The 72089-nt window shown below is 37.7% G+C and overlaps 1 protein-coding gene across 3 annotated transcripts; it reads left to right on the forward strand.

Moving 5' to 3' along the window:
• Positions 1-1157: 1157 nt before the first annotated feature.
• On the forward strand, positions 1158-59444 carry LOC134667470 (voltage-dependent T-type calcium channel subunit alpha-1G-like). 3 transcript variants are annotated; one of them, XM_063524890.1, is made up of 34 exons: positions 1158-1297; positions 2375-2508; positions 2807-2904; positions 15963-16134; positions 19301-19580; positions 19802-19894; positions 20007-20239; positions 20741-20855; positions 22530-22610; positions 24669-24822; positions 25432-25625; positions 25752-25935; positions 26010-26220; positions 26351-26560; positions 29026-29191; positions 29873-30028; positions 30105-30239; positions 30912-31082; positions 31639-31833; positions 32247-32545; positions 33181-33353; positions 34791-34957; positions 36958-37066; positions 38832-38980; positions 41058-41206; positions 45559-45751; positions 46325-46474; positions 48349-48510; positions 50483-50701; positions 54770-54962; positions 55198-55767; positions 56111-56340; positions 57368-57529; positions 57707-59444. In XM_063524890.1, exons 1-34 carry the CDS (start codon positions 1205-1207, stop codon positions 58136-58138), a joined length of 6432 nt encoding a protein of 2143 aa, XP_063380960.1. In that variant the 5' UTR covers positions 1158-1204; the 3' UTR covers positions 58139-59444. The 3 variants fall into 3 exon arrangements, with proteins under 3 accessions (XP_063380960.1, XP_063380959.1, XP_063380958.1); XM_063524889.1 differs by lacking the exon at positions 29026-29191 and adding an exon at positions 27513-27630 and having other exon boundaries at positions 1159-1297; positions 57368-59444; XM_063524888.1 differs by having other exon boundaries at positions 1159-1297; positions 57368-59444.
• Positions 59445-72089: the final 12645 nt, after the last annotated feature.

Below are 72089 nucleotides of genomic sequence, written 5' to 3' on the forward strand. Positions count from 1 at the left end.
CAAATCAGTTACTTTTTTAGAACTGTCAAAACGGTTTGTTAATATGGAATTTATATGAATCATTACATCGTGACGTCACGGTCAACTTGCCTACTATTTATATTTCTATCCGATTTATTAAATAGAACTTGTGTTTAAAAATAACTCCTATCTGTGTTTTTCTCATTATTATCTGGTGCTTTATTTCATGCATAGTGTAAAATAATTTATTTTTAATACAGTATAATACCCTATTCTTCCTAGAATAATTTAATGTCACAAAACAGCTATACCTACGTATACACGTGTTCATTAGTAAAAAGATTACGATATCACTATGGTTGTCATAATTAGTAGAAAGTATTCAAAATATTTATATCACAAAATTGATAAAGAAAATATTTAATATACCTATAACATCAAAAGGGGTTTTTATTGTTCACATTAATTCAAAGGGGCGTTTTTTTGTCACAAAGTGTGATTTAAAGCTTCAATAAATCGCAGACACTTTTATAATATTTAGGTCAAAGTTATTACTGTAGATTTTAATGAAATTTATTGAGATGTAAGATTTTAATGAAATTTATTGAGATGTAAGATTTGAATAAAATTTATTGAGATGTAAACGTTACACGGGTTTATTTAGTCTGGTAAATCCAAAGTTAGACTGTGTCAAATGGCTAAATTATTGTATTTTTGTTTACTTATGTAAAATTGTATTAACCCTTCCACCCTTCAACCACAGACTGTCCGAAGTGTACGATCTATATATTAAAGCGACCCCGTGTTACCGCCTATACTCGTAGCGCATAGCTCGCGCTGGCTATGAATGTGTTAATATTACTGGGGCATTCCGCTTACATAACGCTTTTGCCTTGTATGGCAGCTACCTCAATAAAATACGTGAATCTCGAGAATATACTGCCAATTTGTTAGCCAAGTCATGAAATATTACCCAACCCAATATCGCTTACTCAGCATTTCCAGAAGTATTAGAAGAATTGCGTTATGTAAGCGACAGTCTCGTGGAATGCCCCAGTACTGTGGTCTACGCTACGACGTAGCACAAGTAAGCAATATAGCAGGTATAAGTGCTTAGTATAAATAAAATAGCTGTCCTATCGAAAATTTTTGACCTAGAAGCATATTTTTTCTTTGTAATTTGTCTGTCCTTGTGCCACACTTATGTCCTTAACTAAGATGCACGTGGTTCGAGAGAATATCCATGCTGGTGATCCTGCTCAACTGCGTGACGCTCGGCATGTACCAGCCGTGTGTCGACGACCAGTGCGTTACCAACAGGTGCAAGATATTACAGGTAAACTTATATCCCATGTAATTACATACGGTGATTTTACTGTCTACCTTTTCGACGCCGTGTCAAACACAAAAGCTGTCACTAGGACGCCACGTCACCGAAGTGTCAAAAATGAAATTGAACTTTATGCATATGCACGTAAGTCTATATTGCTCTGTGGTCTGTGACCGATTAATCCGTCTTTGGCGTTGGACCTGCGGTGCGGATATATCGGTAATTGGCGTCCAAAAGGTTAATTGTAGTGAATGAAACAATGCGCCAAAAGTATCTTCCACATGTACGACGTATACATATATTTTTGTTAAACTATTAGAAAATGGTAGATATTCTAGATGCATAGTCTGATATACTACTTGGTGCTGACTAAAATTGATTGAGAATTGATATTATGTTTATATTTTATTTAAAAAACATATCATACAAAACTTACCTATTTTTATCTAAGTACATATACTCGTACTATTGTCTACACTACGTATTAATAAAAACCTATTATACCTCTCTAGGTTTGACTTTTAACGAGTGCGGGTTTTTTTGGCAAGTAAATATAATCGAGACGAATAATGCCTAGATAATAAATTTCAATTTGGCTTCTCATTTTTAAACAATACATACGTTCATACATGAACACCTATGTGAAAGTCAAAAGAATTTAAATTTAATTTAATATGCTTTCATGAATTATTTGCCTGTATAATTCACGGAGTCAAAAGCATAATATTTAAGTAATTAATTGACTCATTAGTCTTTACTCTGTGCTCGAATAAAATGAAATTATAACAGTTGCGGCCCGGCACATTCGTATTTTATAACAAATTAATTATGAATGGCGTGAAACAATTAAGTCAAGTAACTTCTATATTTAAAAAAGTTAAACTAATAAAAGCGAGTCAAACCTTTACGTTGTCTTCTGAACGTTTCTTTGCGAAGACTGGCTGGAAAACAAAAGGAAAAACGAAAACGCCAACCAGACTTTCATTTGTTTTTAAAAAAAGAACGTGCGCAACGGGACAAACAAGAGTTTAATGCATATTTGTTGCTACTTAAAACGTTTTTCTTACTTTAAGACATTTGCAGGTGTTCGACGATATTATCTTTGCGTTTTTCACGTTGGAGATGACGATCAAAATGGTCGCGATGGGGGTGTACGGCCACGGCACTTACCTCGCGGATTCCTGGAATCGCCTGGATTTTTTCATTGTTATGGCCGGGTAAGTGGTTAACATTTTCTTACTTCTTGGGTTAGTTTCCTGAAATTAATATACTTTGCATATTTAAGAAGAAATGCAGTGTAGTTTTTGTCATGAATACCTTAACTAGATTAACTACATTACTAAGGCTATTATAGATGAGCAAAATTCTAATTTTGCAAGTAGACAATTACACGCTGGCAAGTTACTTGGTTGTGTTATGTAAATACTGCCAATTGAGTTGCAATACTTGCTATGTTAATAGTTTATCTCTATTATTTAAAAACTGATTTGGTAACATTATATTTTTCCTTCACAGGGTTTTAGAATACGCGTTACATGTGGAGAATATCAATCTATCGGCGATAAGAACGATTCGAGTGCTGCGGCCGTTGCGGGCAATTAACAGGATACCAAGTAAGAAACTAAAATTAACTTTTATATTTCACTAGTAAATAGAATGTTATGATTATGACTTACTTGAAAAAACCGGACAAGTGCGAGTCGGACTCGCGCACGAAGGGTTCCGTACCATAAAGCAAAAAAAAAAAAAAACAAAAAAAAGCAAAAAGAAAACGGTCACCCATCCAAGTACTGACCACTCCCGACGTTGCTTAACTTTGGTCAAAAATCACGTTTGTTGTATGGGAGCCCCATTTAAATCTTTATTTTATTCTGTTTTTAGTATTTGTTGTTATAACGGCAACAGAAATACATCATCTGTGAAAATTTCAACTGTCTAGCTATCACGGTTCGTGAGATACAGCCTGGTGACAGACGGACGGACGGACGGACGGACGGACAGCGAAGTCTTAGTAATAGGGTCCCGTTTTACCCTTTGGGTACGGAACCCTAAAAAAACCGACGATCAAGGGTTTGGAACACAGACACAACATCCTCCAGACTGAGCGTAGTCGCGCTACCCCCCTCTGCCACGCATACGGTAATTTTACTCCATGTTCAAGTCGAAAGTGTCTTTGTGTGACGTCCGTGTCTTTGAACGGACCAATCACGGCACGGGACTTCACTCACCTCGTCCCGCGCATCCCCGCATTTTTGGCATCATCGGTGGCATGAAATAATTGCTCTAACCTCGGTCTAGAGTATTCCTAGTCTATGGTTTGGAAGGGCATTTTCTGTTGTTGATAAACTTCGTATTTTAGAACTAGTGAGCGCGAAGCGTCTACGTTTATGCTTGAGCAAAAATGCCGTCCGGCTGTTCTCCTACGTAGAGATCACGTTTTTTAAAATATTCTCGTGAATTTTTGCAATATAATTACATTTTTTTTCTTGTCGACTGACGTTTTGTCATTTTTTAATGGCAACACTCTTGATATTTATCTTGGCTCACAAAAGCACATAACTGTTGTGTTATTTGTAATAAGGTTACAACACTGACAAAATAATTCATAATAACTATATACTTAAATTCGAGCTCATCGTACTATTATTCCAGCCATATAGTTTGATGTCCTAATTTCACCAAAGATGGCGCTGTTACAAACGCAAACTAGGTAACGGTAGTTCATCGTGGAATATACATATAATATATACTCGTAACTGTCAAATATAAGAATAAACGATTGGTATTTGTAACTCGGACCCGGTATTGGACCCGGGTATGTCCTTAAACTACGTCCAAGACCACCGGTGGACGGGCAGCAGCGTCCCTCAAATTCGGTGTACTCGACTGCGATCGCCAACCCGCCTACCAACCGTGGCGATTATAGCATTCACCCCCCATCATAAGGGGGAGGCCTATGTTCAGCAGTGGACGTATTTTGGCTGAGATGATGATTGGTAACTTAGCAACTTATTTAATCAAAGTGGTCCTTCGAGCCGGATCTGAACCAGCGACCTATGGATTAGCAATTTATTTAATCACGTACAAAGACGTCTCAATTTATTTGTAAAGACAATGCTAAAAAATGTATTTAATATTATTTTATGAAATTTAATAATTATTCTTAAGAGCTTTTACATAATAAAGCAAAAACTCGGTCTTCAATAAAACAGTACGAAAACTACTTTGAAGAATTAAATTGAACAACAAATTTCTCAAAAGTTTCTGTTGCAAACAAACGCTTCAATAACTCACTAAAAGCCTTCTTAAGCTTAATAAGGAGCACTTAATGTAAGAACCCTGTTTTAGGGTGTTTACACACTCATCAAGCGTTAACGTGGTGTGAGGAAAAGGATACTTTTCTCGAGACGGGGTGAATTTAAATAGGGATTGCTTAATTCAAAGGGAGCATGGAAACATGAGCCAGGATACAGGAGTCGCAACTACGAGTACGTGTACTATACGTATGCGTAGCCGTTCTCGATTCCTAATACAAATAATGCTTGTTTTGTAGCAAAACTACATATTTTCTCAATGTTATCTTGGGCCTGCAAAGATAATTTAGCTATACTTCGTTTTTTTTAGCATTAGAAATTAGGTAAACAATCTTGATGTGTCTTTTAATTGAAAAACACATTTTAAAAATAAGTTACGGCAAATATGTAACAGTTATGAATCTAATACGATCATTTATATTCTTCTGCTTTCATAAGTAATAGTTTTATATTTTTATAAAGCGTTTTTCAATTAAAAGACATGTCAAGATCGCTTACCTTCTTGCAAGTTCTTTCTAATGCTAAAAAAAACGAACTATAGGTAGAATTAAAATTTATTCTCGTGATTTCTGGTAGGTATATGGATATTTATTTTACGACTATTCGTAAGCAAAACTTTTTTTACTCTTTTTTTAATTATTATTGGGTACTTGAAATAGGTACTTATACAAATAACCTAATAAACTAAGAGATGCTTATGCTATACGATGATGATGATGAAGTTGACTTTCTGCTATAAACTTTACTACAGTCAAAATGGCTGTTCTTCACATTTCAGCCTCCTTTGTCAACGTTTTCAAGGAAATCTAAGCTTGTTTGTAAAAGAAAAATGTCCTCTATCTGTGAAATAATTCAGCTATATCAAAAGAAGTATAAGACATTTCTCCAGTTTCTGTGCTCCTGGCATTATCTCAATTGTCCCGAATTTCCCGTTATGAGATCATTAAGGAGAAAATATTTTTCACTGATGGAATTTGATAATGTCATTAAGATTGGAGATATGTTGAAATGTTTCGTAGTTACACAACCTTGGTGTGAGAATGATTACGTGACATACATATATTTATTTCCAAAATGAATAGGTATATTTTTGAATATTTTAAAGGAATAAGACAAGTACCCACTTAACATATTTGTAATGCACTAAATGTGTCCTCATTCCCTAAAATATACCAACATGATTATACTATATACATATATTAATATAATTAGGTTTCAAATTAAAAGACTAAGTCGTTATTAACCTAAAAATACCGACCAATTACGTTTTAGAATCGTGAAGAATATTATGAAAATTAAATATTCGACTAAGCACAAATACAGCGACCGTAATATTACACTTCTGCATCGCTTGGAATTAAAACTTTATTCACTCGTTTTAAGGTTGTGTTTGGTACTGTTCCGTTGAATGTGAAGTGAGCTTGTGTAAGTAACGTGATCTTGCAGAAATAACCCTGAACTGGCGCCGAGCGAGCGTGGGTGCGATCGATCGCGCAACAAGTAGCCTGCAGCCCGGCCGTAGCTCGGCGAGGCTCGTGTTTGTACAATGTCACAAATGTACACGGTTTTCAACCTTATTTCAATGGGAAAAGGTGTACATTTTTTATCGTATTTGTAGCCGTGTGCACTGTACCTACAGTCAAAATGGTATACTGGAACATGTCACTTTTGACCGATACGCTCGTTAGTACATAGACAGTTTGCCTACTGTGAAAAGGTTCGCTTTATAATTGGGTCAATTTGTGCGATAAATTGATCGTTCTTTCACTAACAGAATATGTAATTAAATAGTATGTACTATACATATATTGTTTCGTTATAACCTAGAAATAGCAGTGCTTAAAAGTAACAAGGACCTGGCCGCCGCCATACAATTGAATTTACGTTGTCATTTTACATAGAACGAGCAACGAAAACAAATACCAGACATAAATATGTATATGTTATTTCTGAGTATGTGTTGTGTTTGAGTACCCACAACACAAGCCTAGCCTTCTTGAGCTTACCGTGGGGCTTAGTCAATTTGTGTAAGAAATGTCCTATACTTACTATTTATTTATTTGAATGTCCCTGCCAAGTTTTACGTAATTTCAGCATATCGTTTCAAAATGAGAGCGTAACTTAAATTGTATAAGAGCGGCTTTTTGGCGACGGGTTTTTGTGGCTGGTGTAACATTCATAACAAAACTGGAATACCAACACCACTTTTGATAGGTATTATTAAATATTTTGTGTTAAGGGTTCATGGCGTTAGAGACGCCGGTTCGAATCCGGCCTTCACCTCTAGAAGGCTTCGTCACTTTTTCTTTAATATATGACATCTATTTTAGTTTATAGGAATAGCAACATAGTTAATAGTAATATTTTTATCCTGTACTATTTCCAACATTTCACATGACCTGATATCAATGTTTATCTAATGACGACCAGTCTGGCCTAGTGGGTAGTGAGTGACCCTGCCTGTGAAGCCGATAGTCCTGGGTTCGAATCCCATTAAGGCAGTGGTTCTTAACCTGGGGGTAATTACCCCCGTGGGGGTAAAACTGGTATTTTACGGGGGTAATAAGCTAACCTAATATAACAATACAACAAACGTACACGTTTTATTTTTTATTACCATTGGGAGGAGGGGTAAAATCAGGTTCCCTAGTTAGTCATAGGGGTAACCGGACTGAAAAGGTTAAGAACCACTGCATTAAGGGCATTTATTTGTGTGATGACACAGATATTTGTTCCTGGGTTATGGTTATTTTCTATGTATTTAAGTACATATTTATATATTATATATACCGTTGTCTGAGTACCCACAATACAAGCCTTCTTGAGCTTACTGTGGGACCTAGTCAATCTGTGTGAGAATGTCCAATAATATTTATTTATTTATTTATATCTAAGCCGTTCAGGAGCCATGCTGAATAAGGAATGAATTACAACACAAATATTCCACTTACACGAGAGAGTATCGATCGAGCAACAAGTAGGCTGCGCTAGCAAACACCTTATAGCTAATAGAGACGGAGTGTTTGCTATGTAAGAGAGCTCCAAAGTATTGAGAGTCTGGAGAGTTATTGAGTAGTAAAATATAGCTGAGATTCTTTCAAGCTGTAGGTAATTAGGTGCCGTAAAATGATACAATTTTGCTACAGTATACTTGTATCCAGACGAGACAATTTTTCGCCAATCTGATGAAATTCTCCGATCGAACAGGGCCGTGCGGACGCAAATACCAATTTGATTCCCCGATCACATCAACAGGTGCGGACACAAAAATGCCAATTTTTATAGTAGAATGCAAATTGGTGGTGATTTAATTAGTGTACGTGTGTGGACGCTAGATGAGATTGACCAATTATTTTCCTGAACAAATCGACTGATTTCGTCAGTCCCGTCTGGATACCCCTTATTTGTTCCAAATTAAGGAAATTATGATATTGTTTACTTACCTTACTTGTTACACATATAATACAAACATAACATTTACATATGTTAAACGTTAAATCATTTTACAATCAATAGAAGATACACGGGTCAGTTTGTTCCAATAAAATAAATAATACTTTGATAACGCAAAGTAAGGCCTTTACTTGATAACGCAAAGTAACCTTTATGGCCGCTTGATGACGTCCTAAAAAGAAATCGACTAGATAATTTCAGCCGAGTATAACATAAATTGATACTAATGACTGGTGTGGATACTACGGCTCGAAAACATTAAAACATCGTTTTGAGGGTTTTTGAATAATTTAGTGACAACAATTATCAAGCCGTGAATAGGCTGCGTGCTGCAAATTGCTTTGGAAGGGCCAACGTCCCAGTGATTAGAAAAAAATACGTAGCAAATACTATTTGGCCTTTCAAGGGACTGCTAGTTACATGATTGTTACTCCTAGGCATCTCCTAGCAGTTTTGATTCCTTGTGTTTCTTCATTATGCTTTGTTTATAAAACGGCATTTTTTAACACAGTCGACAATATTTATTACACCTCGTAGTTTTCAATCAGCACCTCTAGCACATCTTGCATCCGCGACTTAGACCGCGACTCGAGTCGCCATTCCCGCGGCTGTCAAATCTGTCGATTTCCGTAGCATAACTTGTACCCGCGACTGCAACAGCCGCGTAGAGAACTCAAAGTCGCGGCGCGACTCGTCAGTGTTACCCGGCGAAATCAAAGTCTAAACAAATCGATATTTGCAAGTGGCAACACTGAATCGGAAACCAGGGATGCGCTAAATCATTCGTTCTTTGGTGGTAAAAAATCTAGTTTTTTGTCGATGGTTAAGTTTTTCCTGTCAAAGTCAAGGAACTTTCAAATTTTGTCAACATTTAATTACGGGAAAAAATATGAAAAAATGTAAGTAATAGAGCCTTATATACTTAATATTGATAATATTCCATAAAATATATATTGTTTAAAAACTTATGTTTAATAAACCTTTTATATAAAATACTTTTGTAAGTAACTATAATTAATGGAATTGCTATTATTGGTTTTGTTCTCATATTCCTGTTGTAAATAGTGTTTTTTTTTTCAGAATAATTTCAGCATTACCCTAGAGTCCTAGAGTTTCTAGACACGATTGATATCCCAGCACCCAAAGGAAAATATTGTTAACAGGAACGTGCCAACGGGACCCGAAGTGGAGAGTCAGGAAAAGAAACACACTAGGCAAGCTTGTAGGTTTCAAACGCGGAGCTGTCCCCTTTTGTAAATTAACTAAGGTCTGAGAAGCGCTTTAGCTTTAAGAACACCACCGAGGAAGTGAACTATTAATAATAACCCTAATGGTTATGGCATACCTATCTAAGCTGCCGCAGTAACTCTCAAATAAGTTTCATATAGTTTTTCTTGTGCCAATAATGGATGGCATGTGTGTGTACTGTGTAACTGTTTATGATTTGACAAATTGATATGAAAAGCTTATTTCATAGTCCTCGATGAAGTCATGACCATATTTTATTGTTTTGTTTACAATACAAACCAATTTTCTTTCCAGGGTGATATTTAATTGTCCTACGCCGTATGTCGAAGAAAAAGGAAGAGAGAAAATACTTTTCAAGGGTAATAAAGAAGATTCTTACAATTTCTCTATAGTGGTTCTAGATGTTAATATACATATATTAGGTTTAATAATAAGAAGTCGAATATTGCAAGAATATATAAGGCAAAGCAATATACTATTAATTTAAATATTGTTTTTTTTCTCTCCTGTATATTTACCTGAAAAGAAACAAAAATAAAGTAGGTAGGTAAGTACCTAGAACTCCTAGAAGCCATTATTAATTAGCTCCCCAAGGCCCACTTCATACCTAATGTTGACAGCAACATATCATAGCATGATCGTATCAGGCCCTGTCAAACATGAAGTGAAACATCTAGAACACGGGTATGTTTTAGAGGAGTTTCAATATGGTAGACCATATGATAACCGTACCTATGCTACCTACGCAGACTATGACATGAACGTAATGACTCCTTCAAAATATTGTTGGTCGGCTCGGTCCAGTCACGTCACGGTATGGTGTTGGCAGGGGACGGAATGGTTTAGTGGGAGTTGACTGATATTTCATACAAAGCATGATTTTGAGCCGGACATGATCCTGTTATAGCCACGTATTACATCATTCTGTTACAGTACGATGCAGCGGGCACAGGCCACATGTAGGTATGTTTTGTTGAAGTCGAGGAAGGTTCCAAACGGTACCTAAATAGTAAGAGATTGTTGAAATTAGACATCTAACCGTGATCCTAAATATTACTACTAAGACTATGGCTTACTTACTAAGTCGGATTGTTTGTTTTGAACATTTGTACCTACCCACCTCATCGGCTTCATTTATGTACAAGCAAAGCGGCCTCCGTTGTTAGGTTGATGAAAGTTTGGTGTAAGGAAGTCATAGGATTACTTTTACAAACTTACAAACCTGAATTGAAATTTAAAAATCCTCCATATATACCTAATTACTTAATTGAGTACCTACAAGCTAGCTGTTTGAAATTAAAGTTGTAAACATGATGGGTGTGTTGTGGTACTTGTAGGTATCACCGTGCATAATCTATATAAGAGTGCGTAAAGCGCATTTAGTGATTGTTCCATACTTCCTTATTCCTTAGGGCAATAAGTAATTATACAAATTATATTATTGCATAATATATCAAACTTGTTTTTAAGTTATAATTATCATGAGTTTAGTTAAAAAAGTACAAGCAAACCACCCGCGAGAGCGAGTCGCGTTATAAAGTCGCGTAGACTTCGACTCGCGGATTGACATAAAGACGAGAGAATATTTTGTCTCTAAATAGGCAGTTGTGCTACGGATTTTAGTTCAAAGTCGCGATCGTTGTCATTTTCTGACAGTGACACCTGATCGCGAGTTTGTCGCGGCTCTCGCGCGTGAGTTGTGCTGCCAACACGCGACAAGCCGCCAAGGCGCGCCGATCTGTCACTTCTCACGCCTGTCGCGGCCAGTTGTGCTAGAGGTGCTGTTCTTTTATTAAATGTGGTCAACGAATTTAATATCAGTACCATTTCGTACTGTCACAGTGACAATACGAGTAGTATGAGGTCCTTAGTAACTTTCATATTGATTGTCACTGTGACAAGATATGAAATGGTATTGAAATTAAATTATGTGCCTGAATTGTTCTTTTAAAGGATTTTTATGTAAATGTAAAGGATCTCTCAGTTTGTAAAGTAAATGACTGAATAACACGGCACTGAAATAAAAGTAGAAATCAAGTGCATCCTTTTACCCGCCAGAAAGAACGAAAAATAGGAAATAAAACTAAGTAAAAACCGTTGAAACGCTGAGCTTCACTTATTTATAGCTGAGTAACGGTTTCGCGCGACCGTCTCAATTAATCGCACTGCGATGTAATGGACGCCAACTAGTCGTTATCGTGTTTTGTACCAGCATTTACTGGACAACTTTATTCTAGGGGTTGAAACTTTTATTAAAGTGCAGGTATACTTTTGCATAAATCGCCTGAGGTAAGTATTAATACAGAAGCTGTTTTACCTCCTCCAATACTGGGCACGAGATTTTTCTGTGCAGAGTTAGCTAAGATAGATTCGACTCCTACTAAGCCAAGCGAGAGCCTATAGGTACCTAATATAATATTCAAACAGGGAAATTTGTATCAAGCTTACCTCGTCGCCGCGTAAAGTACTCTTAGCTCAAGCATTGCTTAACAAGTACTTACATCCGTCCCACACCAATTTTGGTGGCTAGCCATAGGCCTCGTGTGGCGCTTGCGCTACCTAGCGGTCATATCTGTCCTAATCGTAACAGACGCGTTTTGTTAGAGAGTGAATCTTCTGTACCTAGTAATATTATTTATTCTGTGATCAAGCTTACCTCGTCGCCGCGTAAAGTTCTCTTAGCTCAAGCATTGCTTAACTGATACTAATAATTTTAATTGCAACGAGATCTGAACTGTAAAGTGGTAAAGTAAATCTCCCGTCATCTCCGCGGTGCGCCTACACTCGGCGCTCATCGATTACCGGGGGATTAATTGAGCGCCCGCTCGCGCGAAACTGTTGCTCAGCGGTAAATATGTTCTGCGATCAGTATTACAGAGGAGTTTTCGTTTAAACGTAGTTAAATTGATCGATTTTATACAGCTTAAAGTTACAGTACTTTTTACAATACAGTTTTTAAAGTTTAATCTGGATGTAGTGAAAAAGACCTTATGTACCTATATAAATAAGATTTGATTTTTCGTATAGATAGGGTAAATATACCTAATATTTTTATACAGGCAACTTTTGTCAACATTAAGCTTATGTAAACTAATTCTAAATATATTTTTACAGTACATATGGTCCTATTTTTCCGCACTAGTACCTAAAATAGCACTTTTCGTGCGATGTCAAAAGTTTAAAGGGCCATATGTACTGTACAACGTTGTACGATACACGTGCGAATAGGTAATTCGCAACTCGTGTCGATTTAAAACATTCCCTTCGGTCGTGTTTTAATTTATCGCCACTCGTTTCGAATTTCCTCTTTTTCGCACTTGTATCGTAAATAACTATTCTTGACCATCCAGGTCAATTGCTTAACTGAGACCAAATAATTTAAATTTAAATTTCAACTATAACTAAACTGTAGGTAAAATAAAGGACGAGGAAGGAGTAGGATTCTCACGTTTAAGTTAAACTGGGCGACATTTATTGACAACACTGATTAACAAAGGTGTCTCGTTTCTGTTTAGATTCGATTCATGAAAATGATCTTAGTTCCCAAGTACCATTAATACAGCTACACCTTCGAAAATCGGATTCTATTTTGTAAAGCTACAAAGTAATCGATCCGATCGCATAGCTTTTATAATTCAATTAGAAGCTGTCAGAGTAAGTGAGCTATGTTTATATATTTTAACATTTAATAAAATGGCGATTAAGTAGCTACAAAATCAAATAAGATGATTTTATTTCATCTTTAACTCAATTTTAATATGTTAATTGGAGTTTAGAGTAATCTCTACGCTAACTTATCACTAGAGTATATTATATTGTTCACTTAGATCGGGCATTATATCACTTGAACGTCTACAGCACTAAGTGCCGACAACGAGCGGTGGATCCTAAATAAATAGCCATCCAGCCACGGCCGTTGTTTGAATTGTATGAACCATTAAATTAACTTGAACGCTTACAGAACTAGGACGCAACTCGCAAGTTACCGAGTTTGAGTTCAGAGCGCGTTTAGAGAACTAGTTGAAACCTAAATAAAACAGCTTTAAAACAAACTACACTCAGGGCCCGATTCGGATTTATTACATATCTTTTAGACATCACCAAGATACGATAACGATATGTTTAAGATCTAACCTGTCAAATTTCACATTTGCGCGATTCTGGACATACTCTTGAACGATTTCCACAGGATATGACTTAGAGATCCAATTCACATCTAATAGATATCTTACTCTATCTAACGTAAAAGTGATATTGGTTGCCCGAAGTGCGCTGCCAAAAGAGAAGTAGTTGATATCTAAACTATAACGTATCTAGAATGGATCTAGTAGGTACGTGTCGTCTCTTGTGAATATCTTGAAGTTCGAATACGGCAGTCATTCCTAATAGTGTATTTACTTAGTCTGCACTGCCAATTTTATACGTATAGCATATCGTGTTGTGTAAATATTTTATATGTACTACTTAGGTAAAAATGTATAGTCCAAAATTGCGCATCCCGTCTCTCGTCATAAGCTTCCAGAGTAATAAGGTAATGGTCAAATGACAGAAGGTTATTTACCTACTATGAAGCAAGTTATTTTAAGAAAGACACTGATATCACTGAATGTATAATCAATTTCTTTAATTTTTTTTTTCTTTTTCTATACAATTTTGATTATTCAAAAATGTAAATATAAGTACGTTTAATACCATATTTAATACATATTGAGATACAATCTGACTAATAGCGCATCGCCTTCGACATAATAAAAAAAAACTCTAATCATTTTTTGGCTTCGTGAAATAATAAATTGGTTTACTAATTATTACCGAAATGAGAAAACACACGCTGCGCCACCTCAAACAAATGAGATCTGGTCAACATAATGATAATGAGATACGCACCATCTTGCTATATAAATTGACTATCATGAAAGTTTGACATTGTTTACAAACCGGTCCAATTTAGCACAAATTGAGGATTATATACCTTGGTGTTTACAAAATAAATTTACAATTTGAGAGAGGAAGTTTACCATCTAGTCATATTATTCAAATGAGCGTCATTAACATTATATTCCATGGCTATTCAAATCATGAGTCATTATCATTATTAAAGAAGTCTCGCTATAAGTCCAGCCCTGGCCTATGGTATTACGATACCTAGGTACTCAAAAAACCTGCAATTAAATCGGAAAAATGCAAATTTCACAATTGCACAAACCATGTAAAGCAAAATTCAAAGTTATATGTACATATACGTAGTGAAAATCCAGCGCGCGATTAGACACACATCGGCACTAATTTGCTTCCCACAATTTATTGCCCTCACGGAACCAATTTTTCCCCAGCCAAATGAGAAATGTGATTTATATGACCACTGATTGCAATGTGTAAGCTGCAGTCACATTTGCGTGGCATCCGAAACGCGTATATTAGTAAACATTGCTTCAGTATTAGCCAGGGCAAGCATACATCTGACATTTATCATAATTTAAGCGCGCAGTGGAATCCGCTACTCGGAATTTGCGTATTTACAGTGATGCTAGTTGAATTACTATGAGTCATACGTAAAACAAGGTGCAATATGATTAATGTTTTCATACCTATTAGTTAAACTTTATAAACTTCTTTAATTTTCAAGATATAGGTAATAGAAAGTAATACTATTTATGTGACTCACGTAAATTGCGTTTTCGTTGTGTATTTTGTAAACTACAGAATCAGAATCAGATCAGAATATATTCTGATTATAACAAGATGGTTATTTTTCTAAATGTTATCGAAATTGCTTAAAAACCCTAATATCTTCTTGCAAGACATTTATCACGGTGTTGTAAAGCCCTTATTATCCTTTCTCTTCCCACTAAACCGTAATTAATCTGATTTCTTAAGTACAATTTATTCCGTGTCAATAACGGTAGAAATATCCTTAGCTGTGGACGGAACGGGGGCTTTGATGGGGCTAATCTTGATTAAGAGTGACTAACTTATCAAACGAACTTTGCAGACCCAAGATTCACTTAAGACTTTAAAAACACTTTCTTGTCTACTTTGAAGGGATCTTAACCCGCTTTTAGCTTGTCTTTAGATTCTAAAGAAGATCGTTGATTTTCTTGTGAAAGGGGAGAAAAACTTATTATGTATAAAAAGTAGTTCAGTTTGAAAGCGGGGATAGTATGCTAGGTATATTTTATATGTTTTTGTTTAGGTACGGTACAGGTCATCCTTTAGGCTTTAATCATCAGTTAGTTGATGCTTTAGTACTGGGTAAAAATATGCGGCAATACACTAAAGTAGTAGGGTATTCTACTCTTTACTTCCTTCTTCGGTATTGTTTAAGTTACGTCACTCTCCCACGTTGAAACCAAAAGTATGCAAACGTCAGTTTTATATAAGTTTTGGTACGACGACAGTAAAAAGTTTTTTTTCTTTTTAGGATTCCGTATCCAAATGGTAAAATTGGGACGCTATTACTATTTTTTCTTACCGAACATCAATATCAAAGCAAGATAATTCTTAAAGACCACCAAATTGTAACTAATATTGATTTTACACATTTTAATGAATATCAGCCCTTATAAAATAAATGAGATAAGGCTAGGAAGAAGAACAAGAAGAAGAAGAGATCAGCCCTTTCTTTATTAACCCATTTTATTTTATTTGTTTCACAGGTATGCGAATCCTAGTGATGCTACTGCTGGACACGCTGCCCATGCTCGGCAACGTCCTGCTGCTATGCTTCTTCGTCTTCTTCATATTTGGCATAGTGGGGGTCCAGCTGTGGGAGGGGATCCTCAGGCAGCGATGCGAAATGGTGCTACCACCGGGCACCTTGCGACCCAAGTATGTCCAACCACCATTCGTTTCAACAGGGTGTCGAATAGATACTTTTGAATTTCGTATTCGAATTATTCATTTGCAAATACATGCAAATTATACGTGGAATAATCCACTAATTAATGATAATTAACAATTAAGCTTAGCTTCGCGCTCAATTTCAGTGCAGTATAATTATCTCCTATTTAATATATTATCTTCCATTACTAATATTCAAAAGTATCTGCAAAGAGAAGACTTTATTTTATCGTGTTGTATTTTTTCATAATCTCATATCATGGCGTTTATTTGCTGGAACAAGCCAACGCTGTCTACAAAGTTGGTTAGAACATCGTGGATGAGAAATCAATTGAAATGTTTGCGTTATGTTACATTTTTGGTCTCTAGGCTCGTAGCGGCACGTCCCATGCTAGTTGACAGCATGCAATATTTAACGCTTCACTCGCGGGCATATCCATGGCTGCTCATAATCATTTGGCATTATATCACACTTTAAACTCTCGCGTTTTGTACGCATATTTAATTACACAAACGGGTCTACCGCGATATAATTTCATTGTTTTTACCTTAAATTCCGACGTTTCAGCAGAGTTGCACCAGCAGTGGTCACGGAAAGACTGTCGTGCCACGTCATCCGTTGACATTTGCTGGGACGTTAGTCTTTCCGTGACCACAGCTGGTGCAACTCAGCTGAAACGTCGGAATTTAAGGTAAAAATAATGAAATTATATCGCGGTAGACCCTTGTGTGTAATTAAATATGTGGCATTTTATCATTGCATTACTCTAGCAAATGCAATGTTGTGGGTACACCTATATTCATTCTTTACCAATACGCATGTTTAACTTACAGAATGGCTTTCTTAACAAGCTAACTACACACTTAAATATTGCATCCCGTCAATTCACATACTTAACAAAGCAAATATGACTGACAATACACGCATGACGAATCATTCAAGAATGTAGCAATGGATAGACTACAGACATTAGTAAACGTAGCATACATCAACATACCCTGTTGTAGTAGTTTTGACTGGCAGAATATGCTACATTGTAATTTATTATAACATTATAGCGACAAAAATGTAACCTGTAGGATTTATAGACACTAACCAACCTTAACATTACATTGTTTCTAAAAGCCATAATAGTTCTACATTATTGACTATCAATCAACATCAAAAATGTGAATGCCTGCTAGAAATTTGTGACATAATTCAAATAACTTATTATGAAGTTATATTATAGATACCTACTAATTTTGTTGTGCCTTTAAATAGTACTGCAAGCCACAAATTCATAAGGCATTCACATTTTTAGACATCCAACTGTTGCAAGTAAGGTCTTTAGGTACATGACACGTCACTGCTACCTCAAATTTATGTTCCAGAGACCTGTCCGAATGGTACAGAGTGCGCGTCAGAGTGAACTCGTAAGAATTAGCGATCAAAATTAATGTGTTTCTATTAAGAACATTGAAATCTGTCGTTTCGTGTATCTTCCCACATCTGCCGTCCAGATGTGCTATTGTAAAATTGCTTCCCTTTCCCAAATTGGCATTTCTACGGCAACCTCCTAGGACATATTAACGTTAACTAACATTTCAAATTAATCTTCCACTAATTATTATTGGTCTTTAGAAATGCCAGTTTGTACCTCAACGAGCAATATGCTATTTCTGTTAACTGTACCTTTCAGATTATATTGGAAATATCCACATACTTCCACGCGTATTTCAAACACAACATAGAATGAATACCCATTGAAATTTTGCTGCACAAGGACTAAAATCTCGATTAAAATTTCAGGCCACTTAATTGATAAAAGTCACTTTATATCACTTTACTCGTACATCTCTTTCAGTAACACACACATAAAACTTATCAAAAATCATCCACCTAACGTTTTACTTTACACAATATCGCTTCAAACTGGTGATTCAGTGTAAATCTGTTCAGTTGCCTTAAGACGAGTACATAACACAGTTTAAAGGGCTTTGTAAAATTCTTACGACGATGATCGAGGGAGGGCGAGGGCCTTAACGACGGTCCGTCGAATGATGTGGGTTACGACTTACGGGAACGTAACGTGTTCCGGCGGGTAACGACACCCGTTAAACGGTAACGACTCAGCCACTGCCGTTTATCCAGACGATTCACTAATACTGATACTTTATGCTGTTACGACTTTCACTAACTTTGTACCTAATATTTTAACGTTTTTTGGACAATATTTCATTGGTGGGTGTGTATAAACTTAAATAAATTATTCTACATGTTCTATATATCAAATATTTATTATTTGAATTTTTAGGTGAACTTAACTTTTGTCTCTTATTCAATACATCACTTATTTACAAATAATCAACTTCTCATGTAGGATCATATTTATCAAGTATCTTATGAGCAGACATCGTAAATTTTATAGCATTTTTGGTGCAGTGGAGTAGTGTTAACGGAATTGGTATAGATAATTCCAACTGAAATGGTAAATTAAGGTTAATATTAACGTACCTAATTAACTCTATGTGTGACGTATGGCCACGCGTTGGGCGGACAGAATAACGTCAGAGACAAACGCCACATTGCAGGCTAGCACGCACGGGGCCCAAGACAGAGCGGCCTGGAGAGCGCTGGTGAAAAGTGTCCACAATCGTCACGTCCCTCAGCCATGAGGATACGACAAGGAAGAAGAATGAACTCTAATAAAATAATACAAAATATTAACTCTAATTAGCGATGAAATTGTTTCTACCAATTCCGTTAACACCACTCCGCTGCACCGAAAATGCTATAAAATTTACGAAGTTTGCTTATGAGATAAGTTTTCAGATAACTTACCACTTGACCTCGTCATTTATATCGTTTTGTAAATAACCTTCGTTATACTTCTATAGTGAACACAGCATGCACATTGCATGGATGTTGTCTCCATCGTTAAAACCAATGAATGTCTTTATTGCATGTCCAGTTAACAATAAGTATCGCTTTATTTGCTATTATCATAACGCTCCCAAGATATTGAAACTACCATCATTAAGCATACCGTCATTAACATATCATAAATATCCATATTGAAATTAATGTCAATAAGAAAATTCACGGTAAAGAAAACGAATTACAAGTAAACAATTGCCTAACTTCAGTTTCAAAGATCTTTCTCTTACGCAGCATATCGTTTTACTACGAGTTTTCAAAAGAGTTGGACTACATATGCACAACGCCAGAAGACAGTGGTATGCACCTGTGCGGGGATTTCCCGCCGTACCGGTACGGTCCTCTCGTCTGCAACGAGACCGCCAAACCGTATCCGTCCCGCAATGAGCCGACAAACGTGTCTTGTGTAAATTGGAACCAGTACTACACTAACTGCACTCAAAGGGGATCCAACCCATTCCAAGGCACGATCTCCTTTGACAACATCGGTCTCGCTTGGGTTGCTATATTTTTGGTAAGTTCTCTGTTTCACAAAATGTATAATGTCACGGTAAAATTGTAAACACTCGTCAGTTTATAATCTCGCTACTTAAATGATAAACTGACGGTAGGGAGATTACAAACTAACCTAACCTAACCTACGTTAGATTGTAAAGTAACGGGTTCACAATCTTACGGTGTCATATGTATACTTACAATTTTGTACACGTTACTTATAAACATTTTTATTTTAAGGTTATATCCTTGGAAGGCTGGACGGATATAATGTATTACGTGCAAGATGCTCACAGTTTTTGGGACTGGATCTATTTTGTTCTTTTGATTGTGGTAAGTATACAAATCTGACGGACTTGGGCCAAGATAGTACCGTAATTTTAAAATAGCACATAGGTAATCACTATTTAAAAATATATATTTCAACTGTCAGAAATATTTCTAGATCGGATCATTCTTTATGATCAACCTCTGCCTCGTCGTGATCGCGACCCAGTTCAGCGAGACCAAGAAACGCGAGATGGAGCGTATGCGCGCTGAGCGCGCTCGGTTCACATCCTCATCGACTCTGGCCTCGTCGACCAACAACAGCGAACCGGCCACGTGCTACGCCGAGATTGTCAAGTATGTTGCGCATCTGTGGAGGAGGTTTAAACGGAGGATGGCCAAGAAAATCAGGTGAGATTTATAGCTTTAGCTGGAAATTGGTACGGTATTGGCATATTTGAGCGTTTTCGAAAAAAAATTACATTTCATTAATATCTTCAAAATATTGACTTCTTGGACTCATTTTACTCAGAATCATTCGAACGTGACGCACTGGATAAGTATTTTTTTCAAACAAATTTTTGTGACATATTTTTTCATGTATGAGGCGTGAATGTACAAATGATTCTCAGTAAAATGAGCCCAAGAAATCAATATATTGAAGGCATGAATGAAATGTACATTTTTTGGAAAAAGCGAGTCATTTATGCGATTTCTGCCTTCGAATTAGTACATATTACACAAAGTTCTCTAAATAAGACACTTCATTTGCCAAATAGTGTGTACATATTACAAGGTAACTGACAATTCGTCTAGACTCTAGAGGGATATTTAATTGTTTTAATTTTGTTGTATTTTTTATTTAAATATATTATAAAAGACACACCTACATACATGAAATTTAATTTTTAGGTTATACCGATACCAGCGTGCTCAGGTACAATGGCGGACCAGCAGAGAAACACTTCAACTGCCAGCGAACAAGCCTAAGCAACACCATCCCTGCTGCCCGCGGTTACATCCTCAGGTACACACATTATTACATGCAATAAGACTTACTAGCATCTTACGAGTATATTAGACGACCGGTCTGGCCTAGTGGGTAGTGACCCTACCTGTGAAGCCAATAATCCTGGGTTCGAATCCCGGTAAGGGCATTTATTTGTGTGACGAGCACAGATATTTGTTCCTGAGTCATGGATGTTTACTATGTATTTAAGTATTTGTATATTATATTTATCGTTGTTTGAGTACCCACAACACAAGCTATCTTGAGCTTACCGAGGGACTTAGTCAATTTGTGTAAGAATGTCCTTATTATTAGACCTGCACCTGCTAGTAATAAATGGAAATTATGGACTCTCATATTCTAATTATTACAATATGAAATATGACACGAAGTGCTGAGTTTATACTTACACATAATTATACTATGTCCTCTGAACATTTTTATCGGGTGGTATGCACAATTTGGACCTCTATAATGTGTTTTACTGAAATACGACCCTATCTGCAGAATTCGGTATTCAATTATAGAAAAATTTCCAAATCCATCTATTACAATTTAAGATACTTCAGTTTTCTACTAAAGGTAATTGTAGAACTTGTAGATAAACTAGAATTAGGTAAACTCAAAATTGTCGATCTTATCCTCTAGCCGCCCAGAGACCTATAAAAAAGGTCTCCTGTTCCATTCTAATTTGAACTTTTCGTTGACAAAATAAAATTTCATTTTGCTTGGCAAGGTTGGACGTATGGGCGGCTAGAGGTTAAAGTTCCTGCTTCCAATTTGTAGACCATCATAAAATTCACTCAGTAAAATATTTTCTACGAAACAATTACATTAGGATCAACATAATATTTTCACAAGCCATTACTTAATTCAACATTAGGCTTACTTTAAGACGGCATCCTACTTGCCCCCACGACATTGCTTGAGACCGATTTAGACTGATCCAGTTACTAACGCCAGTACTAGTACCAGGACTAATGCCAGTTTACTTGCTATAAAGGAAATTAATATTTCAACTGCATCACTCATCGTCATCAAGTAATATTTCTTTCGCGGATGATATTTGTCGCCAAATCTTGAATCAACCAATCAAGTATTTTATTACCTATATATTTGTTAACCATCTCAAAACATTTTTTTATTATACCCGCTTCCACTTCCATTTATGATATTTTATAGTGTCATTAAATGAACGAGACATGCTTAGGTCATACTGAAATTTCCTAAACAGGCCATTTAGAAAAAATAAGTCGTCTCATATATCAGAATCCAGAAACTTTCAGTATGGCCCATATAGCATCCTATAATAAGCCACTCCGCCGGTATTCCCATTAAGCTACTTGTACAAGTACTTGTGTCAGTCTGAACCGTCTCCAATATAATTCTCAGAACGGGAAAGAGGAGGGAGAGGAGCCACTTATAGTCGGATTATAGTCAATGAACGAGACATATCGCATCCAATAATCCATTTCGCCGGTATTCTCATTTAGCTACTTGTACAAGTACTTGTGTCAGTCTGAACCGTCTCCAATATAATTCTCAGAACGAGAAAGAGGAGGGGGAGGAGCTGCTTATATAATAGTCAGATTATAGTCAATCAACGAGACATATAAGCCACTCCGCCGGTATTCTCATTTAGCTACTTGTACAAGTACTGGTGTCAGTCTAAACCGTCAATATAATTCTCAGAACGGGAAGGAGGAGGGTGATGAGCCGCTGGGGCGGCCGAGCCTGTTGCGCGTGCCCTCGCTCTCCGCCGCCGACCTGGAGGTAACGTGATAATGCCACATTATTATTATATGTACTCACCTTAACGGCCCGATTCGGGAAATGAATTAGAGATTTACTAGATATGAAATAGTAAAGATATGTGACGTTCCACGGCAAAAGGTACCATTGCCCCGACTGAATATTGGAGCAGCATTAATAATAACGTAAGCGCCAGCCGCCATAAGGTACCTTTTGCCGTGGAACGTCACATATCTTTACTATTTCATATCTAGTGAATCTCTAATTCATTTCCCGAATCGCGCCGTAAGGCTCATGTATGTTTAGCCTCATTTTATTTTACCTTTTAGCAATAAAGGGCCACATAGTAGTTAACAAAGTTGACGCGGGCCGCACGGTAAAATTTGTGATTTGACGTTTGTCAATATTACATACAAAATAGCCAGGGAGGTTCGCGGCACATGCATGCATGCACATGCGGTCGGTGTTTAACTTAACTCGGGAATTTTCAGCGAGTTGTCAAATGTATAAAAGGATAACTGCTATAGAAGTGCTACAATTATCAATTTAAATACTTTATTTAGGTGGAGTTTCCCCTTCAAAGCTATGAGTCAAAGAAAAAAATACAATTTGCATGCAGTGAAATCTACTCATGTTACATCTAAGTATTAATACACGGTGCACTCAATTTTCCAAAGCGCTCCTCTCTACAGCATAGTTACGGTGCACCTGATCTCGTAATCTCGGTTATATCAATCTGAAAGTTGATGCTGGAAATTTACATATACAGTAGGCGCTCGGTGCTACGGCACCTGAAATTTTCCGGGATCCGGGGGATATACAATGGAATTTACTTAGTTAATATAGTCGTTACAAGGATTGCAAGACAATTTATTGATAAAGTGGCCATGCAATTTGGTGGCTAAGTGTACATAAAGACTTTTAAAATAGTCTTCATTTTAATTAATGTTGATTATATTGCTGTAAAAATATGTATTATTGTATCACAAGTAACCCTGTTACATTTTCTTAACTTTTGATAATGTAGGTATACTGGATTAGAAAAAAATATCCTAATTTCTTCTGTACCAAAGATCATATAATACTTGTTCACGGGATCCTATCTCATCGCATAATAATTGATTGTCATAATGTAATGTTACGCATAAATCTCTTTTCGCATATTTTTTCTCCAGCTGAAACAGAAAGTATTTTCGAAAATATTTTGCATGGGTTGTGTAGAATAGGGTAGGTTAGGTTAGGTTTGTGTTATAATTTTTCAGAAATGTTAATATTTCCAGCACAATAACAGTTATGCGAAATGAGTTTTATGCGTAACATTACATAAGGACCATCAATTATTATGCGACCCAATATGGACCCCTTGTTCACTTATTAGGTTGGTTAGGTTTTATCTGTGTTAGCCATGATTCTAGTAAATAAATAAATTGATCCTCATAAAAATGATACCTGTTGCTTTTATTTCACGAGTCATGGATGTACGAATCGAACAGATAATGTTATGGGTGATCGTTTAGCCGTACGTGACGGCTCGGGTGATGCGACAGGGACGTGTGTATTTACAATTATGACTGTTTTATTGGGGTTCCAAAGGCTTCTATTTAACATCCCCGTATAAATAATTGAGGGAGCGTATAGACAGAATTACGACTACGGTGAAATAATAATGCGGCTCAACTGCCTGACATGTTTTATATATGACGCTTTACGGTCACATCTAAAAGCTATCTTGTTTACGTCTGCGAAATTAGGTAGTTGAACGACATCTTGTGAACATTTTAAACTTTTAAACATTAAAAACTTGAGTGTATAATTCAGAGTAGTCACGTGATAAATTCGAAGCGTTTGCCTGGATGCGACTAACTGCCCGATTCGAACTTTAAATTACGTCAATTAATAGATCTAGAAACGATGTGGGTTAGATATGTCAGTGTCAAATGTGATGTTGCTTCAAACAAAAACGTCACTTTTGACACTGATACATCTAATCCATATCGTTTCTAAGTCTAATAATTGGCGTATCTTAAAGTTCAAATCGGGCCGTAAATCAGGTGTAAAGTAAGCAATATAATATTTTAGAACGCGTCAAACCTCTCGCTGCTGTCACCGCCATCACTGGCTCGAAGACGCTCATCAGTGATGTTCAGCGATACAGTTCTGCTACACACACCAAATTCACCACACGGCGGGCATCCGCACAACGTCTGCTCTTCTGAGAAAATGACTCAAACAGGTGCTGTATCTTATTAACTTAAATAACCATAAATCTCTTGACTTTGCAAACTTAAAACTTCGCTGAATTCTTTCTTAGCAATCGATCCATTTAACAAAAGTTTTCCAAATTTTATAATATTATAAATATTTATAGATTCATTGTGTCAACGTGACTGGCTTAAGAGCCACAGCGGTGAGTCTAGAGACGGTAGATCTAGACGATCTATTAGACGGGCATGAACAATCTGGTCTATACTTGCTTCTTTTACTCTTCATAGAGATCGATAGGACGGTTTAGGTACTCTTTGCGTTAAGAACAATTGTAATCTGCTTCTCTTTTCTTAAGATAATTGTAGTAAAGTTCCTTCTTTAAGTACCTATCTACCTACTTATCTACTTATATATGTATACATTTAAACTTGTTGTTTCTAATATTTGTTGTATAGTCTAAAGCATCGGTTATTAATGAATCTATTTAATAATCATTATTAAAGAAAGCTTTCAAATGATACGCAATTATTGAATCATAACTTTTGCCAGAATCACCGATGTTTTTGATATATGTACTAGTAAATGTAAATCACGAAACATATGAACGCACTGTAGTGACATTAATTTCGGGGTGTAGAGTTCGACCTGCCGACAGGCGAAACTGCAGAGGCGAGAGCTGCAGCCGTTGGAACCATGTCCTGCCAAGAACTCCTTGCATTGTCCGGAGCCTTATCAGCAGCACTGCCTTCCGGACAAGTTACCTTGGACTCCTTTTTTGAAGAATTGACTAAAGGCATTAGCAAAAGGGCCAGTGAAGACAAAGACTGTAAGGTAACGTGCAAAGTTTTATTACTACCATGACCACCATAGAAACTATTCTTAATGCCGTGTCTTAAGTGCACGGGGTTGCAATAAAATTTACAAATCAAACTTAAACGTCTACTTTGTCTCTTATAGGGTCATGAAATAGAAGATTATTCGTGCTGTGCGGAACTACTGGCAGCCGAGGCCGCCGCAAAAGAAGCGCGAAAGGGGCGATTTGCTAGTGCTTGCTCTATATTTTGGCGAAGAATATCGAAGTTTCTTTCTTTTTTAAGAAAACATATAAAAGATGTAGTCAATCACAAATATTTTCAGCAAGGTAGATATATCACAAAACAGTTAAAAATATAGAAAAAGTATAGATTGTTTACTAATTAGATATTTGTATTTTAGGTATACTATTAGCTATACTGATTAACACTTTATCGATGGGAATCGAGTACCATAATCAACCCGAGGAATTGACAGTAATAGTAGAAATCAGCAACGTCGTATTTTCTGCAATTTTCGCTGTTGAAATGATTCTTAAAATCATAGCAGAGGGTCCTTTCAAGTATATTGCCAATGGATTCAATGTTTTTGACGGAATTATTGTGATCTTAAGGTAAGTTTTTTTTTCAAGTTACAGTACAGGATTTTGTTGGGTGAACTTTACAGAGGAGTTTAACTTAAAGGTTTTTTTATTTGTATTATGTCATTCTCAAAAATTATCATTAATATGTTTTTTTAAACAGTGCATTTGAATTAGCGCAAAGCTACGGCAATGAAAAGGAACTGGCTGGAAACTCCGGACTCTCCGTGTTGCGCACATTCAGACTCCTGCGCATCCTAAAGTTGGTCCGCTTTATGCCCAACCTGCGCAGACAGTTGTTCGTCATGCTCCGTACCATGGACAATGTCGCCGTCTTCTTCTCACTTCTAGTTCTATTCATTTTTATATTCAGGTAAATAATTAATAAATTCACTATAATCTTAAGGTAATTTAGTGATATATAAATTATAAACATTGTTGGGGTATATTAAAATAAAATGAAAATTAAACACTTAAATAATTTCATACTAAATTGCATGTCTTAAATAAACTTCAAACCAGCATTGACCAACTTTTAATTTTACACGAAGGATAAAACAAAAATGCCGGAACTGCTTTAAGTTTTGTAGAATTCTTAAAATTTTCCTCAACTTTGTGTTCATTTCAAATCTCTTCTTTGTCTACCAATAACTTGCCTATTAAAATCAATTTTGTTACGTTCTATTAACTGACGCTAAATGTTATTAAAAAGAGAGAGATATACGTAGAGAAATTTTAAATTAGAACCGATCATTGGTAAACTTCAGAGCCCTACCTTCCTTTTCTTTTTCTTCTTTAACCTTCCCATTTATCACGTAGGTACCTAACTAAGTAGTTGATTATCACAACCCCCACAGCTCTGATTGACTGCTCAATCAGTTGTTAATTTTTCCGTAGCCCACGGCGGATAAAGCTGACTCTCAGTAATAAATACGAAATTCTGAATATTTCTAAACTGTCACATCCGCATCCCTTCCCCTGTGCACTGCCTAACTGTGAGTGATTTCTCCTTTTCTTTCAATCTTATCCTATAAATGTGAGTCATTTCTGTCTGTGACATTATACCCACTACACACTACCACTGTCCACACTCTTAACATCTTTATCTCTTCTATTATTACAAAATTCATCGATCATAGTATGTGTCTATCACGCTTTTGTGCTTTGCGTCCATTTCAGTTTTTAACACTTGCACATCATTTTTCTTTTAATTTTAGACCATCTTATTTTCTTATTAATTATTTCATCTCTTTTTCTCTCCTCCTTATATCTGAAAGGCCTAAAGTAATCGTGTTATCTAATTGATATTGCGTGGTAACGTCCAGCATCCTCGGTATGAACCTCTTCGGGTGCAAATTCTGCGAGAAAGACGATGAGGGCGATGAGGAGTGCGACAGAAAAAACTTTGATACGCTCTTGTGGGCCTTTGTCACAGTTTTTCAGGTATTCAATATTTTCAATTAAAGTCCTAACAGATAACCCAGAAACAGACTGAACATTACTAAACGCTTTTACGGGTCCGCCAGCAGTCAGCACTCACGACAGTATGACAGTACTAATAACAACATTTTTGGTGACCGCTATATAACTAACCACGCGAGTACACAAGCGACTGTTCACTCTGCTGCAAGACACTCTTCAAATTTACTGCTTAACAAAACGAAACTCAATTGAAACGACGGCTTGCAGCACTGTGCTTGTCAACAGACGTTCAATCGCGTATGCTACCCTAGAACCCGCGTAGTGACAACTCTAGAATCATCCGTATCTAATTGATCCAATCATTAGTCGATCACCATGTTGTGTCGTTCAGTACTCCCATCAGACGCCGTCAGGAGCACATACGTTAGTCAGTGAGCTTGGTTGAATGTAGGTTAGCTTCAGGTGTATCGGAGTCGAGTCGCGGGTTACCCTGTTCATCAGATTCTCTACTCCCACTACCACAGCTGCACTCAGTTTATACAGTATATCTCACTTTGCATGCTGCTTCTAATATACTATCTTATGCATTATTTTATCAAAATTTGTGGGCAATTTTGGTCAAATACTCTCCCGCAGATATTGTATTGAAGATGACCAAAAATCTCCACTGATTTTGCTCTCAGATTGGCGTCTTTATTTTTCTTCAGTAACATAATCTAATTACTCTGACCCTTTTCTTCAACATTTTAACTTTCAACTTATAAACGCTTAAAAGTTTGGCCCACTCACTTTATTTTCCTATTATCTTTTTCCTTTTGCATAACTGAAGAATAAACTTGAATTATTTATTGCATTAAACATGAATGATACTTAATTGAGTATATGAATAAGAATTACGAATGGTTTTAAATCTTTATGCACCATTTATTTCGCCTTTTTCTATCTATTCATTATTTTGTATATTGCATTTGTTTACTTCTTTATCATAAGGACATGAGGCAGTTTATTATAAAAAAGGAATGATAAACTAATATTAGTCATGATTTTATGGAAATTGGGATCTTAATGCACTTTATAACAAAATTTAATAAATACTATAACTTTAAGATTTATCTAACACGTCCGCTGGTGTGACGTTCCAACGGCGATAACACTGCTTTGCATCGTATTTAGTTGTATAGCTTCCTATACTTAAAGCGTAATGTCTGGTGTTTGTCTGGTTAACATAAGAGCTATTTCCAGACTAAGGCCAGAATGCCTACAAAGTAACCTTCGTGCCGTAGTTCACATTTATTTAACGCTAGTATAGCAGTGTTACCGTCGCACTGCACATAATGTCGTCTGGATGGTTCGGTCGCGGCGATGCGCATAGCATTTTGTTTTTTCTTTCATTTTTTCATCCGCTCCGCGACGCAGTATTCTGGGCATGTATCTATTTGGTGGTAAGTTTTGCAAGTTCGTCGAAGACAACGGCTCCGAGCGCGACTGCACTTGCCCCGAGATCATCTCGCACCACCCCAAGTGTGAGTGCGACAGAAAGCATTTTAATAATATCCTGTGGGCAACCGTCACTGTCTTCCAGGTAAGACTCGTGAGACTGATGTGCACAAAGGTAATTTTAGACGATTTATTTGCGATCCCAAACGAGTTTTTAGTAGAGGGTATATAGACACCGCGATTTTCTCGTATTTACCAATCATAAAAATATCGACAAGAAACTTATTCATCTTATTTGACAGCTGGCAATGTTGTGAAACAAGATGAACAATGATTATCCCTGTCTGGATTTTTATGTCCTAATTATTTGACTTGGCATGACCGAGAAATTCGCCGTAGACAATTATATTGGTTGATGTATGATTTAGAGTTGTGGTAAGTATTGCATTTTATGGAGCGCTCCGTAGTTAATGCATCTTGCTTGTAGCTAGCTCTAGGAATGCTGGACCCTCTGCTTGTGTATCCAGGTCGCCGTCCGTGTTCCCTGTCATTACCCTGTATATTAGCGTACACTAACACAACTGTCAACATAACACTAACAGTTATTAACACGCTGATTTAAAATGTTTCTTTTGTTATTTTTTTATTAATATTCAAAGTAACTTTTACATCCAAAACACCGAAAGGCACGACTTAAACACTTTAATGACAGCACACCTTGCTTATTTTGATTTATTAAAGAGATTTATGAAATTTGAAGATATTCGGTGTGGTAGAGAGGCTCGAGCGAATGATTTGAATTCTCAATGATCATATAATATTTCAGGTTTTGACGCAAGAAGATTGGAATGTTGTACTGTTTAATGGTATGGAAAAGACAAGTCACTGGGCTGCATTATATTTTGTTGCCCTAATGACTTTTGGAAACTATGTGCTATTTAACTTACTGGTGGCTATTCTAGTAGAAGGATTTAGTTCTGAGGTAGGTCTGATCTACGGATTTCCACTTCCTTTTCTAAAGTCTTTGACATTTGACGTGAGCGATGCGATTCTTCTAGCGGAACGAAAGGAGGGAGCGAGAGCAGCGCGAGCTGGCAAAGTCTAAATTGTCTAGCGAGTGTTTCTCTGACAACAACGAAAATCAATATGACGAGTCGAACTCGGGATCTCATTCCAGTGACAGTTTCTCTCAGGTGAACCCTTTGTGTTGGTGTTAGTTGTTCTTGACTGCGCTTTCTGTCATCCTTCTTGACGTGCCTCAAAAATTTCTAAACCTTCTTCTTGATTAGCCATCTAGAATTAGGTAGGTATTTGTGTGTGTATAAAGAGCAAAGAATTTTTATGAAAGCCTTTTCTGTCGACCATTTATGTGAATACTGACGTAGAGTATTGTGGTTAATGATTTTCACAAGAACATTGTTATTGCTAAATTCTCACTTTTACCCATTAATTCCCGACGTACACATACACACTACAGTCAACTTACTTTGGGACACATAATTTTATCATGAACCATATTTTATCTGAAAGTATAGTTAGCGTGGTCGTTAATGGGTCAACTGTTTTGTATTGAAACAACGGGGATCTTGGTGAAGGTATCCTGAAGATATTTGGCGAACACAATATCTTTTTCAAAATGTCCATGCATGCATCACACCAATAACAAGTTCCCTTTTTGAAGTTAACAAAACAAAAATGCCACGAAACATCAATTACAATACTTTGAACATACATTTGTGATCGCAGAAAAGGTTTAAAAAGTTATCTTTGCTCTAGTATATCGAGTATTATGTGTATCGTTGTTACCCCTGTTTGTTGCATACCTACGAGTACATGGTTATAACGGTTTATATGGTTTTGATTAGAACGAAATAAAAAACTATTGGAAATCGGCTGACGACGTTCGCAAAGCCAAAGACGATATAAACGGACACAAAGATAAAATTATTCGATCAAGAAGAAAGACGACCAGTTCAGGACATCACCCGACGCTGTGCAAAGATTGCGCACAGTCCAACAAATGTAATTTACAGAAGGTAAGCAGTAAGTACAGGAAGTACCTCAAGTTAAGTACCCACGTTGGTATACTAGCTATAAAATATGTTAGGGAACTTACTGTACTTTAAATGTTAAGGTGACATTCCATTTCCAACTGCAGCTGCAATACTGTTCATGTTACTATGGAAATTGACAATGACAGCGACGCGTTTCCATAGTAAAATGAACAGTATTGCAGCTGCAGTTGGAAATGGAATGTCACTCTTACTGTACTTTTTTTAATAAAAGGAGTTTTGTCACGCAGTGACAATGTCACCCCCGTAATGAGATCTAACAGTAATAATGGACGTGTAGTATTAACCTACACCACTACATCACTTTTAAGTATAGATTGCACATCATCTTGGCCTCGTCTGATAGTGGAACTGTACTTTAAATTGAGAATATTAATATGAAAGATGTATAAAAGCAAGATGAAAGTAATTAACTAACTAAAAAAATACGCGTAGAATCACATGAGCACATGACATTAGAATTTAATTATTTACACAAAATCATCTTCACACTTCCCTCACCACACAACTTTTGTTATAGGAATCCAAAATGCTTGCAAATAACACTGGCGTAGACGTACCGAACCTACCCATGATCACGCACACAGCCGCCACACCACAGGACTCGCCGTCCACGACCCTGGAACCCGGGGCGTCGTTCAGGGACTTCCCTGTGGCTCTCAACTTGGAGAAATCATCGATGCTGTCGAGCATGGAATCTATTGATAGGACTTCGGTATGTTTAAAAAAAACTATCGATTAGTATTTCAATTAGCAGGAATTAATCAGGAATAATTCCCGTTACTACCATCGCCCACACTGTTAACTGTACATCGGTAAACCTTATGCCTTTTGTAATAAGGTCCACCGATGGACAGTTAAGAGTGTTGCTGCTTGTACAAAGTTAGTTAGATTCATAACAAGTTAATGTTTATATTTTCGCTCTTTTAAATGCGGGATATTAATCACCAACCGAATTCATAGTTTGCTATAGAATGAGCTAACCTAACCTGACATAACTACGTGTCTTCAGGCGTATATTTTCGGAGGTTGACTATGCTAAAGTGGCCTTTATGCCCTAGGCTATATAATTATTACATTTGATAATCAATATGTTGAGCACCAATGACATCAGTATTTATTTTACAGTGCACCAGCATACCCGGATTACTAAAACCTCCGACGCTCTCAGGAATCAACAGCTATACTCTGACCCTGCATTCGGCCGCCTCTCAGTTGGGAGCAGAGAAAGCCAGACTACCCCCACTGACTTTATCCCCCCACCCGCGACCCCTTTCAGTATCATCCGGTTCTTCGACCCCCACCACCACGAGATCGATGCCATCCCCAATGATGCCGGAGAAGAATCTCCAGATTGTGATACCGATCACGAAAGACGATAATTGTATCAATACTAGTGATAAATCTAGTCTTCTAAGCTCCCAAAAGTAAGTAATTTACTTATTTTATTTTTAAATTGAAAACGAGGTATCTTCTATTAACTAATTTGAAACAATAACAATTTACTGGCAATTAATTCCTGTTGTTTTGCTAAAATTCTTCTTAAACAGATTGCGATCTAATGAGTATATAATAGAGAACCATATTGGTGTTGTTTGAGGTATTAAAATTTAATCTTAATAATAGGCTAGTAAAATGCTTTTGAAATCTACTCTATTATTTGTAAGATCGCAATTACTATACCTAACTACCCTTCAAAGACCTGAAGACTTCATTATAAAGACCTGTCTGGAATGTAAACCGAAAGCATTTCGGTTCAAATATGTAGACTTTATTAGAAATTCTTTCGAGTACACAACTAGAGACAAATATAATTAAGACCGAGTCTTGAGTACCTACAGTCAACGGTAAAAATATGAGTGTACAAATCATTTCAAAAATATGTCCCATAACTAGTTCTTAATTCACTGACATAAGAGTTATGGGACATATTTTTGAAATGATTTGTACACTCATATTTTTACCGTTGACTGTACAATCTCTCAGTTGTTGAAAAGATTCAGGTCAATCCAAAACTCATCGTTTTTGAAAGATACTTTTTAATATAAGCCTATACAAATAGATCGGTGACTCTTCAAAGTCCACCCTCAAATGGAGAGGATAAATGCCAAGTCCAGCGCGGCTACAGCTGGCGGCTGTCACGGCCGAGCCTTAGGAAAAAACCCAAGCACCGGACCGGATCCGACTCTGAAGCCATCATACTGAATAACGGACGTGACCATGTCGCTTGTAACGGTAAGTTTCTTCTTCTCTGTCGTATCGCTCTTGACAGAGCCGTAGTGGTCACGTTGTGGCGTCCGCATCGGTAGTACGAGTAGAGGCGGACACAACTCTTCGCTCGATCTCCCGCCGTCTCTCCATGTTGGCAGACTGTCAGGCACAGTCAGATACGCAGTTTCCTACTGTGGATTTTATTTAGTCAGTCAGTAACGGTAAGTTTAGAGGAGTAGAAATTCAAAACAGTGGAACAAACCTCAGTTGCTTATATGTATATTTATCTTATTATAAAAAATAAAAAATTTCAACTATTAACTCTTGGTCCAAATCTCCACGTCAAGCAATAAAGTACTAGATGAAATAAAGAGCAGTTAATATTTTAATGGCTGCAAACGTAAAATCAAAACTGAAGGCGGATATTTACGATCAGTTTCAGCTGAAAACTATTGTTTGAAACTTGTCGTAGATCCGGTTTTACGGGTCATTAATAACTGGTCTTGGAAAATTATACCATTTTGAGTGATCCGGAGATTTGTTATGGATTTTTATAATCTCTAGAGAATAATATAAGCTTTTATTTTATATCCCAGTTAGTAAAATTATAAATCGTTTGGACAACTTACTACGTATAATAATTCTGTTTTAAAATGACAGAATGGGTTGAATCAATAATTGAGACGGTCGAACTGTAATTTTAGTGTCAGGAAAAGAAAACGTTTAACAATAGACAGGTTTCGCAATTCATTATCACTACACCTGTCTGTCTGTTTGTGTGTATGTATGTTTACGATAAACCCAAACACTGCTGGACGGATTTTCATGCGGTTTTTACCTTTCAATAAAGAGATTATTGACGAAGGCTTACAAGGAAGGGTACCCAACTGTCCGATTCCGATTTGATTTATTTTGATATATGTTATAGAGTAGTCTAAAATAACGGACACGTATTTTTTTTTAGCTGCCCAAACTCAACCTGTTAGGAGAAAATGGCCTTCAAAGTACTGAAAATTGACCAAACCTTCTAATTTCTGAGAACTTTTTTCAAAAAAATTGATAAAAATATATTTATTATATATATATATTTTTTATATAAAAATGAGTTTGTGGTGAAATGACAAAACACGTCCCCATTCTTTATTCATGTTCTCCAACATATAACGAAACCAGTAATTAATAATCAATTTTATGAAAGAAGTTCTTCTCAGAAATTAGAAGGTTTGGTCAATTTTCAGTACTTTGAAGGCCATTTTCTCCTAACAGGTTGAGTTTGGGCAGCTAAAAAAAATACGTGTCCGTTATTTTAGACTACTCTATAACATATATCAAAATAAATCAAATCGGAGTCGGACAGTTGGGTAGGTACCCTTTCTTGTTAGATGTACCTATAATTTGTTAAGATTTTGTGTAACCCGTGCAAGATCCTTAACAAATTTAAATCCCTCACCATTAATGCAGGATCCGGCGTCCGCAAAAATGAGCTACTCCTCTCCTCCTCCATTATAAAGAATGACACGCAGTCGGAGTTGCCCAACAACAGAACCAAGTCCCAACTGCCGGCTCCCAGGGTGCTACCGCAGACCGCCAGGAAAGTGTCTGCTCACACTGCACCTCTGCTTCCCGATGTAAGTAAACTATACCGACCGGGGTGAATAGATGGCTGGGGAATAGGGATGAAACTTAAATTATTTACACGACAATTTCCTAATTGCTTCTCATAAATTGTATCACTCCATATTTAATAATATTTTCAATTGTTGTGGGTATTTTTAAAGATATTGTCAGGTAATACACATTTTAAGTTGTGTCCATGTTCACCACAGCCATTCCTATTCAATTCACCCCGGTTGACGGTATATAAGTAATTTCACTAGTTACTTATATTGTAAGGATGCACTTATAACAAGATCAAAGCGCAGCGAAAATTTTGAAGTATAACTAACGTAAGAACTTTGATAAGATTTGTTAATTTTGAATGCCAGATCATTAAACGTACTTCCTCGATTCGCATTTTCCTATTTCCACTTAGATTTAAAATATTTCCGTAAAACAATGTTAAAAACTTTATTTTCTTAATTGATCCAACTATGTAGAGTACCTATACGAGAGCTCATTGTATTTGCTGTGAGTATATATTTAACTAGGTCAAACATGACCTAGGCCTTTGTCTAGCTAGACCGCCGCGCTGTCGCTAAGCAAACTCAGTTCACATTACCATTAATGCTTGTATTACAAGAGTAACTTGTTAATGTAATGTTTTTACTCTCATTGCCTACAGTAGGTTCAATAACTTGACTAAATTTTGCCATTGATCCCCATAGCCTTCTAAGGGCCAATGTCCTGCCTATAGTACTTATTTCGTACATCACTGGCTCAGTGACCCAAAGAGGATCTTGGCCTCTGACACAAGAGAGCGCTATTCTGCCCTATTCTGCGCCACTTCACGCCAGTTGGGTATTCCGAGGGCGGACAGGTCTTTTTGGGTTTCGTCACTCCAGCGGTATCTGGGACGCCCAGACGGACGTTTTCCGCCCTGGTGCCCCACATACGCTCTTCTCACAGCACGATCCTCCCCCATCCTCTCCAGGTGACCAAGCCAGCGGAGTCGTGTGGCTTTGATCTCGCCAATTATATTAGGCATCGCAACCAGCTCCTCTAGCTCCCTATTTTTCCTTCGCCTCCAAGTGCCATCTTCCTCTCTGATAGGCCCCAGAATCTTCCGCTAGATTTTCCTCTCCGCCACTAAGAGCTTGCTCTCTTCTTTCTGAGTCAGCGTCCAAGCTTCACACCCATACATCAAAATTGGTCTAATTACAGTCTTGTAGACTCGAATCTTGGTCGGTCTACTGATCAGCTATAGACTAGGTTACTGGTAAACTTATAGTACTTATTTAGTTCGATGAAATTTAAATGATATTCAATTGGAACAGAGTCGCATTTGTTTTGTTCCGTTCAATTTTCAAACAAAACCAAAATCAACTCTATTCCCTGCACTAAAAGTTCAAATTTCAGTGGCAAATTCTATATTTTTCATTTCTATGGCTGGGCCTTAGGAGGATAGCTGATTAGAATAAAACCGCAAAGTCACATTTCCAGGCTAACACCCCGTAATCAATCAAATGTTGTATTCGTCAGTTATCAATTATTATTACCGTGCAACAACGTCACGTAGCTTTTAGTAATGTCGTTTGCAAAGAGATACTGAATGGTAATGGTTGTTTCAGAAAATTATTATGACAAAGTATATGTGTTGAATATAAATTCGTTATTTGTAATAACGTCAGGATTCTGTTGCTAAAGTTAGTCCGGTTTTTATGCGGTAATTTTATATAAAAACGTATTTTTCATTTATCATACTCTAAAATGGACTCATGGTTTACCTATGAAGAGGGTTAAAAGTAATACGTTTCGACCATAGGGAATTTTACTTTCCAAGTATTTTTTAAAATGTTTAGTGATATTTCTGCCTTTCATCACTTGATTAACAATCTAGGTACTATTTACAAGTAATAAGTTTATTTCATGTGGGAGGAAAGTAATCCTTTTATTTAGCCTTTTATTAAGAGTAGGTATCTTAGCTCTGTAAAAGTAATAATATATTAAACTAATAGACCTAAACTTCTAGGAATCTTGGAAAGCACCAGAAGCTGGATTTTCTTCGGACTCGACTGCGCGCCTCGACACCGTTAAATCACCTCCCCACCGGCTTTCCCTCACCAACGATTACTTAACAGGTAATTAAATTACATTCCAAATACTGAATATAATCAGACGTTACTTTGCGGAAATCCGAACCAGAACTCCACAGAAATAATTTCACCAATATTAACAGGTAACAAAAAAACGGTACGTGCTCCGCCTCTCGACAAGGCATCTCCACAATTTGATTGATAAATTGCCCTTTTTAACATAATGGCGAGTTACCGGCATTCTCACGGCGTTCACGTATTTCAGCAGATCGATATTAAAGACTGAAATTCTCTTTATTAAGCATGCCTCAGGCGTAGACTTCGAATTTATAATTTATACGTACGAGTTGGGTTAATTATAATGTACAAGTATCCTTGTTCCACGAGAGCGTCGTGAGCTGAATGACAACAATCTATTTATTCAAACGAACCAAAAGTAATGAGACTTAAAACTTTCACGTACTGTATACGCCCTTCGTGTTAAATAATATTCTTAATAGAAAGACATAAAAAGCTGTCCTCCTTCTTCAAGATCTTTTAATAGTCTTCTTCTTTTCAATTCAACCTAAATCATAATTTAATTGGAACAAATTTGTACTTAGGTTCGTACAGTGTCAGTAATAACAATAGTAGCTACAATACTAGCGCAATCGTCTTCACACAATCGGGTCTCGGTAGGTAAGTTAAGTATTAATCTTACAACTCACGAGAATGCACAAAGTACATTGAAATCAAGTATGAAAAAGCTTGCTAGTTGCTGTGGGAGAGCGGCAATTAAGTATCGAAGTAGCTGAAGTAGCTAAAATAAACCAATTAGAAATATTGTCACAGGACACGCAATAATATGACGACAATAATAACAGTGATAATAGTGTTTAAGGGTTAAATTTAAGTCTAGCTTATTTTGCTATACAATAGCATGCAAAGTAATCTTAAGCCCCCCCCCCCCCACATCTGGCGTCTTTCGAGCGTCGGCGTCTACAATTCTATGGCCGACGTCGACGCAACGTCGACGCAGCGTCGAAGCAACTGCACAACGACGTTTTTAATTAATGTGTTCGCCTTAGTATGGCGGGCTGTAAGTCACACCGGAGAAGTATGGCATTACGCTACCGCCTACTTCTTTTTTATGGACTATCGGAAAATACGAGGATTTTTGTGGAACAAATCGTTCGACACTCGTATTTTATCCGACACGTTCGACTAACGCCCACGCGATTGGGCCGCCGGTACCAGCGCTATGACCATCATTTTTATTTCGTTCATTAACTACGTACTTAGACCCCTGACGAACCGCCATACTGGTACAAATGACCCAGTAAAATGTGTCACTATCGCCCGGTCTATTAGGTCAGTAATTTAAAAATATTTTGGGATAACTATGTACAAGAAATGTAGTTATTTATTGAAATTGACTAGCACCCATACATGTTACAAACACGCCGGTAATTTGAACGTTCCCTTACAGCCTTACTTAATTGAACTGAGATTCGGTCAAGTTTGAGTCAAACTTCCGTGAAGGAATGAGATAATTCCATTCAGAGCGAGGTGAAGCATGGCCCTTCTGAAGGAAATCAAAACATGAAGGAAATGAAGGGATTCATGCTGTAGACACTGTTCAATTAGACTTAAAAAAAAACCCTAATCTTGGTCGCTCGGTAGGTCGCTGGCCGCATTGCCCCGCTGGACAGCAATGCTAATCCGCTGAACAAAATATTGACTAGCCACCTGGTCACTCGAAGCCTCTATAAGGCGATTTGCTAACTCCTTATAAAATATTTGACTCGTCAATGTTTGTTTTTTCCACAAGTGACGACAGTGTCGGAAGTGAAGTCAAGCAACCTACCACCGACGCCACCGCAGCTGCAACTAACACCGAAGTCTCCGCGCCACGAGGCGCCTGTGCCAGCGCGACCCAAGAACCAGTCGCTGCCGCTTGTCAAGCAAATCAATGAAGAGGTAAATATCATATTACGTTAATGATACTGAAAACTCGTTACTGTGAGCCACGTGTAGTTGGATTGAGATAAACTGCCGGATTCGAACTTTAAGATACATCAATTAATAGATCTAGAAACGATATGGATAGATGAGTCAGTATCAAAAGTGACGTATTTGTTTGAACAAACGTCACATTTGACACTGACATATCTAATCCATATCGTTTCTAGGTCTATTAATTGACGTATCTTAAAGTTAGAATCGGGCCGATACTATACGACTTTTGGTTAAGCAAAATAACTACCTATTTATTCTTAAATTTTTATTCGCAGCCCCGTCTACCCAACAGCTATTAATTGTTACACAGTTATAAAGAAATAAATAATTTATCGTCCTTAAAATACATATTTATGAATATGTATAATAAAACTAAAAAAATACTGTAGGTAAAACTATGTGTCTGAAAGAGTGTTACGCTTACTCGTTTTTCAAAATCTAACATTTGTCGTTTTACCTCCAAGCCGGTAATAGTTTTTGATATATTTGCATTAGAATAGGCTTAATTTGAACAACAAAGATCTCTTCCTTTGAGCAACTTGTAAGAGTTATAATAGGTTTTTCACACTAGGGTTTTCAAGGAACGTCGTATGACTCACATTTCTTGAAAGGCAACATTGTAATAATGCAAAAAATAAAATCTTTCAATAAATCTTATATCAATATTAACATTTTGAAGACAAAGCAATTGGTCCACTAAAGTTAGTTAAAGTAGCCTTTTACAGTTTGGCCTAAGCACACAAATTATTATGAAGTTACACAAACCCCTCAGATTTATTGGATGGGCGATCTTGCCACTTCAAGAAAGGTTGACTTAGTAAGGGCCACTAATTTTATATAAAAGGGGTCTAGAAAACCAAAAGGTAGGTCGGCCTAGTATTTGTTTTTTTTATATTTTAGTCACAGCAATCAGTAGTATTATTATTAAAAACTGAGACTACTATTATACTATTCGCCTCACGAATTAACTCTTATAAGTATTAACGACGTCCTGGCTTAGTCGGTAGTGACCCCGCCCACAAAGCAGGAGGTCCCGGGTTCAAATCCTGGCATTTAATTGTTCATCACAGATATTTGTTCCTGAGTTGGATGTTTTCTACGCATTTATGTATCTATATCTAAATATTATATATATCGTCGTCTAGTGCCCACAACACAAGCCTTGAGCTTACTATGGAGCTTGGTCGATTTGTGTAAGATTGTCTCATAATATTTATTATAATCTTAGCTCTCAGCCCACATTTTATCAATATTTAAGTACACCCCAATATTGTACAGTAAATTGCAATATACCTCAAAAGTTGCCACTAAATCCGTTGCCTGAAAATCGGAGGCTTAGTGAAAAGCTTTTCTTTTAAAACGAAGCTATGTAAAATCAGCACGTAATCTGCCGTTACGAGTGTTTTGGATTTAATTATTTAATTAAAGCACGATGGAGTTAAAATTGAGAGGCTCTCTTTTTCGACATTGTTATTCTGGTGACGCGTAAGAGCCGCCGTGCGGTTAGTGGTTTTAGTAAGTTGCCTATACGGTAATTCATCTAGCATAAAGTAGTGAATATTTAGGTACGTCTAAACTTATTCACCCCACTTATTTTTGTCAAATTTAAAAATATTAACTGTGAAAGTTATTATTTTTACCTACCCACCCATCCTTGCCGGCTCTTTGAAGTCAATACCAAAAAAACAGTCATTACAATTTCGTTCTTTTTACCTAGCTAGTAAAAACGATATTTGTATGGATTAAATCGTTGCAAAACTTTGAAAGTCCGTTAAACATTTACAGGTAGGTACCCATTTGTTAACTATGTATTTCCTGTATGTATAATTATGTATATGATAGAAACATTTTCATATTAGCAACTGAAATTTGTGTATCTCACAAAAATACGTCGATAATTCATTCGAAATAAAACACAATAATTTTATCATAGGATGTTCTCTGTATATTGTGCTATATTTTATAGGACTACTACAAATTTATATTATCCACTGAGAAGATTTCATTCACAACATTATTAATAAGCTTTTATTGTCAGGTAACGATCAGCAACAACGTCAGCATAATAACGTCGAGGTTCGACCGGCGACGATACCGATTCAAAGACCTTTTCCGATTCATGGAGCCCACGGGGTGCCTCAAGGAAAAAGAAGACTGGTCTCTGTACATATTCCCTCCAGGAAACAAGTAAGTCGATATCGCATTCATGTGTCGCTTTGTATGTGATGTGGAGCAGTCAGGGGAAAAGTAAACATCTAATGATAAAATAATATGTCTGCCTCTGACGTTAATAAACATTTCTTGTAACATTATATACAGCGAATTATATACACAAATCTGTTTAGTTTCAAACCCAGTAAATATTGTGCTAAACCCAGTAAACATAATTTTTTAGTACAGAGATAAGTTTTTTGACATTCATTTCAGGTGAAGGTTGAACAAAAATTAAAATTAATTTAATGAATTGAAGAAAGACCTAGTTACAAACTAAATAAGGGTTTCACGCGAAAGGGCTCCAGATTTATTATGAAAGACCAGTTTGTCCATATCTCTCCTAACCTTAAAATTATAGGCAGGTCCCTATGCAAATTTTAGAATAGGGACCATCACTGAACTGTGCCAAACTCAAGTATAATTTACTTCGATCAGTCGAGCAAGACACTCTCTCTAAAACTTTTTAATTACGTTTTAGTCAAAGTACCTCTTGGGCCCATTCTAGCTTGAAAAATTGGACGAATGCTACGAAACACTTCATTAAAAAAAGTTATCGACTTCAACTCCAGTTTTCTTTTATTTGAACCAAACGAATGAAAATAGAAAATCAGTTGGAATCCCAATTGTAAAATCATTCTATTAATTGAGTCATTCTATGTAATCAATGTATGGGAAAATGAAACAAATTAATATAGTTTTCAAACCTGTGTGACGTGATACATCTAGGTGTACTGTTTAAAATTCACCACTCTCCCCCCCCCTCCACCTGACGCTCGACCCCCCCTCACCTTGAAATGTGTCCCCGTTGGTAGTTTTTTGGCATTCTCACGAAAACTATAATAGATATCAAAAAAGTGTCAAGGACAGAATTAATCCTCATTAAATTTAGAACAAAAATGGTCTTATGTGTTTTATTATAAGTTGGACGGTATTCAAGCTATAAGTACTTGTATAACCTTAAAATAACAAAATAACCATACTAGTATGACGAAATGCAGAATATCTTCAAAACGGCTGGACCGATTTTAATAAAATATACCTAAAAAATCACCGCAGTGAAGCCAGCTATCAAACAAAAGAAACTACATCAAAATCGGTTCATCCGTTTCGGCGTTACGAAGTCACAGGTAAACACAGAAATACAAATTTTTTTCAACTGCACCCAATAATTTTGTAAACCGATTAATTTTGATCAATTATTGTAATTAGATCATGTCCCTTGAAGTTTTAGCTTTACGAAAAGTTAAAAAACATGGAAAACGGCCCAGTATTTTTCAAATTATCGGCATTTTCCCGATTTGTGAGTGGTTTCGTGTTATCACGCGCACGAGTTGCCCTTGACCCCTATAAAACGGGGGGTAGGGGAGGGGTTGTTATCAGTCACTTATCAGAAGTTGACCGGTACACATATCCGCATATTTTCCCGTAAAGAAGACCAGTGAAAAATGGAAATTACTGAAGCTGAAGTCCGCCAAGTCGTCCAGCTCAGCTCCTGCAAGAGGGGCGTAGCCAACGTTCAGTAGCTGCCACGCTGAATTTAAGTCAATCTACAGTTTGCAGAGTTTACCAGAGGTTCCAACGGACTGGATCCTTTACTTCAAGACCAAGAAGCGGCCGCAAAAAGTGTACATCAGAGAGGGACGACCGCTTCATTGTCACAACATCTCTCCGAGATCGACACCTGACAAGCGTTGCCATCCAGCAGCGTCTGCGTGAGATACGAGGAGTGGCTGCCAGTGAGTGGACAATAAGAAGAAGACTTAAGAAAGCGAACTTGACATCCAGGAGGCCTGCAACGGGGCCCAGATTGCTGGCGCGACACCGTACAGCCCGAAGAGAGTTTGCAGAAAATCATATGGACTGGACCATTGAGCAATGGACCGCAGTTCTCTTCTCGGACGTGTGCAGAATATGCTTGAATGGATGTGACCGAAGAGGAAGAGTCTACAGAAGGCCAGAAGACCGGTTCGCCCAATGTTGCTACTCCGAAAGGGTCGCCTATGGCGGTGGATCCGTGATGTTCTGGGACGACGTTTCCTACGACGCGCGAACAGAGCTAGTTTTCGTGCCTGGCGGGGGAGAACATCACGGATCCACCGCCATAGGCGACCCTTTCGGAGAAGCAATATTGGGCGAACCGTTCTTCTGGCCTTCTGTAGACTCTTCCTCTTCGGTCACATCCATTCAAGCATATTCTGCACACGTCCGAGAAGAGAACTGCGGTCCATTGCTCAATGGTCCAGTCCATATGATTTTCTGCAAACTCTCTTCGGGCTGTACGGTGTCGCGCCAGCAATCTGGGCCCCGTTGCAGGCCTCCTGGGTGTCAAGTTCGCTTTCTTAAGTCTTCTTCTTATTGTCCACTCACTGGCAGCCACTCCTCGTATCTCACGCAGACGCTGCTGGATGGCAACGCTTGTCAGGTGTCGATCTCGGAGAGATGTTGTGACAATGAAGCGGTCGTCCCTCTCTGATGTACACTTTTTGCGGCCGCTTCTTGGTCTTGAAGTAAAGGATCCAGTCCGTTGGAACCTCTGGTAAACTCTGCAAACTGTAGATTGACTTAAATTCAGCGTGGCGGCTACTGAACGTTGGCTACGCCCCTCTTGCAGGAGCTGAGCTGGACGACTTGGCGGACTTCAGCTTCAGTGGTTTCCATTTTTCACAGGTCTTCTTTACGGGAAAATATGCGGATATGTGTACCGGTCAACTTCTGATAAGTGACTGATAACAACCCCTCCCTTACCCCCCGTTTTATAGGGGTCAAGGGCAACTCGTGCGCGTGATAACACGAAACCACTCACAAATCGGGAAAATGCCGATAATTTGAAAAATACTGGGCCGTTTTCCATGTTTTTTAACTTTTCGTAAAGCTAAAACTTCAAGGGACATGATCTCATTAAAATAATTGATCAAAATTAATCGGTTTACAAAATTATTGGGTGCAGTTAAAAAAAAATTGTATTTCTGTGTTTACCTGTGACTTCGTAACGCCGAAACGGATGAACCGATTTTGATGTAGTTTCTTTTGTTTGATAGCTGGCTTCACTGCGGTGACTTTTTTGGTATATTTTATTAAAATCGGTCTAGCCGTTTTGAAGATATTCTGCATTTCGTCATACTAGTATGGTTATTTTGTTATTTTAAGGTTATACAAGTACTTATAGCTTGAATACCGTCCAACTTATAATAAAACACATAAGACCATTTTTGTTCTAAATTTAATGAGGATTAATTCTGTCCTTGACACTTTTTTGATATCTATTATAGTTTTCGTGAGAATGCCAAAAAACTACCAACGGGGACACATTTCAAGGTGGGGGGGGGTCGAGCGTCAGGTGGAGGGGGGGGGAGAGTGGTGAATTTTAAACAGTACACCTAGATGTATCACGTCACACAGGTTTGAAAACTATATTAATTTGTTTGTCTCAAAACATATAATGACTGTATTATATTGGAAAATTAAAGCAAAGATCCACATTGGAATACAGCCAAGATTCACTTAAGTTTAATACAAGTTGCAGAAGCGAGTTCTCATTGTGTTCGGCCTTGTAGGCGGGTTGTTCCTTTGTTTCTGTAATAATAGCGCCGTAAGAGAGACCAATTCTGCAGTTTGCCTACGCCTTGCTAATTAGTTCAGGTACGGTTTCTTAATAATAAATGGGAGAAAACAGAAAAGTTGCATTAAAGTACGAGTATACTTACAGCACTTTAGTTGTACAGACTGATACTCTGTGTCTAGCTTCTGAGTAATGCCGGATTACAATTAGGGCAGAAATAAGTACCGTTTGTGGCCACTACATCCACAAACATCATCATCATCATGTTTTAGTATGCGACAAAATAAATCGATTTATTATATTTATACTATTCAAAACTCGATTCGTTACCTTATAGAGCTTTAAAAACTCAAAAAGTCAAATTTCACTTGGATAAAAACAAAAATATATCCGCCTAAAATTTTAAATCAAATTTAAAATTCAAAAAAATTTTTGTCCAACTAACTCCGAAGATTAATTCATTCAAATTGCAAGCTTTACTCGGTAAATTTATGTCTTTATTGTAATGTAATGGGCTATTAGAAAATAAGGACGCTTGAAAATTCTTGATATTGCGTTTTAACTCTAGATGTTATTATAAAATTTGTTGTATTTATACTATATCTTATAAGTAATTTATCTACAAAAAATTGCATATAAAAAATATCTACGCAAGTAAGAATAACGGGCTAGCACTGATTGACTAGCACGTTATATTTTCGCGGATTGGCAAAGTAATATTTTGGTTTTAATTAAGGTGTAGTGATTTATAAATTTTTGTTCGTAGAATACGGCAGCTGTGCACGTGGATGGTGACCCGCGGGTGGTTCGACAACATCGTGCTGCTCTTCATAGCCCTCAACTGCATCACTCTGGCCATGGAGCGGCCGAACATCCCTCCCGACTCCAAGGAACGGGCGTTCCTGGCTAGTGCTAACTATGTGTTCACTGTGGTGTTCGCCGTGGAAATGTTCATCAAGGTGAGAAATGTTGCATCTCTATATGCCTTGTCTTTTTCAACTATAAGCTCATTGAGTCATTGCACTCTTTTCAACGCTACAGGTTTTATTGTTAAATCCTCCCATTTATGATTATTTGCCATAATCTGTTTTGAATTTACGATTTCTTTCATGTAAAAGTGAATGTTGTTCACTCGTGCGCAATTATAACTGGTTTGATTGACATTAAAACAAGAAGAGAGAAAATGAGCATACTTCTTACATTCTTCCTAAACCACAGTCAAATTTGTCACATCTTCAGACTCCATATCATTCATTCCAATCTAATTACACTAATCTAGTGTCACAATTCATAATTAAGATCTACGCGATTTACAACGTATAAGTTATTTGGAATTCCACATGCATTGTCATGTACAGTCACCACACGAGACTGTTATGCCATTTAGGGTTTTCGCTATTGGAAATTCTATAGCGTAAGTATTGAGCAACCAATTCAGCAAGGACCCTAAATGACGCAACAATCCCGGAGCGTCATGATACTATAAATATGTATATTTTAAGTGCTAGAAGTTATACATAAGTATTTGACAGGTGGTGGCGTCAGGCATGTTCTACGGGCCGGACGCGTACTTCACGTCCGGCTGGAACATCATGGACGGCTCGCTGGTCATCATCTCCATCATCGACCTGCTCATGTCACTCGTTTCAGAGTCCAGCCCGAGGATCTTCGGTATATTGAGGGTAATTATGGTATAATTATATCAATTATTTATGATTTATTCAATAACAAAACTTATAAACGCTTATTAAAATTAGTACAAACGAAAAGTATAAACGAAATAAATTAAACTACTAAAATAAATAAATAAAACTTATCCACACCTATCTTCGTTCCCCCAGATCTGTACCCTGCGGAAAGCCCATAAGACTGGCTACTGGTTGCTATATCAATTAATTAGCAGACACTTTCTTACTTAGCTACAACTAATGCATAATTATGTATTTTTCTTCTTCCTCGCGTTATCCCAAATCCCAAGAATTGATATGTATAAGTTATAAAAAAGCAGGCATATTAAACTCAGACCGGCTACCATGACTTGCTTTAGAAGCATGGAGTCGCTCGCGAAAACCCAAAGTAGTTTAGTTAAATATTATTCAAATGAAAATACATTTTAAAAGTAAGAACCTGCTATCGGTAAAAAATAATTATACAAAAACCATCCCGGAATCTCGCCGAAAGCTCTGCTTTTTAAGCGTATTGAACATCAAACTGTGATTAAAAGTAGTCCTTCCAAAGCTGAGAGATGAGAGCTTAGACAGCTATCGAAGAGATTGATCATCAAAATATCGTTAATTAACATATAAATATCCTTTAATAAGTCTAATCTAGAGTACTTAAATAAATTCTTGATATCCTTTATACGCTGAACCTGCAAACGTTGAATCTAAATGCGCTTAATAAAGTGTTCTCCATAACGTATATTTAGGTATTTAAAAAAATAAAACCTATTTTCCAGTAATTTCCAAGAAACCACCACAGCATGTTAAAAACCTTTTCAGCTCGTAATTTCTTTAAGCGTTGAATTCGAACCCGTTAGCAATCATTTTCACAAATAAATCTCTTCGCGGTTTCTAGAGTTGCGACTTGCGAGTGATTGCGAGCTAGATTAATCGAGTTTTTCACTCGACTTGCACCCTGCTAGCTTCGAAGTTTTAATGTGGTAGATTTAGGGCTTATTTAGACGATGCGAGAACTCGCATACGAGTTTCATTACATTGTGGTTTTTGATCGGTCGGTTGAATTGGACGTAACCAACAGTTCGCAATGTAACTAAAATCGCACGCGAGTTCGCGCGCCGTCTAAATCAGCCCTTAGGGTGGCCTAATTTTTTAATTTTCTTCACTCAAACGTGAATTATTAATTTTCGCTGAACTTACATAGGGTTAAAATCGAGAGATAGTTCTAACGATCCTTAAAGATTAACCTTTTTTTGGCTCTTACTAATGTAACAAATAAGCACCCAAAAAGTGGTGAAACAATAGTTTTTTAGTCAGATATTATTCTCGTTTCAAACGTAAGAAGTCAAAACACAAAATATCTATCTCATAATATGCAAATATAATTCCTTTGCAGTAATTAACCGAGCTCTAGCTTTATGCAAACATTCTTAGCATTCGTTAAAGTTTAAGTGCAATCCCCAGAAGTTAGTTCTACAGCATTCATAGCAGCTAATCCTTTTTGCTTTGCAAATTTCTTACGAGTGGAATGTGCAGCTTTCTTAGAGATAGCAATTTATTATGGTACAAATAAATTTCCATTTAGTCTGAAAGTGGGTCATTGTTTACATCTAAGAAGTGACTTGAATGTGACCATTATGGCGAGCTATTTGAATTTTTACACAATGTTCGCACAAAAAATAAAACAATTTGTTATGCAGGTTAATTCAGGCTGATTTCTGATTGGTGCATGTGAGATGAAATGAAAGTAATGCGTGAGATGCGCGCCAATCTCTAAGATGATTGTCGAGTGTCAAGGTCTTATCAAACGAGTTCAAACCCGTAACAAATTCTAAATCAAAATCGGGTTCCTTGTCACATTGGTGTCCAATTTCCAGGTATTCAGACTACTAAGGTCCCTGCGGCCGCTGCGAGTGATCAACCGAGCGCCCGGCCTCAAGCTCGTGGTGCAAACCCTGCTGTCCTCGCTCAGGCCCATCGGAAACATTGTGCTCATCTGCTGCACGTTTTTTATTATTTTTGGCATATTGGGAGTACAGGTAAATATAAAAAAGTATTATAGTAACAGCACCAGTCATGGGACATTTAAGAGGGAATTTGGAGTATTTGTGATATTTCCCTAATACATGTGAATGGTCTACCGCTTAGCGTATTGAAAGATGAAAGTCCTACCCGTCTTTCATGTTTCAGGCGTGTTGTATCAAAGATACTGCAATGAGTTTCCACATACTTAACAAATTAAAACTATGCTATTTTTCTCCAGTCATGGACACCAAAGCTCCAGTAATGGGCCCCCCAGTAATGGACACTGCTCTATCAGTATAAAATATTGAAATAGGTCATCAGATCTGGTCCATGTTATCATAATATTGCATTATCATCCGATTTGCATATTTAATTACGAATACAAAATTTCAACTCAATCGGAAAACGGGAAAGTGGCTCAAACTCGGCTACCAAGATTTGACCCACCCTAAAAAACGATATTAATTTATCCGAAGTCCGAGCATACCTCCTGGTTGACATATTTCGTAACTACATTTTACTTCTGTATTGTTTAAACATGAAATGATGGCATGGCAAGCATCATTATGTAAATTGCCCATTATAGGAGGTATGCAGTTTTACAGCTCCTATAATGGGATTGGGCCAAATACCACTATTTTTTTACATCTGTGGAGTCACAACATAGTATGTTGTATACCTTATCTCATGGTAAATGCAATTAACAAAACACATTCTAGTTTTCATCAAGTATTAATTAATTAAAATTTAATAAATTAACTCATCTCTCTTAGCGAAGTTGTTAAGAATTCGTAGTGGTATTTTTTTTCAGTGACACGACAACCTTTGGGTTGACGCCAATTTCTTAAAAAACAACCAAATTTAATAAAAATTCAAACTGAAACAGCTCTAGGACTCTTATTTATGATAATATACAGGCAGTGTTTATAAACTACTTTTAGACACTTATTTTACAGGATTTGTGGTTTTTTGTCCCATTACTGGTTCCACGCCCATCATAGGGTACACTACTATAAGTCTTGTTATGGTAACATTACTGCTAATTTTTATCAATGTGTCACGTTTTTGTACGTTACCTATTTTATTTCATTAATCTACAATAGCCTCCTAAGGTCAAGAAGGAATTCTTATGTTCTGGACTTGAAACCTTCAATGAAGGTTCAAAAACAAATTCAAAATAAATATCTGGTATTCGTAAGTGTTATTATTGTACAGTGGACGTCAAAGATATGTTTACACTTTTGCACCTTACTCCTTTGCAATAAGGCGAAAAATGTAAAGATATCGACTGTACACAAAGCGTTACTAGCTTAATATGGATGAAATTCAAGTTATATTAATCCAAACGAACAAATTCCAAGAAGAGTACCCGGTACTCGTATGCACTCTGAATATTTACAACATTCACGAAAGAACCTAGGTATGCAAACGCTCTATTTGGGACTGGGGCGGACGTGCGCTGCATTTCCCGAATTTATCCGTAGCAAAACCGGATCCTACCGCAGAATATCACCTGTATTACCTGTATAAGGAGCCTTGAGACTGCTATAAGTTATTGGCAAGCAGGACGGTTATCGTGTGGGTTTGACAACAAAATTGCTTAAATTTTAATAAAATTGTAACAGAATTTCGGTTATTTTAGAATCGATAAGTTCCAAGACCAAGCTTGTGGCCCTTATGGGTTTATTTGTGTCACCTTTTATTCCCTCTACTCGAGTCGACATTAGAAAAAAATAACCTTGGTAAATTAAGGTTTTCAAGACATGTTATTAAATAAAATAAAAAAATAATAATCTTTATTGCAACTTTGAGCTGTTACATAACATTGTTTCCTGGCTCTCAAAGTAGGTTTCCCTGTATTTCAAGAGCCAGTTCCTTCCCAATTACAAGCGTAGGTAATGTTACAATGTTAGATATTTTGAGAAATAATTACCCACATAGCCAACGGAATAACCTTAACCTATTTATTTCCGTTATTTGTTACAGCTGTTCAAAGGCGCATTTTTTTACTGCGAAGGGGCGAACATAAAGAACGTAAAGAACAAATCCGACTGTTTAGCCATTGAAGGTAACGTGTGGGTGAATAGGAAGTACAATTTCGACGACCTCGGCAAGGCTTTGATGTCCCTTTTCGTTCTGAGCTCCCGGGACGGATGGGTCAACATTATGTATACGGGGCTCGATGCCGTTGGCGTGGATCAACAGGTACTTACCTTATTCCGTCAGGTGACAAGTAAAACTCACTAATTACTTTAAAATAATTAAATAAAAATCAATCAACGGTTGATTGATTTTGAACCATAGTGAACAATGGTAACCATGGTTCACTATGGCTATGAACTTGTGGAGGTAATTATTGAGTTTTGCTTGTTACCTGACGATTTAGTTTAGTTTAACTATTTAGAAGTTGATTTTTACTATTCTAATGGGGACTGTTTCCTAATTTTTGTGCATAGACGATTTCTAATGGTTTTCAGATTTTGTTGTTTGAAATTCATGATATTTATTCTAGCTCAAAGTATTCATAAAACGTAATGTAACTTTGAATAATTTTACGGTAGACTCGCTTGTTTTAGTCACTCGCGCGACATGTTTCGAAGAGGTCTCCTTTCTCAATGTAATGTAGGGTAATGTATAGATACTAATGATCGCTTTATATATAACACAGGTATCTAATTATGTGTTACTTAAAAGTTAGACCATTATACTAAATTTAGGCTTTAATATAACATAATTCACTTATTCATAGAAATGCCTCGTAACATTAGTCTAAAGCTCATATCAAGTTTCATCATCATCATCATCTCAGCCATAAGACGTCCACTGCTGAACATAGGCCTCCCCCTTGGACCTCCATTCGTACCGGTTGGAAGCCACCCGCATCCAGCGTCTTCCGGCGGCTTTAACAAGGTCGTCCGTCCATCTTGTGGGTGGACGTCCTACGCTGCGTTTGCTAGTCCGTGGTCTCCACTCGAGCACTTTTCGACCCCATCGGCCATCTTCTCTGCGCGCAATGTGGCCTGCCCATTGCCACTTCAGCTTGCTAATCCGGTGAGCTATGTCGGTGACTTTAGTTCGTCTACGGATCTCCTCATTTCTGATTCGATCACGCAGAGAAACTCCGAGCATAGCCCTCTCCATAGCTCGTTGAGCGAGTTTGAATTTTGAGATGAGGCCGATAGTGAAAGACCACGTTTCGGAGCCGTAAGTCATCGCTGGTAACACACATTGATTAAAGACTTTCGTCTTGAGGCACTGAGGTATGTCGGACGAAAAGACAATACGTAGTTTCCCGAACGCTGCCCAACCGAGTTGGATTCGGCGGTTGACCTCCTTCTCGAAGTTGGACCTACCTAATTGGACTACTTGTCCTAGGTAGATGTACGAGTCAACAACTTCGAGTACCGAGTTCCCAACAGAGACTGGGATGGGCACAACATTGGCATTTGACATAAGTTTCGTCTTGTCCATGTTCATTTTCAAGCCCACCCGTTGTGAAACTCGGTTGAGGTCATCGAGCATCATGCTGAGTTCCTCCATCGACTTTGCCATGACTACGATATCGTCGGCAAACCGAAGGTGAGTGATGTATTCGCCGTTGATGTTGATGCCAAGTCCTTGCCATTCCAGGAGCTTGAAGGTGTCTTCCATTACGGCAGTAAACAGTTTCGGAGAGATAACGTCTCCCTGCCTTACGCCTCTTTGCAATGGAATCGCCTTCGTGCTCTGCTCCTGTACTCGGACCGACATGGTGGCGTTACTATACAAATACTTCAACACTTCGATGTACCGATAGTCAATATGGCATCGCTGAAGAGACTCAAGCACCGCCCATGTTTCCACCGAATCGAAGGCTTTCTCATAGTCCACAAACGCTAAGCATAATGGTAAGTTATACTCTTCGGTCTTCTGTATAACTTGCCGCAGCGTATGGATGTGGTCTATGGTACTATAGCCTTTTCGAAACCCGGCTTGTTCGGGAGGCTGGAAGTCATCAAGTCTGTGTTCGAGACGGTTCGTGATGACCCTTGAAAACAGCTTATAGACATGGCTCAGAAGCGTGATGGGTCTGTAGTTCTTCAATAGGCTGTTATCACCTTTTTTGAAAAACAGCACCACCTCGCCTCTATTCCATGTTTCAGGCGTTTTGCCCTCGCACAAGACGGAATTAAAGAGCTTCTGGAGGACTTTAAGTACCGGTGTTCCACCCGCTCTCAGAAGCTCTGAAGTGATTCCGTCTTTGCCCGGCGCCTTGTTGTTCTTAAGCTGCTTCAGGGCCATCCTAATCTCGTACAGACTGATGTCCGGGATATCTTCGGTATAATGTCGGGACAGCTTGGCTCTTGGATCTCCTACCAAGCTGTCGACGGGCTTTGCGATCGAAGTGTATAACTGTCCATAGAACCTCTCGATCTCGCCTAAAACCTCCGCTTTGCTCGACGCTATGCTGCCATCTTCCCGTTTCAGCTTCGTCAGCTGGCTTTGCCCAATAGACTTGTCCTTTGCGAACACTTTGGAGCCTTGGTTTCGCTCAATAGTCTCTTTAATACGGTTAGTATTAAAGAGACGCAGATCATGTCGCAAGGACTTAGATATACGTCTATTGAGTTGCCTATATGACTTCGCGTCATCGGGAGACTGCAACTTTAGCGAGCGTCGTTCAGCCATGAGGTTTAAGGTTTGCTCGGTCAATTTCTGAGGTCTATCTTTACGGCGGGGTCTAAAAAACTTAGACCCTACTGTGTGGACAGTTTCCACTAGCCCGTCGTTGATTTCGTCCACTGAAGCCAAGTTCTCTAGGCAAGCAAAGCGGTTAGAGAGCTCGAGTTGAAAGCTTTCGGGGTTTTGAACATGGGCTCGAGTAGGTCGGAGCGTAGACTTCATCAGGCTGGACCTTTCAAGTTTAATATTGATATTCAGTGAGCCTCTTACGATTCGGTGATCACTACCGGTCTTTACCCTGTTGATCACAGAGACATCGCTGAATATCCGTTTCTTGTCGGTCATGATGAAGTCTATCTCGTTTCTCGTGGAACCGTCAGGACTCATCCAGGTCCATTTCCTGTGAGGCGGCTTCTGGAAGAAAGAGTTCATCACGAAGAGTTCCTCTCTCTCCAGAAAGTCGGCCAGCCTCTGACCCCTAGGGTTCCGGTGCCCATACCCAAATTGCCCCACTCTCAACTCATCACCGCTTCTCTTGCCCAACTTTGCGTTGAAGTCCCCCATAACAACAGTAAAGTAGGTTTTAGAAGTATGTATGGCCCTACTTACGTCCTCATACACAGCCTCTACTTCATCATCGGAGTGTGACGAGGTCGGTGCGTATACCTGAATGACCTTCAGCGAATATCTTTTGGATATTCTGAGTATTAGGTATACGACCCTGTTCGACACACTGTCGATGGTTATTATGTTGTTTATGAGGGACTTGTGAACGAGAAACCCGACACCACCTTGGGACTGTTGGTCGCCCTCCCGGTGGTAGAGCAAGTTACCAGACTTCAGGGTTGTCGTGTCCTCCCCCTCTCTACGGACTTCGCATAACCCTACAATATCCCAGTGTAACCTGCTCAGTTCCTCTTCCAGCTCGCAGATCTTTTCGTCAGTCCTCATAGTGCGTATGTTGTGTGTTACCAGGGCCAGTCTTCGTCGGGGTGGGTAGCCGGATCTTTGCCGGAGATTCTTAGCACCCCTGACCCCGCTAATGCCCTGACCGCTACCATAGCCAGAGCACCGGGGGTCGCCGGAACCTCGGGGCCGTGGTTTGATTGTGCTCTGCATGATGGGGGGTGAATGCCATAATCGCCACGCTTGGCAGGCGGGTTGGCGATCGCAGTCGAGTACACCGAATTTGAGGGACGCTGCTGCCCGTCCACCGGTGGTCTTGGACGTAGTTTCAGGACATATCCGGGTCCTGGACGTAGTTTAAGGACATACCCGGGTCAAGGACATATCAAGTTTATCCAACTGTTATCGTAGAATTTCTCGTGGAATAAATGTTACCACGAAGTCGGCTCACCTCCACACGGTTTATTCTGAAAGCGAACAAATCGAGCACACTTGTTGAATTTGTACCAGTAACACTGACGACCGTTATTGGAAAAGTTTAGACTGCACATAGTTTTTCTCGAGTTCAACCTAAAAGCGACTCGGAATTTTTTACCCGATTGGCCTTTTCAAGAATTTAAATGACATTCCATCGACAAAAACATTTTATTGGTAAAACATTATTTAAAAAACTTATAAACAAACTAGTAAATTCCTTGCCAACAGCCAATAGTGAACTACTCTGAATGGCGTCTCCTGTACTTCATCGCGTTCATACTGCTTGTGGGGTTCTTCGTACTGAACATGTTTGTGGGAGTGGTGGTGGAGAACTTCCACCGCTGCCGCGAGGAGCAGGAGAAAGAGGAGCGAGTGAGGAGAGCGGCCAAGAGGCAGCTGCAAATGGAAAAGAAGAGGCGAAGTAAGTTTAATTAATATAGTCTATGATAAAGTTGGGGTTTATCTGCCTAAGGGCCGGTTGCATCAAGCACAGTTAATAAACTGATCAACGTCATGCAGAGATCTATGAAACTTCCACTTATACTCGTAAAAAATGCATCGACGGTGACAGACGGCTTGGTGCAACCGATCCTAACCCCATAACTGTTTATGAGAAAAGCTTGGTTTTTGAGAAAGTTTTGTTTCTCTTTTTTCAGAAATGCATCAGAGACCTTACTATGCGGATTACAATCAAACAAGACTATTCATCCACAACGTAGTCACCTCCAAATATTTTGACTTGGCCATCGCCGGAGTCATCGGCTTAAACGTTGTGACCATGGCCATAGAGTACTACAGAATGCCTCCAGTACTCCAATACGCCTTGAAAATATTCAACTACTTCTTTACAGCAGTCTTTATTCTAGAAGCAATCATGAAACTAGTAGCATTAGGGTTCAAGATATACTTAAAAGATAAATGGAATCAGTTGGACGTAATAATTGTTATTTTGTCTATAGTTGGTATAGTATTAGAAGAATTAGAAACAAATATAATACCAATCAACCCTACAATAATGAGAGTGATGAGGGTGTTGAGGATAGCAAGGGTATTGAAGCTACTTAAGATGGCGAAAGGAATCCGGGCTTTGTTAGACACGGTGATGCAGGCGTTGCCGCAAGTAGGAAACTTAGGACTGCTGTTTTTCTTATTGTTCTTCATTTTTGCCGCTTTAGGCGTTGAGTTGTTTGGACGACTGGAGTGTTCTGATGAGATTCCTTGTCAAGGTAAATAGCTATTACTTTTCTTTTTTCATTTGCCTATAATATCCTAGTTAAAAACATATTTTTCTTTCTTAAACGTATCTCTCTCTGTATAATCAACCAATCCTTTTAATACATTATGACGAGATCACCTAATAGTAATTACAAAGTATCAATCAATAATTATTGGAACAGTTACTGGTCTAAAAATTTGAAATATTTAAACCAATTTTACGTTTTCTAAATATCATGTCGGCATTTCCCTGGCTAACTTCAAAAAACATTGATTATTCAACTTTATAATGTTTTATTAATACCGCTCAAAAGCCAACAAGCCCACAAAGGTTAATCTCACTCAACTTCCCAGGTCTTGGTGAGCACGCCCACTTCGCCAACTTCGGCATGGCGTTCCTCACGCTCTTCAGGGTTGCCACCGGCGACAACTGGAACGGCATCATGAAGGACACGCTGCGCGAGGACTGCGACAGCAGCGTGGACTGCGTGCGCAACTGCTGCGTCTCCACCATTATTGCGCCCATCTTCTTTGTGGTGTTCGTTCTGATGGCCCAGTTCGTGCTGGTCAACGTTGTGGTCGCTGTAAGTATCGTTCCCTAACCAACAGTGTGAACCCAACCGTGGCATGTCGCTCTCCTGGGTTGCCAACTTCCCACCGGCGATAACTAAAAAGTAATTCATATAACTCTATATGACCAAGCTGTGTCAATAATCTAAGCCAATCCAATCAGCAGCATGGACTGTGTGCATAATTGATTCGTCTCCACCATTTTTGCACCCATCTTCTTTGTGGTGTTCGTTCTAATGGCCTAGTTCGTATTGGTCAACGTTGTGGTCGCTGTAAGTGTTCTATATTACCAACCAAGCACATGCTTCGCTCCTAAGCATATTTACATAAAGCGCTTCCTTTAGCGCTCGAAGATGCTCGTCTTAATAGTAAAACTAGTATTTCGAATTGTACGTAAATTTGCCAGACAATAACTTTTTTTTAGCTACAACACAATTTGAATTTCGTATAACTGAGTTGACTCGTATTAAAAACTAGCAATTGTAAACTACGTAGTTCCAGCCTTTTACATGCAAATTTTTGCCCCGTGCGAGTTGCGACCACTCCGACCCTTTGCTTGACATAACAGAACTTTGCCACATGAAAAGGATCAACTGTTCAAATTACTTTAACTGTAGATATATTTCAATTCGGAATATTAATGAGCACGTGTCGACCCCGCGTTACCGGCAACTTTTCCCAGATAAGATAGATGTGATTCGAAAGTTTGCACAACTTGTGTACCCGTATCTAATTATACTGTCATCGCCATAACCCGCTGCTTTTATGATAATAGACTTAAGTAATGGCGGCTCGAATTGTTGAGAAAATCTATTCAAATACGTCGACTGAAATTCTTGACAACAATTTTCAAATTGGGGCATGTGTTTCCGGAAGGAAAAAACATTTATGAATTTACACCTAATAATAAAAAGATAAAGACATTGTTATTCATTACCAGTAAAATATGTCCTTTTCGAAATTGTAATCTCTTTGAAGGCATTCATAAAAAAATAAAGGTGTCTATCGAATATCTTGTTTAAGAATATTTCTTTCTTGTAGGTCCTAATGAAACATTTAGAAGAATCCCACAAACAAATGGAAGACGAAATCGACATGGACGTAGAGCTGGAGCGCGAGTTGGAGCGCGAGATCGACGACGAAGAGGACCGCGCGCTGTGCCGCGCGCTCGAGCAGGTGGCGGCGCCGCGTCCGCTCACCAAGGTACCCTCCCTCCCGGCCAACTTCACCTACAGCGAGCCGAAGCACCCACCGACACCGTCCCCCGCACGCCTCGCCCGTCGCCGGCGCACGCTTCACTCGCACCACGCTTTGCTCCCGACGTCGCTACCGCCGAGACGAGCTTCCCTTTCACCTCATGCGTTTGGACGTCGCCGACAGGATTCCACCACCGAACCCCCTGCGGCTCTCTACGAGGAGGACGCGCGCTTCATCGACGCAGACGACGCGGACGAGCTCGACCCTGGCAGCCCACCGCGACGCGACTCTTTTGCGCAAAATCGTAGGCAACGCGTGGACAAGCGCAACTCCTTGCGCGGCGAGGAGGCGAGGCTTCTTCGGCCGGTTCTGCTCGCTGTGCCTACAGCTCGACAGAATGTTAGGACTGGCGGTCCTAAGAGGAGAACCTCCGAATCCGGTAGTGTAAGTGACGCGAGTCAGGGCTCGGCGCGACCTCAGCTCGTGCCCGAGAGCGTCGAACAACCTATCAGCGAAGAAGAGAAGATCAGGATAGTAATAGCGGAGCGGCGGAAAATGGACGCGGCCCGGCCGGAGCCCGAGGAGGGCGTCGAGCTCGCGGAGCGCGGCTCCTAGTCCCGGCGGGGCCGGCCGCACCAACACCACGAGGTCTACATCTAGGCGCCCGGCGCTTGTGTAAACCTCCCTCCCACCTTCGTCCCTCCCTCCGCCTTCTTCTGTCGAACGGTTTGGAACTGTTGATGTTTGAACTCGGTTGCACGACAGTGATACATTGACACAGATTTTAAAAACATGCTTATAGTTTCGACTTTAGTGCGGTGTTACGTTTTTGGTACGACCGATTGAGTGATAACGTGTATGACATTTGGTGTGATCATTTCCCGTCTTTGGTCTTCGTGTCCTTAACTCAGATTCTTACTTTTCCTATGCGGCCGGTTCAACAACTAGCAAAGAGACTTCAATAAATTTAAGCTAAGGTATAATAGAAATATGTAGATAGGAGTTAGGTCTAGTCAATTTGTTGTGGTGAGATTTTTTCTACGAGAGCTATGGGTACTTCAAATGGTAATTAAGTAATTTCAAATAACGGTGCTTGCTGTTGAATTGTATTAGTTATTCGTAAAAGTTCTCCTAAAAGTGTTTCCAAAGAACCTCAACGAAGACTATGATTTATTGTATATTTGTATAAGTTAATTTTTGTTGATGTGCGTAGCAAATTTATTTTATTTATTACATGTAAAAATATAATATTAAATGTTGTTACAATGTAAATTTTATGACTTAAGAATGGGTTTCGAATCATTGAATATTAGAGTAATGTAATCCAACGACTTGAATGAAAAACGCCTGTGGATATATATTATTTAAATGTTTTTAGTTGGTACTTCAAAAAAATCTTCTAGTGAACGACTGTCTCTCATACTAGTAAATTGTTATAGCTAGAAGTTGATATAGTAAGGATCTAAAACAGAACCAATAGTTGGCGAATTGATTATAACTCTCTCTAAGAATGAAAAAGTATTTTCTGAATATAAAATGAATCCTATTTTCTTACAGTCGTGTACGTAACTTAGACGTGTAACTGGCAATACGCACATACAGTTAGCGTAGAGTAAATAAAACGTAGTGTACGCAGTGAACTTAACAGAGATTATTGTGAAATAGTAGCCGATATGTTCTACACAAAATTATCATCGGAATGTTAAGTCCTATCATTATTTGTGCCAAATTTACATTACTTTTACTAAACATGGCGTACTGAATATAAATGAATTGCTACTGTTTAATCAGTCATTCTTACAAAATGAGTTTGCGGCTTCGTCCCTTTACATACATTTTATATGAGGTCTCGGATTCTACCGCTGACATATTTCCTCCGAATGTCTGAATTAATTTTATATCAAACTCAATCTACCTACCAAAGCACTGGTGCTTTGGTAGGTAGATTGAGTTTGATTCTTTCAAGTAAGTTTTCTCTCCAGAGAGATCTACCTAATTACTTGAAAGATTATTAAATTGATTATTATTTTAAAGCAAAGCAAAAATAATGCCAAAATATTATCTTAAGTAGGTAACTTTAGTTAGTCTTGTTAGGAATAATTTTCAGTAGCATTTCTGATATGAGACTAACTCGGATATGGAGAAGATTTTTAAAAGGCATTTAATGTCATCTTGGGTATAAAGTTAAAATACTTATACAAGGTGTACCGAGTTACTGTCGGAGTCAGCCTGTCGTTGCAGATGAAATTTAACACGAAATTGAATAAGAAAAAAAAACACCTTTAAGAAATGTACCTGTATATTATAATTTTTTGATCTTAATTTGAATGCACAAAAACAATCAGATGCACGACATCGGTACAGAGTCACGCAAAGACTTTGTTTCTTTCTTTCGTTGAATCTACCCTAGTATCCTTAAATCCGTTTAAAAATCGCAAGAGTCGGTCCCTGTAGGGCTACCGCCAATACCGAAAATCGTCAATTGCGGGGATTTTTCTCTGTCACTCTAATTACGCCTTCGTTGGAGTAAAAGAGAAAGATCCCCGCAATTTGCGAATTTCGGTTTTCGCGGTAGCCGCCCTGACCTCGAAGAATTAAGAGCGTAGTTAGGGAAGTGAGCAATAAATTTTATACTTCAACTGTGCCTTTCCTATTTCTAATGTACTAGCTTGTGAAGTCGATTGTTGGGACTCTGAACTTATATGTATACTGTAGGATTTGGGGACTATAAGCTATTTATTGTAAAATAATGTTAAATTCTTCAAATATATAATATATTTCCAGAGAGATAGCTTCTAGCAGTTTTAGTATTTTGTTATTCTGGATTATTTATTTGTAGTTCAATTTTCCAAGCATAAAACTCAAGCATTTCATTTCCCAAGGATTACTGACCCTTTACTTAAGTACGATGTAATAAAAGTTATTATTTTGCTTTTGTATTGTTTCTAATTACATTGAGAATCCATTTCATTAAGCTTTGGAATTGAAAACGAAAAGGGTTAATCACTTAGATTGCTTTAGATTTGTCAAATTCGAGATTTCAATTTAGGAAACAATCAACATTTTATTGCGAACATCCACAAATTGTTAAAAGTAGCTTCGGATCAATAAAATATCTAAGTGTTAGAAAAGTTTATAAATTCTATATCAGACTAATTAATGAAACGGAATGTACCTATGGCATCATTGTAAAAAGTGGTGAAGCTAAACGCTCGTGTGGGTACTCCTTTCCTTACTGTTATCTGTATTGATTGTTACTTTTAACGTAATATTACAAGCTGTGGTAAAATCGTGCAAAAGCGAATGCCAGCGTGTGTCGTACGTGACATTTCCCTCTTTGCGTAAGTTTGCTTTACCACTCTAAGCATTTTATGCTCGCATTTTTACAAAATATTCTACGTTGAGTTTACAAAATTCTCAGACATTGAAAACAGCTAGTTTGTATTCAAGGAAAGACAAGCTAACGTCCGCATTAAATATTTCACTTGTTGCTCGCGTACTGCGACTGTGCCACTGCATTTTTAATGTATTTTTGATTTATACCTTTTTCTCTTTAAGCTTTTACTTTAGACAAAACGTCTTCCATGTCTACTTACACAAATGGGTTGAAATTCTATCGATCGGAGTTTTCCACAAAGTAATCTCCTAAAATTAATGGTAAATTGTTAAGCGATTCTGAATTACTTATTCCGGCGTCACGTGGTTGAATTGATTGAAGGGAATTTAGTAAAATTAAGAATAGCGTTTCGTGATAAAAAGTAAAATTCGTGATAAAGATTAGGTATTGTTTTTCGGTACTGATTGTATGATATTTTTAAGAGGTATGAACAATGTTCATTAGAGTACACCTGTTACAATTAGCTGGTGATCTGTCAAGTTACGAAAATGTTAGGTTGAAAAATAAATCTAAAGACAACATGTGTGTTTTATTTCCACGTTATCTGTTCCAGAAGTCTCGAAAGCTGAGCACGTTATTTATTAATACTTGAGAAAACTATCCGATTGGAAATATAAATCAGAGAGCAACATGTGCAGCTGACAGTAAGTTATTGGATTTATTGTGATATCTAATTTAATATTTTTTCTTTTCATGATTTTATTATAATAAGAGCCGTAAAAAATCTAACGAAGGGGCATAGGTACCTATGGTTAAGAAACATATAATTTTATACAAAAATAGTTTCCGTAATGTAACATCCAGAGAGGAAAATGGTTTGTATAAAGAAGCGGTCGTCTCCATTCCTTTTAAGTAAAGACGAAGAATCAACAAAGCATCCAGTGAAAGTCCTATTGCATCGCTACTGAATCGATGCAAATACGCGACTACAAAGGATACTTTTAAGGATACCTTTACTCACAAAGGATAGATGGAACGATGTAGGTATTATATAAAGTACTATATAGTGACAGTATACCATCACCCACACTGTTAACTGTACAGTGGACCTTATGCCTTTTGTAATCAGGTCTACCGATGTACAAATTGGAGTGTTGCTGTTTGTACATGCTGGAACACGACAGAGTAACTGCAAAAAGCCATCATATTTGTGCAAAGTCAGACTCGTGATTTCAAAAATTCCTACCAAACTTTCGCGTCAAAAAAGGCCGGTGTTTTCGCTCCGTCATTGAATTTCGGATCACAAAGGGCAGAGCAACAGGCGTGCGCAATTGAGTTTAGCAACAATCTTTGCGAGCGTCCTATCTTGTTAGCGGGCGCTTACAATCTAATTTGCATAATTCCTTGAAACGAATTTTAATAGGTTCTTTATCGTGTTGAACAACATAAAGCTGTTCGCGAAAAGGTGAAGATGCTGTTTATTGTACCGTAATGCGAGGGTGTGCTAATGTACTGGCCGAATCGGCAAGATTGTTAGGATTTTTTTGCAACTGCTCTTTTTTGTTTGCTAAGTATTAACTTTATAAAACATCATTGACAGCAAGATGTTACGGTTGTTTTACATGTACCTATTTATTTAGGTAGTTTCTAAGGTACCTATAGACTTAGTTAGTTAAAATAATAAAAATATTTCTACATATTGGTATACATTATGTGCTGTATTTGATCATTAAAATTTGATCACCACGAGTGTTGATTACATAATCCTGTACAAACATTAAAGTTATACTTATCCAAAATTACTTACCCACAATCAAACAAAATAGCCGCGACATAACAATAAAATAACGACCTTTTAAGTGGTTCCACTCTAATTGATTAACATTGTTGATGAACGTCATAAAATAATATTTGAATGGAAACAATAACTGATAAGACGACCAGTCTGGCCTAGTGGGTAGTGATAGTGACCCTGGCCTGCCTGCGAAGCCGATGGTCCCGGGTTCGAATCCCAGTAAGGGCATTTATCTGTGTGATGAGTGTGATGACACATATATTTGTTCCTGAGTCATGGTTGTTTTCTATGTATTTAAGTACCTACATATTTATATACTATATATATCGTTGTCTGAGTACCCACAACACAAGCCTTCTTGAGCCTAGTGTGGGACTTAGTCAATTTGTGTAAGAATGTCCTCTAATATTTAATTATTTTAATAACTTTAACTTAACCCGGCCTGAAGTAAAGTGGCACGCTGACCTAATTGTCCTAATTGTAACATTTATAACTTTAAAATAGTATTTTCTTTACATGGATATAATATCGAATTGAATGTGGAAATAAAAAGTTTTTCCGACACAAAATACACTATCATGAAGACATGAAAAGATTTGCGCTACGCAGCAATCATCTCGAAAATTCTTTGTGTCTACTAATGCCAAACAGACTAGCCATTATCAACCTTATTTTGGATGGCATAAAGTTGCAAAAATAAACAAGATTACAACAACACATACAATTACGAAACAATTTTACGATCCTTGTGGATATTGCGTGTCGTGCTAGTTTCGATGTTACTTTTAACGGCAGATGTATTTATTGTTCGACCTTTATTGTTTTGTTGACGGATGCCAGATAATTAAAAAGATTTCATTATAAAACTATTGACCACCGGCTTCGCATGGGTTAACAAATTAAGTATACACCCAAACCTTCCTCGAGAATCACTCTAATGATACGAGTATAGCGTCGGGTGACAAGCAAAAGTCACTAACTAACACCATTAAAATTATTGGACAATAAACCGTGTTACAAGTGGGTGTCCTTCTGAATTCCTAACAACGTTTGTCCTAAAGTCATATGGAAAGTGTCATTAGGGAAAAACATATTAGGACAAAAAAAATCGGCAATCGACAAAAAAGTTAGGGTATACGAGTGTTAGGACAACTGATCATTATGACAAACAATATTAGGGAATGCAAAGATAGGAGAAAAGATTTTAGGGATTCAGATATAGATCCATTACAAGTGTAATAAAGTGCATTGTTACTTTAATTCTTTGATAGTACTTAATGACTTTTGCTTGTCACCCGACGATAGGTGAAAACCACGAACATACAGACAGACAGACGCAGTGGGACTTTGTTTATAACGTGTATTGATACGAATATTTTGGATGAAATCCAGTTGTTTCTTGAATCTTCTTCAAAAATTAACCTACTTAAGAAATTTATTAGGTACAGCATGCGCTCATTACCAATATTTTTTATTTAAGAAAACACTTGTCAAATGGGCTCTTAAGTCACGCTATAAATAGCCCTTTCTAAAGCTGTCTTTGCTATGCAAAGACTATCATGCCAATTATATCACGCCATAGCCCTTACTTCTAAAGCTGTCTTTGCTATGCAAAGACTGTCATGCCAATTTAAATCACGCCATAGCCCTTATTACTTCTAAAGCTGTCTTTGCTATGCAAAGACTGTCATGCCAATTTAAATCACGCCATAGCCCTTACTTCTAAAGCTGTCTTTGCTATGCAAAGACTGTCATGCCAATTTAAATCACGCCATAGCCCTTACTTCTAAAGCTGTCTTTGCTATGCAAAGACTGTCATGCCAATTTAAATCACGCCATAGCCCTTACTTCTAAAGCTGTCTTTGCTATGCAAAGACTGTCATGCCAATTTGTCCTAAAACAACACAGTTCAGCCCCTACGTCTTTTGACAGCACGTAAACTGGATCTTTGCTTGAGTTGGGTCCCTCGACTTGGGACACGTGAATGGTTTTAGGCTCGACGTAACTAAGTTTTTTTCTCCGTAAGCTGCATTCAAAGTTTTACAAGACTGTAACCATACTTTTTTTGACATTCGACAATTTATAAAATTGTGATAGTTAGTGGTTTTGTTGACGAACAATATGTTTGTTTTCGATTATGGATATTAGTTAGTAAAATATGGTGTTATTTGTTAATTTATATTTTTTCTTCTGTAGCTTAATAGGTCCATTTACGTAGATAAGTCCATTTACGTAGATAAATGTAAGTCAGGCCATTTTTATTGAGTTGTACACTATTTCTTTTTTCAGATTTGGTAATTTTCATGTTATTTCTACCCAGAATCATTTATCTATTAGAATCCCCTAATAGGAGAAAAAAGTAACTTTCCATACATATTTCGAACCATCCATTCCGATACCATCACACAAATTCTTTGAAAAATAATCGTATCGGAATGGAAATAAAAATCATGGCACACCTTTTTTTTCTCATATTAGAAACGACAAAGCTCTTGATTCTGAATAAAAATAACATGAAAATGTTCACAGTAATAAAGCACTGTAGTATACAAACAACTTTAATAAAATGGCCTACATTATGTTAACTCAATTAAAAATTCATAAAGGAAGGAAAATTCTGCATAATCTCAAAAGACTTAATTCAGCATCTCAAACGAGAATAGTTTTCCGCCAGAGACTCATGGAAACGGGATTATATTTTCCCATTATACCATAGCCTTCTTCCCATTAAGCCGCGCGTGGAAACGACCTAAACTACTTCCTTTTCTTAATGAATACCAAACAAACTCATTTATTTTTAGGGTTTCGTAGTCACCTAGAAACCCTTATAGTTTCGCCCGGTCTGTCTGTCTGTCCGAGGCTTTGCTCCGTGATCGTTAGTGCTAGAAAGCTGCAATTTGGCATGGATACATAAATCATGCATTGCGACAAAACGGTACAATAAAAAGTACAAAAAAAAATACCTCCCATACAATAAGTTTTTTTTCGATGTTTTTTTTTACTTTGTACCGACAGTGTGGGGTATCGTTAGATAGGTCTTTCAAGAATAAGGATCTACTAAATAAGGGTCTACTAAAACCATTTTTTGATATAGTTAATATTTTCGGAAATATGCGCTCCGAAAGAAAAAAATATGTGCCCCCCCCCCCAAAAAAAACCCCTCTAACTTTTGAACCACGGGTCCAAAAATTATGAAAAACAAATGTGAAACAAGAGCTTAATAAATTCTTTCAATGAAAACTATAGCAAATATGATCAGTCTAGTCGTTTGTGAGTTATTGCAAAAAATCTTCTTTTCTTACTAAAAATACGTAGGTAACGTACAAAGCGCTGCAAATGTACTCCCTTATGATACTTACTAATAGCCCCCGTTCAGCCTAATTTGACAGAATGGTAACTACGAAACCCTACCCTGAGCATGGCCCGACATGCTCTTGGCCGATTATTTTACGAACGCAATGCTCGGTGTTCTAGTTCCGCGAGTGCGCCTTTATACTCGTAACTACCGCAGTCTAATCAACTTCATGGCCTGAATAAAATATATTATAATTATTTAACTCGGGAGCGACAAAGTCTTGAAAAAAGCTTTGCGACATGCAAATTTTAATATTTTCCTACCTACATTTAGACTCTTTGAGATTACACGCCAGAAAACCTTACAAAAGAACTCCAATATCGACGACCGGTCTGGCCTAGTGGGTAGTGACCCTGCCTGCGAAGCCGATGGTCCTGGGTTCGAATCCCAGTAAGGGCATTTATTTGTGTGATGAACACTAATATTTGTTCCTGAGTCATGGGTGTTTTCTATGTATAAGTATGTATTTATCTATATAAGTATGTATAACGTCGCTTAGCACCCATAGTACAAGCTTTGCTTAGTTTGGGGCTAGGTTGATCTGTGTAAAGATGTCCCCAATATTTATTTATTTATTTATTTATTAGTATTTCACACTGTTATAAAATAAATAAAAATGTTAGTGTGAGTGTGAGGGCGATCTCAATAAATTGTAAAGGTTTTTAGGGACTTGATGGAGGAATTCAATCAGATATCACTTAATCCAATAGTCATTATCGTTCATTAACGAGCAACGGTCCGACAGGAAACCCAATTTAAAACCTTAGTATCTTCGTAAATTAAAGAATACTTTTCACATTTTCAAATGTAGGTATATGAAGGTATTATTCACAGTTATACATTGTTCATTATCTAAGTTAGGGTATTTTATGTAACAAAACAGTATATACCTACTTATATGGGCATTTCATCGTCGGCAACATTAAAGGTCTGCCAGGCTTCTTGGTAGAATTGGGTTGGATTGGCAAGAATATTGCCGATAACCCATCACGCAAAATAAGAGCAATAATTTAACGTCGAGTTGCGAAATCAAACCCGCGAGAACCTACAACCTATAAGCCTAATAACCTATGGGCATTTCATCATTTTCATCTTAAAGTGTACCCTAAAGCGCGACTTAAGTTTGTTTAAGTCGTGTCTCTTTTCTGACAGTATCTGGGATTTGACCATCAGTTTTATGACGATTGCTAACCGGCCGTTTATGGTAATTTATTATGGTACATAGGTAGTTAAGGGGAAACGCCCATTTTCAATGTAGGTATTATATACCAACCTCTGCTCAGATCTCATCTCGTTAGTTGTTCAAAAACATGCAGGATTATTAAGCGCGAAATAGCCACTTAAGTTTATTATTTTAATATAAAAATGGCCCGTAATACTCGGACAATCGCCCGCAACTCAAATGGATTACCTGCACACAACGGTGTTATGCTTACAAAGCATATAGGCGAGTCGAACAACTAAACGAAAATGTATGCTCTGTTAAAGCGTAGTTTTAAAACCAACGTAATGGTAAGCATACTTACTAAATATCTCTACATACATACTATACAATACTATCATCATCACCATCATTGGCCTGTCACATCAATAAGATGATGGTTTAAACAGCGTCTATATTAAGAGTGCGGCACTTCCGCAAATGACTATTAAGCCCAATGCGAGAGCGGCAGCCGCGACCGCATAGCTGCTACACAACCACAAGCTGCTTGCTGATACAAGTATACATAGTAGGTACCTAAGTAGCAGTGTAAAATTGAACATGTACAAACAGCAACACTCCTAACTATACATCAGTGGACCCCATTACAAAAGGCATACCTAAGGTCCACCGATGGTCCACACAGTTAAATATACTGTACCTACTAGATGCAGCACATTATTTGTACCTATCGTGAGTGGCAGTCTGTTGGTAGTGAGTGGTATTCTGTGGGGTGGAGGTACATCTCCGCGACGCCTCACAGTCGTAATATAAAAAGTCGTTGCGGATATGAAGGTCACTGCAATTCTAGCTGGTTTGAACGTTCAACTCACTGGCTCTCGGTAACAAACAATAGCAACAAAACGGGCAGCCACGAGTAATATGATGAGTTTGTCACAATGCACAAAAGCGCATTGTCCATCTGTCCGAAGCGCGAGGCAGAGGGTTTGTGTTTACGCTCTTTTGATGTATGACCTGTTGCTTTTGAGGGCACATTTATGTTTGAGTGCTGAATTTTGGATGATATATAAGTTAGTGTAGATTTGTGAGATAACTACTGCATAATTTGCATACGGCTCATTTGAATAAGACCACAAACAGCATAGGAAGCAGGAAGGCAGGAACCATTAAAGGTCGAGCAACACCTAATTGTACATGTATTATATACGGTTTTCGCTAGGTTTCCCTGCGGAGGGCCACAAACGTGTATTTGCTTATTATAATATGTGGAATGATATGTCAAATAAATAATAGATTTAGAACTAACCACAAAAACAGTCCAAGTATCGCATTTTACCTGTTTTCGTTTTCTTCTGTTTATTTGTTTTGCATTTAATAATTATATGTTTTATTATTGCAAATAATAACAAGAGTAGAGTTAAGCCAAGAGAAATCTGCAACGATTTTGATAGCACACACACACTACACACAGGTTGATGTTTAAAATAACACTTGCACTGCGTGTGCTATCAAAATCGTTGCAGACTTCTCTTGGTCTAACTCTAATTATAGTAAGTATACAGGTATGGGAATAGGTATTTACATTACCTCAGTCAACTACCCTTTTGCGGCTGTAATTCCTTTGAATCCCAAAGTTTGCTGAAGCCGGCAAACAAGCCACATGCGCCTCAGTCCCCGCGCAAACGTGGGAAACCTGGACATATTGGAAAACTACGGGATTCGTGGCTTCTTCGTGGATACGAAGTAGTATGAGACGCTTATGGCCAAGTTTCCATTCATATGTAATGGCTAGCCAAGGTGATAATCGCTTGCGCGACGGTAACGAAATGCTTTGTGTCTCTATCACCCATACTAGTGCAACAGTTTCGTTCGCTACGGAGTGTAACCGATTGGCATGTTGGCTATGGCCTGAAATAACATTTGATATAACAAGGACTTGCCGCAGTCAAATACTTTCATTACGAATACAAAATTTCTAACAATAACGAACCGTCAGGGCATTACTAGTCACAGAAAAAAGGTGCGACCAAGTTATAATGCCATCCCTTACAATGGTAAGGGTCTGAACAAGCATGAAAGAGATAGCAATATGTCGTCAGTCATCAATTTGTAGGTATTGCTTTTAGTATACCACTATCTTTATAAACTATAATTCGTTCGAGTGCACTAGAAAAGACCTTTTGTTACTCCGTCGTAGCTTCGTAGCCAAGCTGTAGTCGTAGCACTGACAAAACAAGGCGAGGCCGAATTGTGGCCTCATTAAAGGCTAATTGAAAGGAGGCTGCTACGCGGTATCTTACGCATAACTACAACCCTTAGATTGAGCTACATTCGCTTAACCCTTTACCAGGCGGGATATATATTTCCCACATTACGGCATTTCAATCATGTAAGACTGATGGCATTCGATTGTCACTTTTGAAACGTCAGCCTGGTAAAGGGTTAATAAAGTGTGTGTGTGTGTGTTTGACTAAGGAACTCAAGATATCAGATCGCGGATTATAGTCTCATAGAGTATAGACCACACATTTCATTTTGTATTCCGCCATTTCGTCCACAACATACTCGTAATGTCGACAATTAAAAACTAGTTAGCAGCTGACAGCGACACAGGTACAGTCGAGGTCAAAAATACCTTTACAATTGAGTGTTACAAAAATACCTTTACATTTAAATACGTTTACACATTGCATGACAAAACATGCTTACAACTCACATGACAGATTCTGCTTTTCAGTTAATGCTCCAAATATCAGTTTATAATCTGTCTTCCATAAAAACATTTACAAAAATTGTGTCATAACAGATTTACATTGCATGTTACAGAATAAGATTTACTGCCAATGTGCCATAAATACGTTTACATTTTCAGTGACATTAGAAACTTTTCGATCAAGCTTACTTTTCGATTACATACACCTATTGTTACATAATTATCTTTACAAATTTGATTAGCCCGTTCTTAATTTTAATAATGACATGAAATTTGATGCGTGGTATTTAACGGTTCCTTCACTGGCCCATCTTTTACACCACAAGTATCATGTAAATGAAAGTGAAAACGTATCCGCGTTCAATAAAAAGTTATATTTTGATCTTGTTCGGAAGTTCATTGTTACTTCTACGGAGAGTGAACAGATCCATTTTAAATCTAATTTCAATGAAGTAAGGTTTATTTAAGGTTGGCGTTACTTGAAAATATTTGACAGATTGATAGAAATGGTTGCGTTTCGTTAAATAAAAGTAGCGTGATATCGTCGTATTCCGAACTCGTTTAAACCTCCAAACTATGTAAATAAATAAAAAGTCAAATTACTATATTTCTTAACTACTTATTTTAGGCATTTTTACAGTCGATTTAGAATTTTAAAGTAACGGTATATATTATATAAATAATGAATGACACTACTGATATTTTGAATAGTATCGAAACGCACTTATGTCAACTATGACTTATGGCTACCCACCTTATAGTTTAATGCAATGAGATTTTATAACTCCTTAGTGAAAAAACCTCACGGTTTGTGTAGAATTGAGCGTTATGTCAATGCTAGTAAAGATATTGACGACGGCAAGGCTTTTGTTAATATATAATACATTGATGTACGGAAATAAATAATATAATGTCTTTTAATTATGTATTTCTAATTCCCGTTTAATTTTTACCCGATATTATATATTTTTCAGTAATAAAATGCGTATATAATTACTGTGATAGTCTGTACCATATACGTGATGGTTTACTCCGGGCCCAAAATTGACGATCTCCTATTTATATCATAAACTACTAATTCTCCAGTGCTATTCTGCTATCATCGAACCGCGATTAAAATACATGTCGAAAGACCTACACCGTTAACATAATTGCACCGTAAAACGGGGTGAGTTGGGACAAAACCGAAGTTAAATATCAATAAAAGTTAATTTTTGTATGTGGCACGTTCATACGTATAGGTACTTGAAAAGTCTTATGAATTTTCGTTTTTCAATGATAATCTTTCGTTTCATTTTATAGATTCAACGATAAACACAAAATAGTAGGAAATTTCATCTCACTCCGTAGTGGGGATTAACGGGAATAGGAATTGAGTGAGATGGGATTAGATATTGCTAAAATTGACACCATCTTACAATAACTTAACTTATCAATATAATAGGATAGAATAAGTGCTTTAGTTAATGTGAATGTGATGTGTGTGAATACCATCTCACTCCATCACACCATCCGATTCATGACTATTTTTCTTCTTACTTACTACATTTCACGGTACTTATTAATAATTGTAAATTGTGTTGTAATTTGTAAGTAATTGAAAAAAAATATTTGGGTACAAGTTTTTATTGCCGACTGTACTTTTGCACTACGATAATCAACTACTCATCGAGAGGATGAGATCTAATAATAATAATGATGTAGTAGTGAAGTATTACCTACACCACTACATCACATTTAAATATAGTTTGCACATCAACCTGGCCTCGTCTGATAGTGGCGATGCCAGGACGATGTTGCAACTACCTATGTTGGTGGTTTTTATAAATGTCATGTCACTCCTCAGCGCCTCATTACGGACACATTCCATCAACACATGGTGAACATCTTCTATTTTATCGCACTCTTGGCAATTTGGTGAAGCCGCTAGTTTCATCAGTTGCTTGAATTTGTTTGATGGAATGTGCCCGGAACGAAGTCTGAGGAGTGATACTACCTGTTTCCTGCTTAGCTTTTTGTCAAACCACGGGACCTGAGGGGGCTGACATTGAACTGTTCGGTACCAGATTCCTTTAGTGAGTGACCCCCTCACAAAACCCCTTAAAAAAAGATTTAAAAAAAAAAATCGAGAGGATAATAACTAGGCCAAACACGACGAATGAAAGAGATAGATTATTTGACAGTATGGTACTGTTTTCGGTGAT

The sequence above is a fragment of the Cydia fagiglandana genome, chromosome 9 (assembly GCF_963556715.1).
Source record: "Cydia fagiglandana chromosome 9, ilCydFagi1.1, whole genome shotgun sequence".
Lineage (NCBI taxonomy): Eukaryota > Metazoa > Arthropoda > Insecta > Lepidoptera > Tortricidae > Cydia > Cydia fagiglandana.

Bases quoted from the DNA above. Each gene is read 5' to 3' on its own strand.
- LOC134667470 (XM_063524888.1), top strand. From the start codon at position 1,205: ATGCTGGTGATCCTGCTCAACTGCGTGACGCTCGGCATGTACCAGCCG. The intron at 30,240-30,911 runs GTGAACCCTTTG...GGTTTTGATTAG, and splicing joins CCAGTGACAGTTTCTCTCAG to AACGAAATAAAAAACTATTG. The intron at 55,768-56,110 runs GTAAATAGCTAT...TCAACTTCCCAG, and splicing joins TGATGAGATTCCTTGTCAAG to GTCTTGGTGAGCACGCCCAC.